The sequence below is a fragment of the Nicotiana sylvestris genome, chromosome 3 (assembly GCF_000393655.2).
Source record: "Nicotiana sylvestris chromosome 3, ASM39365v2, whole genome shotgun sequence".
In the NCBI taxonomy this organism is placed as follows: domain Eukaryota; kingdom Viridiplantae; phylum Streptophyta; class Magnoliopsida; order Solanales; family Solanaceae; genus Nicotiana; species Nicotiana sylvestris.
The window spans coordinates 191,333,359-191,405,447 of NC_091059.1; the positions used below are offsets into that span (position 1 = coordinate 191,333,359).

The 72,089-nt window shown below is 36.8% G+C and overlaps 3 protein-coding genes and 1 long non-coding RNA gene across 5 annotated transcripts in view; 2 read left to right on the forward strand and 2 right to left on the reverse strand.

Annotated features, from left to right (window-relative positions):
• The window catches only part of LOC104220115 (protein ROOT HAIR DEFECTIVE 3-like), a 10,862-nt gene extending 5,054 nt beyond the window's left edge, over nt 1-5,808 (reverse strand). The window contains exons 1-14 of one of the 2 annotated variants that reach the window (XM_009770929.2): nt 5,580-5,808; nt 4,775-4,924; nt 4,375-4,441; nt 4,190-4,292; nt 3,529-3,599; nt 3,363-3,426; nt 3,225-3,290; nt 3,063-3,110; nt 2,916-2,978; nt 2,771-2,827; nt 2,424-2,582; nt 2,274-2,342; nt 1,997-2,088; nt 1-29 (exon numbers count right to left, since the gene is read on the reverse strand). The exon at nt 1-29 is cut by the window's left edge and continues 50 nt beyond it. In XM_009770929.2, the coding sequence (XP_009769231.1) occupies nt 1-29; nt 1,997-2,088; nt 2,274-2,342; nt 2,424-2,582; nt 2,771-2,827; nt 2,916-2,978; nt 3,063-3,110; nt 3,225-3,290; nt 3,363-3,426; nt 3,529-3,599; nt 4,190-4,292; nt 4,375-4,441; nt 4,775-4,924; nt 5,580-5,583 (1,042 nt within the window). In that variant the 5' untranslated portion in view covers nt 5,584-5,808. Of the gene's footprint in view, nt 30-1,996; nt 2,089-2,273; nt 2,343-2,423; nt 2,583-2,770; nt 2,828-2,915; nt 2,979-3,062; nt 3,111-3,224; nt 3,291-3,362; nt 3,427-3,528; nt 3,600-4,189; nt 4,293-4,374; nt 4,442-4,774; nt 4,935-5,579 lie in introns of those variants that run through there. The other variant, XM_009770928.2, reaches the window with a different exon arrangement.
• Nucleotides 5,809-21,936: 16,128 nt separating this feature from the next.
• Nucleotides 21,937-41,971, forward strand: LOC104214742 (WD-40 repeat-containing protein MSI4-like). Its single transcript, XM_070171306.1, has 15 exons — nt 21,937-22,181; nt 30,379-30,442; nt 30,744-30,830; nt 30,917-30,979; nt 31,877-31,942; nt 32,079-32,153; nt 32,233-32,308; nt 33,112-33,307; nt 33,709-33,790; nt 34,751-34,824; nt 35,024-35,135; nt 35,252-35,326; nt 39,099-39,178; nt 40,981-41,080; nt 41,596-41,971. The coding sequence occupies exons 1-15, from the start codon at nt 22,045-22,047 to the stop codon at nt 41,686-41,688; spliced, it is 1,380 nt and encodes a 459-aa protein (XP_070027407.1). The 5' UTR covers nt 21,937-22,044; the 3' UTR covers nt 41,689-41,971.
• A 4,230-nt stretch (nt 41,972-46,201) lies between these two features.
• LOC138888772 (uncharacterized) lies at nt 46,202-47,680 on the reverse strand. Its single transcript, XR_011406294.1, has 2 exons — nt 47,594-47,680; nt 46,202-46,401 (listed from the first exon to the last, which is right to left on the reverse strand). It is a non-coding gene; the product is annotated as an uncharacterized lncRNA (long non-coding RNA).
• On the forward strand, nt 47,542-51,678 carry LOC104214741 (transmembrane 9 superfamily member 7). Its single transcript, XM_009764449.2, has 7 exons — nt 47,542-47,801; nt 48,973-49,137; nt 49,264-49,373; nt 49,574-49,682; nt 49,770-49,882; nt 50,025-50,175; nt 50,268-51,678. The coding sequence occupies exons 1-7, from the start codon at nt 47,688-47,690 to the stop codon at nt 51,423-51,425; spliced, it is 1,920 nt and encodes a 639-aa protein (XP_009762751.1). The 5' UTR covers nt 47,542-47,687; the 3' UTR covers nt 51,426-51,678.
• The last annotated feature ends 20,411 nt before the right edge of the window (nt 51,679-72,089 follow it).

Below are 72,089 nucleotides of genomic sequence, written 5' to 3' on the forward strand. Positions count from 1 at the left end.
CTTCAAAGAAGGTAGCCTCAGCATCATATCTGAGGAGAAGAAAATCTTATTTTCCATGTGCACCCTACTTATAATGTAAATATGCATGCATGAAGACAATCATAATATACATACCAAGGAAGAAAAATTGTAAGAAGAAATGAGTTCAGCAAAAAAATACTCTACATTTCAAATCTAGCACGAGATATACAAGACAATGTATAAACTATCCGGGGGTGGACCTTATGTTACATTTAGCACCAAATCTAAAGCTTGGTGTTTTTAGCCTTAGCAGTGACTTGAGATTCAGAGAACTTCTAAGTTCAAAAAACTCCTAATTTCCTTAAAATAAATTATTTAATATTAGAATAAAAAGAGCCAAGAGTGGATGGATACAAAGGATTCACATAGTAGGACCCCAACTAATTTATGATTCAGGCGTAGCTGATCGATTGTTTTGATATAGAAAGCCTAAAAAAATAAGGAACAAACAAATTTATAAAATTTATTTTTAAAAAATGGACCAGCAGAATGCCAGGCAGGGTAGCAGCCGTATTACCTTCTTTTTTTAATAACCAAGAAATCCCCGAGCGCCAGTGGCGCAAGGTTCTAAAATCAGTGGATAATGGGCCCACCCCTCTACCCTTCTCCAATTAAATACCAGGCTTTTGTCTACGGCAGACTGTGATTTCCTCCTAACCCACATATCACGCGTTGCACTCTTACCACTAGACCACAAACCCCTGGGGCATGGCAGCAGTATTACCAGGCCATCATCATTAGTCTAGGAGAAGAATTGAAAAAAGAACATAGAGAAAGAGAGCATATGAGCCCATAAAAGAAGAGTAGTAGAGTGGGACGAAGGGAGATTAGAGCTGGGTGTAGGGAGGAAGAAAAAGAAAAAGCAGTTCACCAGAGGAGTTCTCCGATGCTACAAAGGACGAGAAGATGGACGGAAGGAGGAACACTGAGAGAACAGTTTGCTTCCTTTATTTTATACCCTAAGTTTAAGTAATCATTTTTGTAGGAATATTCTGAGGGATATTATGCACACAACCCCAAGAATTTCACTCCACTCGGAGAGTGAATGCAGATACAAAAACACAGTGGGATGGTGGATCATCCATAGCCGACCACAATATCCACATACCTAATAACCCCTTACAACTATTTATCAAAAGAAAAAAATGAAACCTTCACTCTAGCACGACATATAGAAGACAATATAAACTAGCCATCCAAATCTCTTTGCTTCCAACAATGATGCTAAACGAACATAAGGTCCACCACAACTTCAAACATAGTTCTGGTGTATCATCAATATAAACACCATGCTCCACCAGCATTGCCTTCTCCAACACCTTAATCTTTTTTTTTTTTATTTGCACCGGGTGTCCGAGTCTCTTCGAGACCCGACTAATCCCGGGGGTGCACAGGCCCTCGGCAAGGAGTTTTCCGCAAGTGCACCACGGTTAATTCAGGTTTTACCCGGTCCGATGGCCCTCAGAAATTGTTTGCACCAAGTGGGTTTCGAACTTGAGACCTTGAAAGGGAGCAAACCCCAAGGCTCAAGTCAATTGCCACCAGCCCAACTCCTGAGGGTTAACACCTTAATCTTTAAACTGGTACAATCAGATAATCAAAGAAGGGAGAACCACATGATAAGAATACTAATTTAAGCATTCCTGCAGAGAAACTAGACAGCTAAAATTCAGAAAAACCAATCAGTCTTTCTTTGGTCCTCAACTCTCTTAATGTTATACTCTTCTCGTAGTTTTTCATAATACCATAAGCTTTATCAAATAAGATGAAAATGTGGTGATCAGCTATATTCTCCTTTTATGCTCCTTGCTTTAACCACAAGAATGCTTATATGCATCCTTCTGGAAGGCAAGAAATATCACATTAGGAGCATCCACTACAGATGAGCTTCATGCATGAAAATTACTAGCATCCAGACATTATTCATTTCTTTCTAGAAGAACCATTCTACACCGCATGAAAGTATTGTCCTTACTCTGATAGACAAGTGTCTAAAATTGAGCTGAGCTTCCGTCCAAAGCCCCGTACGGAGTGAGAATGTACTGCCTCTTCTAATTGACACCATTCCTACAACAAGGTTAATTACTTTACAATTAAGCAGCGATCTTTTAGTGAAGGGTTTGTTAGACTTGTACATATTTCACTCTGGTAATAAAAATTTAAATTACCAAAAAAAAAAAACGGTGATCTTTAAAATAGTAGACAAAATAGAACAAGGTATAATTTAAATAATCCTCAACAATTTTGTGTACCTCATTTGTGGTGAAAGAAGCATATTTTTCATTGGCAATCTCTTCACAGCGCACAGTAGCTACCATAACCTGCAATAAGATCAAAATTGTGTATGTCAGAAATACATGGATAACTGATAACTCAATAGCAGTAGATCTTCGGGTTATAACCTTATGGGCAGGCAGATCAAGGTCCTTGTTCTCCTTTATAACCTTCCATATCTGTTGTGCACTAAATGAAAAGCCTGAAGCAGGAACAACACCCCGCCTATCTCCAGCAAGCCCACCAGGTGCAATAGAATGAAAGAACCGTTGTCTTAGATTAGCCACCTTAAAAAAGAAACAAGAAGGGACGCAAACAAGTAAACCAGAGTTAATTAAACAAAATAGTAGATCTTCTAATTTGATTACTGGCTACAACCTAGACAAAATAACCAAATAAGATAAGTGGATATGAACCACTAATAAAGGAACATATAATAATCACCGAATTCTCAAAAAATACAATTTTCATATACCTGCTCGTTGAATTGTTCTTCCTTCTCTTCATAACTAGAAAGAGCCACGACCTCGACCTGGATATCCAGTCAATTTCACTAAATCCATGAGCAGACAAATAGACAGCAAGAAAGTAACAGCAGATCAAACTTTACTGCCACTCACATTAAAAAACTCACTTAACGGTGTTTCCTTGTGAGCTTGCGGCTTTGGGACAGAATCCCATATCTACAAAGTCCAGAACAGTATGATAAAATCGAAAATGTAGAGTTCAGAAGGAGACACATAATAAGAAAATCATGAATATGGTACCTTCTGAATGTCTTCCCTTAGAACAGGTTCCAAATTTTCGAGGGGAGTCTACAAATAAAAGTGAAAAAACGACCAACTTAGTTCTCACAGGACCTGCAGTTTTATAAATGGCAGAATTTCCTTAACCTGTTAAAACATTTATGAGAGAAGAAGGCACCTTACCCTTGTTTTGTCACGAATAACAAACATCAATGTCGTTTTACGCGGACTAAATAGCCGCATCATAACCTGTTCAAGATAAAGTAAGTAATAAAACATCCGGAAGGAATATTCAGAAAAAGAAGCCTCTCTGTACTTTACCTGGAAAACAGTCTTCAAAAGAGGCTTATTTGCAGCCTGCTCACGACCAATGTCATGACACCACCTGAATTTTTAAAACTTTTGAGCCACCAATGCATAGTTCTTTTCTGGTTTTAATTTACCATAAGTCAATGTACTATCTATTTCACGGAATAGAAGAACTTACATGTTGATAAGCACTATATCAGAAACAGCAAGTGCAAATAGAGCACTCTGCTTTTCAAATGCAGTGTCATCCTAAAAAAACATAAAGCCTGAATGAGAAAAGATCTGCTCAATTATTAGTTATTCCACCTAACCAAGGATAAGCAGGGACCATCTCAAATTTGGTCTGGTCCAAATTAATCACATAATAGATTATGGCTCCCACTTACCAATATCTCAAGCAATAAATCTATACACAAGTTCGGACACACTGCTACTATTAACACAAAGAACAGTGGACATGCAAGGTAAAAGATCTCAATAGACCAGAATCTACTGAAAAATGTCTAAATTTACTCAATGAGTTTGTCATATGATACTACAAAGAGGAAGCTACAAAGACTTGAAACTAATCTTTATAGGGTGAGATGTAGGATCTATTAACTTCTAATGTAATACAGGACACTGGAAAGAGGGGATGTCAAATAAACAGATGGCCACTTTATTTATCAACAAGTTTAAGAAAGAAAAAAAACTGTTCCGTAGTGGCACCTGTCATCTGAACCCTTATCAAAGGTGTTCAAAACTTGGGAAAATGCTATAAGGATAATATGCCACACGATATAAATAATGGACCAACAAAGCTAAAGTAAATCATCTTATATTAAGTATTCTCAACACACCTCTCCTCGTTCTCTACCATCCGTTCCTTCTAAGTCCATAACAATGGTGCAAGGTTCAATGCCAACACACCGAGCCATCCAAATACCTTTCGTGGTTTGTGACCTAGAAAACACTTAGTTCCGTCAGCTCATCTGCAATGAAAGAGCAGAAATCTAGCAAATAAAATGATACACTAAATACATACCTTCCCTTATAGGCATCCATCTCTCTAAAGTTAGTACGAAAAAGATGATTTAACAGTGTACTCTTCCCTGCATTATCCCGGTTGAATTTTGTCAGTATTGGCAAAACAATATAATAGCATTGATTCCAAAAAGAACATTAAATGATGATTAGCATAGGAAGCAATAAGGAAACCCTGACAAAAGAGGAGGGGATAAGACTTGAGGTTTTCAAAGACGTGGATCAGTTCCGGTATTCGTCAAAGACATGAGGCACTCACAGGCATGGACATAAAAATATGATTTTGATTTGGAGTTCTGGACCTATTGTTCATCTAGCTTCACCAAGCTAAATTGAAGTCATGATATTCCAAAGTGGTAAATGGATGATAGCTATTAAGTTTCTCAAGAAAAAATTCATACCGCTACTTTGTGGGCCCATAATGGACACTACAGCATATGAAAGACCACATTCTGCCAGTTTAACTTCCTTCATGAAGTTATCAACTCCGGCAACATTGAAGCCACCATCCCCGTCAATGAGATGAGTTGAACAACACCCATCCTTATTATCTGAAAGCATTAGAGTATAAAGAAGTTAACAAAAACCCAACTTATGAACATGAACAGCATAATAACCTTCAATAAAGTACCATAATACTTCATAAAAAGCTGATGCAGAAAAGCTGAAAGTCGATCAGGCTACATTAAGTGGATAACATTTTTAACTCCATCGATAAATAGCAATTAAAAAAAAGGAATTTTACTCTTCTGTGTCAGTTCGAAACAAAATACTTTCTAAAGTAGTTAATCTTCAGCAACGAAACTATTCCAACTGGAGGGCATGTATGAGCTGTAAACCCAATTACATCTACTAAATCACCAAATCAAAAGCAATTCAATTTCAGTCCAACAATTAGACAAACTGCAGTCTACCAAAAGAACTATAAATAATCAAATGCAATCAACAAAGACCAAGCAATCAAGATCAAGATTTAACAGAAATCAAAGACCCAATAAACAAATAGCCAAAAAAATTTACCTTACTTATCAAAAAAAAAAGAAAAAAAAAATCTTTCTAAATAAACCCAAGAAAAGGGCTAAACCGTGAAAACCCATTAATAAATAGCATTCGGTTATACAAAATGAGTAAATGGATCATTAAATTTAGGGGGGGTTTGATAGTAGTATAAAATGGATCGGAAGATGAGAAAGTAGAGGAGCATACCCATCTGAGAAGTAGCGAGAGCTCGTTGGATCAAATGGAGAAGAGAAGATCGCTAAGAGTTGAAACTTGAACAAGGGAAAGGAGAGTAAACAAAGTGCGATCGATCTCAGATGGGAGCAACGCCCCCTCTTCGTTGTCTTAAAAAGTGCGCTGGACTATCCGATGAACAGAGGGAAAAGTAGGCTTAAGCCAAAACAAAAACAACAATACAATAGCAGTAAAATTTTGCAGAGGTTAGGAAAATGGTGGTTGCTTATAACACCTTCTTTTTTTCTTTTTCTTTTATGATTAGGAGTTCTTTTTTCCCCCTTTTCGTCCTCTTAACAAAAAAAGTCAATTTTTTATTGGTTGGTTGAAAATACAAATAGGCTATTTTGTTAACTAAGTGGGCGTTTGAACATGAGAATGGTAAGATTTCGAAAAAAAAATTAGGTGAAAATGGTATTTCAAAATTAAAGTTGTGGAGGTCAACTATTATGGTTATAGGTTACGAGGTAGTTCTACATATTTGTCCGACGCACCAGAGTAAGGTTAGTATGTTAGGATTTTGTCTCTAGTAGTTAATATTGAGTTCACATTACTCTTTCTTTCCTCTTAGTAACGGGCTTTATTTACTGGTTATTTTATTTTTTACCTATGTTCTTGTAATGTTGTTATTTCTTTCTATGTTTTTATTGATGTTACTGATATATTGTCTCTCTTGAACCGAGGGTTTATCGCAAACAGCATCTCTACCCTGATAAGGTATGTGTACACACTACCCTCCCCAAACCCCACTAGTGAAATTACATTGGGTCGTTGTTGTTGTTGTTTGGACATGAATATAATTTTGGATTATTTTTTAAATTTTTGTGAGTGATCTATATGAGATTTTTGAAGTTTTTCAAAAAAGAGTACATTACTTTCTGTTTTCTCTTCTTTTTTTTGACAAAATAAATAGAAGAAGATATATGATTTAACCTTTCAAAAGAGGAACTCCGTCTTTCATGAGTGAATATAAAGAAAATACTAAAATTTATATTTAATCCGTCTTTCATCCCTCATAGTTGCCTATTAGATCAATGATAAAAGTGCAAAGAGGATAACAACATAGAATTAAATGTTGCATAATATGCAAGTTTTTTTCATTTTTTGGTGGAAGATAACTATTAATTCCAAATTTACAACAAATGCCTTCATAAACCAGTACAAAATATATATTATATATATATTAGTTTTTTTTCTTCGTGAACTTAAGATGCTACTGCACCTAATAGTCCAATGTTTTTAAATTAAAAAAAAGTAGAACATGCGCAAAACGTACAGTTCAATATTTATTTGATTTTCATATCAACCATGGGAAATGGAATTTGTTTAGTTGAAGAATCATCATTTCATGAGTAGGTAAAAGGTAGTAAAAGCTTTTACTGGCTCAAACCAATTACCACAACGCCTCACCGTTTTACTTCTCTTTTCAATTTTATCGAATATCGCCCAAGGGACTTTACGGCTTAATTCGAACACTTTTAAAAATATAAAAGTTAAAAGTACTCCCAGCTGTTTAGCCAAACTTCTTCGAAGCTAACAATATTTTTAAAAATTAAAATATTTAGCAAATTTTTAGTAGAAAAAAGTAATTTTGAGTAGAAAGTAAAAATAGTTTTGGAGAAACAAAAAAAATAACTTATCTCCAAAAACACTTTGAAAGTCACTTTGAGAAAAATACACTTAAAAGTAATTTTTAAAAGTTTAGATTTAATTACTGCTTATAAGTATTTTTTAAATTAATTAATCAAACATAAATTATTTCTCATTAAAATTACTTTTGCAAAAATAAATTGATTTTTGTAGTTTCACCAAACCAGCTATAATAAGTTTATTAAAATAATAAGACAAAAGGAAAATAGTACTTAGTAGTGATGAACATCTAATAAGATGACCGGGTAAGCACCGACATGAGGCCCACAAACCGCCCATCTAAGCTTTTTAGAAAAAGAGCGATGCCCATCGGACGGCGCGTATGGGCGCACGCCATTTAATGATTTGGGAAATGCTGTCACACTTTTGAATAGAAAAAATTTACTACAAAAATAATCCCTTATATTTTTTATGCTGTCCTTACAGACATTCTTAAGCAATTTTGATCTCTAAGTTATCGAATGTAAAAATATATAAAAAAAATTGTTTCGTTTATTATTTAGCAAATTTCATTTGTTAGATTTAATAAGAATTATTGAAAAATAATACATAAATACCAGAAAAGTACGATCAAATCTTATGTAACATCAAAAATTGCAGCAGACATAAAAAATAAATTTAAAATTTTGCAGAAGCTGCACCAAACTCTAAAAATAGACCAAAAATATTACAAATAAAAAAAATGCACCTCCAAATATAAGTACAATGTTAAATCATTTTTCCAAGTTCCTGTTGGATTTAGTGTTTATTAAATATTTTATATGGACCGAAAATGCTCACTTTTAACAAATTTAAAGTATCAAAAATATTTAAAAATATATTTAAGGAATAATTTTGAACCTACCCAAAACTTTAGAATTATTTTTCTCATTTTCTCCTTTCGAATGTGATCCACGTCATTAAGAATTCAACTGTTTTAAAGTTTAGACCAAAACATTCCCTCAATTTTGTAAAGATTAGAGTTATAAAAGTATTATACTCCTATTTCCCAAGGACCTGTTAATCGGTACTTGTGAGTTGTGATCTCCCTCCGATTTTAAATGGTCCGAAAGCGATTAACTCAATTAGTCCCTCAAATTTATTTATTTATTTTCTCCTTTTAATCTCATTATATTATAGTATTATATGCTTTTGATAAACTTTAGAGGGTCATCTTGTCAATTTGTCACTCCACGACTTTTATACCCAGTCCGTTTATATTTGTCAAAAGCAAAAATTAGGGGCTGATTGTTCTCTTTATGAAACACACAAACTAAGGGCTCATTTGTTCTTTTTAAGATTAAGACGTATGAATCTTAATATATATATGAATATCGAGATGTGTATTAAGATTAAGATATTTGAATCTGAATACACGAATATTAAGATGTGTAATAAGATCTGAATACTAAATGATTAAGACTTGTTTACCGCAAAAATTGTAATAACAATTAATTTGTTTATGGGATTCTAAAAATACATGATCTATTTTTATGCTAGTTGTTAAGCAGTCGATACTACGTATGTGAGACTTACAAACGAAATAAGAGTTAGGTATAGGGCGATAATCGAACCATTGGGCCAATTATCGGGGCCTAGAGCCTGTCGATTCGGGGCCTCGAGGTCGATTCCGGAGCTTGGCAGGGAGCTATCGAGGAGGGGTCGGAATACGGCTAACAGTTATAATAGAATTAACGGAGGCTCTTTATGGCCAATGATAAGCAATAAATGATGAACAATAATGAAGATAATAAATGTGAGCAATAATGTCAAGAGAATATGTTAGAGAACGAAAGAGAATGTTCTTTTATATTTTGTGTGGAGAAATTGGAGCAACAACAGAGCTTTACAAAATGATGAGGATCCCCTTTATATAGGAGGATAATCACAACATAGTACAAAATATATTAATTACAAAGATAAAAGGATTGGTCAGCTAGATGACACCCTGATTGAGGGATAGGGTAGTCCTGTCAATCCTAGCCTTGTGCCTTGGGAACTCCCCATTTCTACTGTGGCCGAGGTCAATGTCGTCCTAAGATCGGGCCTCGACGAACCTCGAGGGAGGAGAATCGATCATAATCTTGTAGCCTCGGGACTTCGAGATGGTTTTCTGAGGTGCCTCGATGTTGAGAAATTGGGCTCTCCGATTTTACCGTATACAGATAGTCCCTGCGTTTCTTAGAGAGGAGCGATGAGAAACGATTATGAGCTTTTAACCCGAGGGCGTCATCGTTGTGACGTCAGCCTACCAGAGCATTAAATGCCAAACCCAAAAAACCGCGCAAGGGTCGCCGTCAGACGCGACTATCGAAAAGCCCACGAACCGCTACCAATTCGTCCCTTCCGCTTCTCACACAGCTCCTATAAGACGCCAATTTTTGGATACTTTCACTTTCCCAACTACTTCAGATTTGCAAAGCCAAACCCATCCCTACTTGCATCATTTCTTCTTGCTTTCTCATAGAAATTTCACCATCATCATGGCTAGAACCTCCAAGACGATCCTCGAAAAGACGAGGCTGCCTCTTCATCTCAGAAATCTAAGGGGAAACCCAGAGCGGTATCTACCTTGGAACAATGTACTCCCTCAAAGCTTGATATGTCGAAGGATTTTACCATCGATACCACTTCATCCACACCAGGCCGATGTGAACACGTGTCCCGATAAATTAGTGTCGTGACCAACATATAGACGGTGAAGACAAACTGTCGATGGAACGAGGCAATGGAGGTAGAGATTCCCAACCCTGATGAAAATATAACGGATCACAAGGCTGGCTTCCTTCACGTGTATACTTACTCGTTCACTTTGGGTCCTGCAGATTTCTCTGAATCCTCTCCCCCGGAGATAGTTCCGGTTATCCTCGATTTTTGTGACAAATATCGAGTGACGCTCGGCCAAATCTATCCTTCTTTCTGGAGGATAGTCTTGATGCTTGTCACACCCCTTTTTTACCCCTCCAAAAGATATGCATGTTATGGATTGTGGGTTAAAGAGTTTTTCCAATTAAAGTGAAAAACTTCAGTAGGGATTATTTTATTTACAGAGTCACCACTTGGAATTGATTTTTAGGTGTTCCAAGTCACATTTTATTTGAATCCCTAGTCAAAGGAAGGTTTGACTATATTTTTTATCGGTCTGCAAAAATAAAGTTCGGGTAAGAAATTCTGTTGACCAGGGAGAAGGTGTAAGGCATTCCCCGAGTCCCATGGTTCTAGCACGGTTGCTTTATTGACTACATTTGGCTTAAATTAATTTTGGATAAACTGTAATTTATTTGATTTTTATGATTTTCCTCTGTCCCTTTTATTTATTAAAATAAAAATATTTGAATAATATTAAATTGTCAAAACGCGCCTACTAGTTGCCTATCGTTAAAAAAAAAAATTATGAAGAAAGCTTAAACTCTTTTTTTACTATTACTTATTCGACAAAAAAAAATACTATTAAATATATATATATTTTTTAACTAATGCTGGATATTAAATCTAGGTAAGTTATTGCTAAACTTTCATGTTGGGTCACTTATTTTATCTAACAAAAGACAAATTATTGATTTTAAAAAAAAGCCATCTTACTTTCTATTATCGATGGGCCTGAAGATTTTAGCTTATTTGACCCATGTTGCTTTAAAACCTCAAAGATCAAAACAACACAAAATAAAAAAATATAGAGTATTCTTCTAAGCCTAAATTTCTTCTTCACGTTAATGTCCAAACTAAAATTGTTTTTCACAAGCGAGACTTACATGTTATTTGTTATATTTGCTCTTTTATCTCCTTAATCAATTATTTCTTAAGGACTAATATAATATTTCCAACTAATTATACATGTACCTTAAAAGTAATTCACATAAAAAATCTCAAACTAAACAAGTATGGTTAAAAATGAGGTATTTATCTTTCCCTTAATCTAAGTAAACTTAAAAGAATGCAATTTCAATCACATACATAGAGGAGAAAAGTTAATTTAACTAATTTTTAAAAGATTTACACGATAATAAGACTAATATAACATTTATCTTGAAGCAATAAATAATCGAATCTAACATGTTCCGTCAATCCAGACCGGGATCAAATCCTTCTTATTATCACAAAGAATTTGCAATATAAGAATTTGAAAGTTACCTGGTTTGCAAAATAATAAAATACATCAGTACAGTAACAAAAATTTAGCAGCAACATACAGCAGCAACAACAACAACTCAAATGTTAAGAACAGCCCAAAAACTCAACAGAGATGCTTGAAACTCGTAGCTATCGAGTTCACAAAGTGCCTAAGGGATCTTTCTTATTCTTTTTTTCAAAAGTTTTTGCACTCAAATAATAATCACAAAGCTCTTAAATTTCAGTTGTTAAAGGATCATATAGCTACTGATTTTTTTCTCTTTTTGTGTGTATATCTCTCTGTAATGTAAGATAGAGTGTCCTCCTTTCAAAGGTGATTTTTTACTGATTGATATAAAGAACCAAAATATAAAGAAGAAAAACGTGGTGTAGCTACGGTCCAAAAATAATCAAATTTAGGTGCTCCATTTTTCTCCTTCTCAAATTGCTTTTCCAATTTTTCAAAATTCTTTCCTATTTTTTCAACGTTCTTTTCCTCCTTAGACAAGAGGGGTTGCTCTGATGGTAAGCAACCTCCACTTCCAACCAAGAGGTTGTGAGTTCGAGTCTCCCCAAGAGCAAGGTGGGAAGTTCTTGGAGGGAAGGATGCCGGGGGTCTATTTGGAAACAGCCTCTCTACCTCAGGGTAAGGGTAAGGTCTGCGTACACACTACCCTCCCCAGACCCCACTAAGTGGGATTATACTGGGTTGTTGTTGTTGTTGTTGTTTTCCTCCTTTTCAAAAGATGCCCCCTTTTTTCTCATGTTGCCCCCCTCTTTCCTCTTCCCTTTTTGACTTTTGTTATTTTCCATCCTTTCAAAAGCAAATCTCTCATTCGTGTTGTTTTTCCTCCTCCCTTTTTAACTTTGTGTTGTGATATAGTTTATTTAGTAAGGGAGAGTTGGAAAAGTTCAAGCATGGTCAAAAATTAGGCGCTCATAACATGCTCCTCTTTGCTTGAAAACATGAAGAGTTTTAACGCAAAGACAAGGTGAGCCATGTGACTGATTTTTTATCAAATCGTTATTAAAAAGGAAGAGAAATAAAAGATAAGGTGCAACGGAGTCCTGGTTTTGGACGGCCTACATATCTCGGGTTATAAAAGAATTAGGTCGTGTGTAGTTCAAGAAAATGTGGTAGCTAAGACTACCGAACACCTGAGTTAATACTGTTGTTGTTGTTGTTGTTGTTTTACCGTCACTTGCTTCTTACATCGAAAGAAAGAAGAAAAAAGGGTAGCTATATATGTCTAATAGCTAAGAGTTACCAAATTCCTATCTATGCGTCAAATCTTGATTCTTGTCCTGCATGCTTGTGTTGACCTCAGATTGGATCTTGACGCCATTGAAGAAAAGATTATGGCTCATTTTCGATTGCTTGATTTGCTGCTCAGAATTTGGCAAAGTGAAACTTGAGAAGCTGGGTTGCTGGCACATTATCAAAGCTAACTCCAACTATGTGATCGAAAGACTTCTCTATTCTGATGAGAAACTGAAACTACAAGCTTCAATCATCACTTGTGCTTTACGGCGGGGCCTGTAAAGCCATCAACAGATGAACAAAACGAAAAAAAATTCAGCCCTAGTTTGCACTAGAAAAATTTTGTGAGTTATTAGAGAAAGCTATAAACTATCTAACTTATTAAAAGGAAAACAAAGACAACCGTATAACCTAGCTATGTGAGGATATGTACCCAGGGCTTGGCGTCCTGTATTACTGAAAGGAATGTAACCAGGGGATGGTACCATGAATTACTGAGGAGGAATGTAACCGGGGTTGGCACCTTGTATTACGGAAAAGGATGTGTAATCAGGGGATGGCGCCCTGTATTACTTCTATCCGAAAATAGGAGCTGAATTCCCCTGGACGAAAAGGTTCTACCTGGGTTAAGCTATGAAAACTAAGCTTGGGAGAAGAGTACTTCTACCCGAAAATAGGAGCTGGATCCCCATAGGCGAAAAGGTTCTACTTAGGTTAAGCTACGAAAACTAAGTCTAGGAGAGGAGTACTTCTACCCGGAAATAGGAGCTGGATCCCCCTAGGCGAAAAAGTTCTACATGGGTTAAGCTACGAAAACTAAGCCTGGGAGAAGAGTACTTTTACCCGAAAATATGAGCTAGATCCCTTTAGGCGAAAATGGTTCTACCCGAATTAAGCTGTAGAAACTAAGCCTGGGTGAAGAGTACTTCTACCCGGAACTATAAGCTAGATCCCCTTGGGCAAAAAGGTTTTACATAGGTTAAGCTGTAGAAATAAGCCTGAGCGATAAGTACTTCTATGCGGAACTATGAGTTGGATCCCTCTAAGCGAAAAGATTTTACCTGGGTTAATCTGTAAAAACTAAGCCTGGACGAATAGTACTTCTACCCGGAACTATGAGCTGGATCCCTCTAGGCGAAAAAGAATCTACCTGGGTTAAGCTGTAGAAACTAAATCTGGGCGAATAGTACTTCTACCCGGAACTATGAGCTGGATCCCCTAGGCGGAAAAGAATCTACCTAGGTTAAGCTATAGAAACTAAGTCTAGGCGAATAGTACTTCTACACGGAACTATGAGCTGGATTCTTCTAGGAGAAAAGGTTCTGCTTTAGTTAAGCCACGTAAAAACAACCTGAGCGAAGAGTACTTCTACCCAGAACTATGAACTGGATCCCCCAAGACGAAAAGGTTCTACCTGGATTAAGCTGCGTAAAAACAACCTGAGCGAAGAGTACTTCTACCCGGAACTATGAGCTGGATGGATCTCCCTAGGCGAAAAGGTTCTACCTGGGTTAAGCTGCGTAAAAACAACCTGAGCGAAGAGTACTTCTACCCGGAACTATGAGCTGGATCCCCCCTAGGCGAAAAGGTTCTACCTGTGTTAAGCTACGTAAAAACAAGATGAGCGAATAGTACTTCTACCCGGAACTATGAGCTGGATCCCCCTAGGTGAAAAGGTTCTACCTGGGTTAAGTTGCGTAAAAACATCTTGAGCGAAGAGTACTACCCGGAACTATGAGCTGGATCCCCCTAGGCGAAAAGGTTCTACCTCGGTTAAGCTGCGTAAAAACAACCTGAGCGAAGAGTACTTCTACCCGGAACTATTAGCTGGATCCCCCTAGGCGAAAAGGTTCTACCTGGGTTAAGTTGCGTAAAAACAACCTGAGCGAAGAGTACTTCTATCCGGAACTATGAGTTGGATCCCCCTAGGCGAAAAAGTTCTACATGGGTTAAGCTGCGTAAAAATAACCTGAGCGAAGAGTACTTCTACCCGGAACTATAAGCTGGATCCCCCTAGGCGAAAAGGTTCTACGTGGGTTAAGCTGCGTAAAAAAAATATGAACGAAGAGTACTTCTACCCGGAACTATGAGCTAGATCCCCCTAGGTGACAAGGTTCTACCTGGGTTAAGCTGCGTAAAAACAACCTGAGCGAAAAATACTTCTACCCGAAACTATGAGCTAGATCCCCCTATGCGAAAAGGTTTTACATGGGTTAAGCTACGTAAAAACAACCTGAGCGAAGAGTTCTACCTGAAACTATGAACTGGATCCCCTAGGCGAAAAGGTTCTATATGGGTTAAGCTGTGTAAAAACAACCTGAGCGAAGACTATTTCTACCCGGTACTATGAGCTGGATCCCCCTAGGTGAAAAGGTTCTACCTGGGTTAAGCTGCGTAAAAACAACCTAAGCGAAGAGTACTTCTACCCAGAAATATGAGTTGGATCCCTGTAGGCGAAAAGGTTCTACCTGGGTTAAGCTGCGTAAAAATAACATGAGCAAAGAGTACTTCTACCCGGAACTATAAGCTGGACCCCCCTAGGCGAAAAGGTTCTACCTCGGTTAAGCTGCGTAAAAACAACCTGAGCGAAGAGTACTTCTACCCGGAACTATGAGCTGGATCCCCCTTGGCGAAAAGGTTCTACCTGGGTTAAGTTACGTAAAAATAACCTGAGCGAAGAGTACTTCTACCCGAAACTATGAGCTAGATCCCCCTAGGCGAAAAGGTTTTACATGGGTTAAGCTGCATAAAAACAACTTGAGCGAAAAATACTTCTACTCGGAACTATGAGCTGGATCCCCCTAGGCAGAAATGTTCTGCCTGGGTTAAGCTGCGTAAAAACAACCTGAGCGAAGAGTATTTCTACCCGGAACTATGAGCTGGATCCTCCTAGGCGAAAAGGTTCTACCTGGGTTAAGCTGCGTAAAAACAACCTGAGCGAAAAGTACTTCTACCCGAAACTATGAGCTGGATCCCTCTAGGCGAAAAGGTTCTACCTGAGTTAAGCTGCGTAAAAGCAACCTGAGCAAAGAGTACTTCTACCCGGAACTATGAGTTGGATCCCCCTAGGCGAAAAGGTTCTATCTGGGTTAAGCTGTGTAAAAATAACCCGAGCGAATAGTACTTCTACCTGGAACTATGAGCTGGATCCCCCTAGGCGAAAAGGTTCTACCTGGGTTAAGCTGCGTAAAAACAACCTGAGCGAAGAGTTCTACCCGGAACTATGAGCTGGATCCCCCTAGGCGAAAAGGTTCTACCTGGGTTAAGCTTCGTAAAAACAACCTGAGCGAATAGTACTTCTACCCGGAACTATGAGCTGGATCCCCCTAAGCGAAAAGGTTCTACCTGGTTTAAGCTGCGTAAAAACAACCTGAGCGAAGAGTACTTCTACCCGGAACTATGAGGTGGATCCCCCTAGGCGAAAAGGTTCTAACTGGGTTAAGCTACGTAAAAATAGGAGGTGTGAACAATAGTGATGTATGCCGAAAGTAAAAGAAAATGGAGATTTTAAGAAGCTTACATTTGGTGATATTCGTTCTTTTAGTGTCACCATTCTGCATGCTTTGTTCCTGATTCAAACAAAGAAAAAATTGTGAGTTTTCAAAGTGGTGGTTGGTTTGTGGCCTGGATGCCTTGAGTAGTTTGATTCGCGACCACTGCCGTCAAAGAACCGATTTTGTCAGCGTGGCACCGAGATACTTGACTGCTCTGTATTATTTTCTGGAGAACTTAGCTTTCCAAACTTTTGCCGAGATGGTTGGCCACATGGACTCAACCTTTTCAACTTCATTTGCCTTTATAGGCACTTCAATTTGATTTTCTCCTTCTAAGAGTTTTGATTTCAAAGCATCGGCCGTCATGGCCAGTCGAGGTAGACTTATGCCCCCTGACGAGGCTGGGTGCCTTTTTTAATATTAGCTTGTACCAAATGAGAACCCTTTAAATCAGACTTACCATCATTTCTTTGTCTTAGTTTCGTAACAGAGTTAAACCGAAAAGGATTCAAAGAAAACAAACAATGGAATGGATAATGAGTTTAAAACAAAAAGTGTCCCTTTTAAGAAAAGGAAAGAAAGACTTATCTGGAGTACATGCAGACTTCAATGAACATGACATGCCTTTTGGATTGGATGCCCGATCTGTGTAAACCATCTGACTCTCAGAAATTCATCACAACTTTTGCCTCAAAATCGAGAAACCTAGCTAGGACTCTGTCGATGCTGATGGCTGTGAGAATCCTCTTTTCGATTAGGGGAGCCCTTTGCCGGTTTTCACGAGATGACCTCTCTCATTTCTCTAATCATCATCGCCTTATAGTTCTCTTTGCGAGTTTTCACTAACAAGACTCTCTTATTTTGATTTCTTTGCTTACTGTCGCCTCACGGTGCCCGTGTGAGTTTTCACCAATAAGACTCTCTCATTTTATTTCTTTACTTATTGTCGCCTCACGGTGCCCGTGTGTGTTTTCACTAATAAGACTTTCTCATTTGATTGCATCAGGTCCAAGTAGCTGTATCCTCCAATTTTGGACATTTTTACTGATTGATCGGAATGACTTGAACAGGATTTAGGGTAAAATAGTTTGGACTGAATTACAACTTTAGAACCTTTCAGGCAAACCATTATAACATCTGCCCCATATTCACTTTTGGGGGAATTTGGATTTTTATTTTAGTGTGACTGAACCCCAAAAAGAGACTACCTACGTATCCTTTCGGAATCAAGTCAAACGTAGTTCAAACAATTTATTTTTGATTTTTTTTTCTTTTGTTTTTCTGTTTTGTTTTGTTTTCTTTTCTCTTTCTTTTTCGTTTCCTTTTTCCTCTTTTATTTTTTCTTTTTTCTTTTTTCATTTCTTTTTCTTCCTTTTTTTTCTTTTTTTTTTAATTTCATTTTCCACTTTTTTTCTTTTCAATAACACTTTCAGGTTTCAAAGAGGGTAATCAAAGAAGAGTAACCTGCTCAAATGGGTTTGCAAAGGGTTAAGTGTTTGGATAGTGAGAAAGAAAGCCTTCTTTATCCCAACCGGAGAACATTAATGCTATATAGAGGATCCAACATAGTACCTTTTGACTGCATTTGCATTGGTAGTTGTTTCAAGGACATTTCCTTCGATGTGTCCCAAGTACAACACACTCTTTTGGCAGTACTCTTGTTGCAATGTATGGACCCTTCCAATCTGGAACCAACTTTCCTTCAACTGTTCCAAATCTTTGTTTTATTTCCTTAAACTTGTCTTCATTGTGATCTAATTCTTGATTCATTACTTCGAGGTCTGACAGCTTTTCAGGATCTAGGTATGAAGTCCGCAAGCATGTCATATTATTGAAATCTGTATTTAATAGAACTGAAAAGAAAAATAAGAAAAGTGACAAGACTAAGAAAAGAGATATTTTTGATTTTTGATGATTTTTTTTTCAATTTTTGAAGATAGAAGAGTTTACATCGGAAAGTAAGACAATAAAGTAAAACATCTGGATCACACCTTGAGATAATCCGGACGCAGAAAGGATAACAAGACTGGCTACCGAGACTCCCGTCTGATAGGGAACTTTCAGGCTTGGCGATCGTTTTTTTTTGGCTTTTCTTCTGTCTCGGCAATGGCTGCAACGACCTTAAGTGCCGGATCAAATTCCTCATTTTCACAAATCATTCCGACTATTGGCCCGCTGTTGTGTACAGGTAACAGATTGTTCATCACATCAAGAGCTTCTTCATCGTGAAAAATAATTCTTTGAGCTTCAATCAAATCTTCAACTGCCCTTTTGAGGGTCGGGAGAGATTCAAAAATAGCCAGATTTACAATTGGTCGTTCAAAGATAGCCAGTTTCAAAAGTAATCGAAATTTAGCTATTTTTCATGTAAAGATAAATCTAAGCAAAAACACTGTTCAAAACCTGAAAAATACGGCAGTATATTATACTGGAGTTCCAGCATAAGTATGCTTGAACTCCAACATATTATACTGGAGTTCCAAGATAAGTATGTTGGAACTCCAGCATAATATGATGGAGTTCCAACATAAGTACACTAGAACTCCAGCATAATATACTGGAGTTCCAACAAGTATAATTATCCAGTATAATATACTGGAGTTTGGAGCACCAGTGCTCCAGTTTCCAGTATGTTATACTAGAGTTAGCAAAGTATACCAGTCCAGCATAATATGCTGAAGTTCATACACAGGTGCACCGAACTCTAGTATATTATGCTGGACATGTCTCTGTTGCAGCAAAATAATGGCTATTTTTCACTGACTTCGTAAATGCTGGCTATTTTTGAATAACCAGTCCGAAAACTGGCTATACCGTGCTATTTTTACTTGAGGGTCCAACAGTCCTCTGTACTGTGTCTCACTGTTCCAGAGTGGTATTGACATCTAACATCAGCTCGCTGCGAGGGGGACTCGGGGTTCGGCCGGTTCGGGGCCACTGGCTGCAGTAGATCTAGTCTGATTAGTTTTTGGAACAAACTTGAATACTATTCACCAATATAGGTGAACTGATTATTTCTAAAAGGCTCTCTTGGGCGAGGATTGTATTGGGGATCATTTGGTTGAGGATTATATGGAGCTTGGTAAGGATGGACATTTTTGGGAGGTAAAGCTTGGTTTTCTATATGATATTGTGGCCGCGGGTAAGATTGCGCATTCATCACCGCATAGGGAGGCGGTGCCACGACATAAACAACATGGGGACAATAGTGTTGTGGGACCTATGAAGCATATATGATTGGTTGAATGACCTATGAGCCCCCTCGAGCTAGAAGCTATCATGGTTCCCCATTCTCTTTTGTTTCTATCACTTTTTTTTTTCACTCAATCTTTCTCTTTTTCCTTTTTCTTTTACTCAATATTTTTCTTCTTTTTTTTTTCACTCAGTTTGTTTATGACTATGATCGAATCCGATGTGGATTGCCTACGTATCATGACGCTGCATGAATCAGATCATTACGTAGTTCAGAAACAAATCAGGAATAAAGTACACACACTAACTCTAATTTTTTTTTACTCATATACAAATAACTCCATAAAAACTCCTAACAAGGAAAATATTTTTTGATTTTTTTTTGGTAGAAAGAAAAACTTCAAAAAAATAAAGAGTTTTTGGACTTTTTTTTAATTTTTTTTTTGAATAATTGAAAGAAAGACTTCTAAAGAAGAAATAAAAATATAACTTTTTTTTTTGAATTTCAATTTTTTTTATTTCGTTTTTTAAATTATTGAAAGAAAGACTTTAAAAAAAAAATATTTTCAAAAAAACTTTTGAAGCAGAAAAAGGAATAATTTGGAATTCAATTATTTTTTTTGTGATTTTAGAAAAAAAATTCTGATTTTGATTTTTTTTTGTGGAAGAAAGACTTCTAAAAGAAAAAAGAAAAAATATTTTTGATTTTTTTTGATTTTTTAAAAATTGGGGTCTCTAAGAAATTCTTTTCTAAATTGGTGGCCGGAATCGATAAGGTTTGCCTACGTATCTCACATCCGGTGAGAATCAAACCCGCATAGTTCGGTGAAACTGGGTATTTTTCTCTTTTGATTTTTATGAAAAATAATCTTTACACCTCACACCAGACTACTACAAAATCATTTTTTTTTAAAAAAGGGTTTATTTGCACTAAACTAGGAGAATGACTCCTCTTTTTTTCTTCTGTTTTTTTATAATTTCGCTACACTAAAGTCGGTCGACAATGCAAGTAAGCCTTCCAAATGATGTATCAAGTAGCACATAAGTGGACATGATGGTCTCAAAGAGGATACCTGTCTTATACGGACCCGACCCCCGTGCCAAGTTTTGCTAAGTCAAATGCACGTGATGCACATAAAACGAACCTACTAGGGATATCCGGCATGAGGTTTGATCTTCTAGGTTTAAATTCCGGTGGAGAAGGTATCTAGATTGGCTTACTCGAGCGGACAACTCGAGCCGAGGAGGGTCAGTGTACCGGTAGCATTGCTTTCCGGCTTAACTAGTGGTGCTCCCCGCCTAAAACATGTGTGACTAAAATCCTTCATCGGGTGACAAGCACCTCGGCTATCTCAAAGAAAGCGGGCTATGTCAAGCAAATGCCCAATTTTTAATTTCAAGAAAACTTATAGGGGGTGGGTGAGAAAATAGTTTATATGTATAGTTCAACAATATCAAAATGATAAAAAGTGAACAGGTAGCACATTAGGCACAAATAAATCACAATATTTACAAAATTAATAAGTCCAAATAAAAAATCAACATGTACAAGCTCGAATTCTTGTGTAGATTCCCAGCAGAGTCGCCAGAGCTGTCACACCCCTTTTTTACCTCTCCAAAAGATATGTGTGTTATGGATTGTGGGTTAAAGAGTTTTTCCAATTAAAGTGACAAACTTGAGTAGGGATTATTTTATTTACAGAGTCGCCACTTGAAATTGATTTTTAGGTGTTCCAAGTCACATTTTATTTGAATCCCTAGTCAAAGGAATATTTGACTATATTTTTTATCGGTCTACGAAAATAAAGTTCGGGTAAGGAATTTTGTTGATCAGGGAGAAGGTGTAAGGCATTCCCCGAGTCCCGTGGTTCTAGCACGGTCGCTTTATTGACTACATTTGGCTTAAATTAATTTTGGATAAACTGTAATTAATTTGATTTTTATGCTTTTCCTCTGTCCCTTTTATTTATTAAAATAAAAATAAATAAAAATATTTGAATAATATTAAATTGTCAAAACGCGCCTACTAGTTGCCTAGCGTTAAAAAAAATAATTATGAAGAAAGTTTAAACTTTTTTTTTACTATTACTTATCCGACAAAAAAAATACTATTATATATATATATATATATATATATATATATATATATATATATATATATATATAACTAATGCTGGACATTAATCTAGGTAAGTTATTGCTAAACTTTCATGTTGGGTCACTTATTTTATCTAACAAAAGACAAATTATTGATTTTACAGAAAAGCCTTTTTACTTTCTATTATCAATGGGCCTGGAGATTTTAGCTTATTTGACCCATGTTGCTTTAAAACCTCAAAGACCAAAACAACACAAAATAACAAAATATAGAGTATTCTTCTAAGCTTAAATTTCTTCTTCACGTTAATGTCCAAACTAAAATTATTTAGAAATTTTATGAACAAATGCTGATTTCGAAGAAAAATACAATTTTTTTAGAAAAAGAAAAAAATTTCTTATGTCCAAACGGGTTCTAGATAAAAGGAAAATCCAAATATGTCAAGGTAATAACCCTATCCGAGGAGGAATAGGAAAACCTATAAATTATTTCCTAAATGACTTAATTAGCAGAGCTATATATAAGTGGAATTCGACTGTTCCGCGTGTTGTCCTTTCAGGCAAATAGGAAAAAAGCCTTTAAGCGTAGCAGCAGAGGCCTGAACAGTAAATAAGGAGCAGAGGCGGGAAAACGTGAGTAGAGCAAGACACAGAGATGAAGGAGGAGAGAGCGGCGAAAGGCGGAGAACAGCGGTCGGTGGACGAACGTTACACGCAATGGAAGTCACTGGTTCCTGTTCTCTACGATTGGCTTGCTAACCACAACCTCGTTTGGCCTTCCCTCTCTTGTCGGTTCGTATTTACCCTTACATTCCCATTATTCTCTCTCACTCTCTCTCTAGGGTTTTTGTTACATCGCTTATGTGTGTAGACAGAGAGGTGAAGTATACCTATGTTCTCGTGCAATGTTTGGTAATCAAACTCAGCCGACAATTGTGTCGCTGAGTTGAATGGTGGACTCTACTCTTGGTTCATCTGTTTTTTTTTTGATGAAGTAAGATAATTTCATTAAATGGCATCAAGAAGATGCATAGCAAAAATATACAACAAAAGTGTGGCTGCTCATATTCAAAAGCTTACATAACTAAGGAGCAGACACAATCCCAAAAAGATTCAAAGCTAGTTACAGGGGCCTGGTTGAACCAAGTAAATAAATTGATTAGACAAGTTGCTTTAAGAGAGTGATTAGGAGTTGAAATCCCATCAAAACCTCTGCGATTTCTCTCATTCCAGATGCACCAAAAAATAGTAGCAGGCACCATTTGGCAAGTTTTTTTGATGGATTTCCCAACTCTCCATGAGCTCCAGCTCTCGTAAGCATCCTTTATACTGCAAGGCATGACCCAAGCAAGTCCAAAAACTGATAAAAACATGTTCCATATGTCAGCTGCTACTGTGCAATGAAGAAACAAATGTCTCACACTCTCAGATTTCTCCTGGCACATAAAACATCTGTTCACTATCGGAATGCTTCTTCTACTGCGGTTGTCTTAAGTAAGGCAGGCTTCATGCAGGCTTGTCCAGATAAAACCAATTACTTTTATAGGGAGTTTGGTTCTCCATATGAGCTTCCACGGCCATTTGTCAATCAGCTCTTTATTGGAGCATAAATTGTCATATCCTCTTTTGACAGTATAGGTTTTATCTTTGGAATCTCCCCATTCCAGCTTGTCTTTCACCTGAGGATTGACCTTAAAATCTGATAGTTTTGAAAGCAATCTCAGCAAGTCATTTAGTTCCCATTCTTGGATATCTCTTCTGAACTGCAAGGCCCATGAGTTATCTTGCCAATAGTGCTCAATAGTGGAATCCTTGTTGCTAGCGAATAGAAATAGACTTGGGTGTTCGTCTTTTAGGATGTTTGACCCTAACCATCTATCTTTCCAGAAAGAAATATGAGTTCCATTCCCAAGCTTGAGTGATGACTTGAGTTGAAAGTCACCCCATAACTTTGAAATATGTTTCCATGGCCCAGAACCATGTGGCACTCTACTCTGTCTAGTACACCAGTTATTTGCCACCCCATATTTTGCTTGTATTACAACTTTCCACAGCCTAGGGTTCTCCATGTTGTACCGCCAGTGCCATTTCATTAACAAACTCTTGTTGTGTAAAGTGAGATCTTTTATTCCTAGCCCTCCATGCACTTTTGGGAGAATATATCTTGGCCATTTAACCTGTTAGAAACCAAAGAAGCTCTATATTTCATATTTAGAAGAGAAGATTACAAGGCCTATTTATAATACTAATTCACCTAATCTATTAGTTGCCATACACCTAATTACACCTACTATACAACTCATATACATGTGCTAGCTATGATGTAGTACATGTGTATACATGTGCTACACAACTTGTATTACACCTACTATACAACTCATATACATGTGCTAGCTATGATGTAGTACATGTGTATACATGTGCTAGACAACTTGTATGTCAACACTCCCCCTCAAGTTGGAGCATATATATTGATCATGCCCAACTTGTTACAGATATATTCAACTCGAGCTCCATTCAAAGCTTTTGTGAAAATGTCTCCCAATTGATCTCCAGTTCTAACATGACCTGTAGAGATGAGCTTTTGTTGAATCTTTTCACGAACAAAGTGACAATCTATTTCAATGTGCTTAGTCCTTTCGTGAAATACAGGATTAGAGGAGATATGAAGAGCAGCTTGATTATCACACCACAACTTTGCTGGCAATGTAGTTTGGAAGCCAACTTCACTTAATAGTTGATGTACCCATACAACCTCACACACAGATTGTGCCATAGCTCTGTATTCTGCTTCCGCACTAGATCGAGATAACGACATTTTGTTTCTTACTCTTCCACGAAATCAAGTTTCCACCAACAAAAACGCAATATCCTGTCGTGGATCTCCTATCGGCTTTTGACCCTGCCCAATCTGCATCTGTGAAACACTCAATGTTAGTGTGTTCATTATTCTTATATACTAGACCCCGTCCTGGAGATCCCTTTAGATAACAAAGAATCTGCTCCAGAGCCGCCCAATGCCTGACTGTTGGGGAAGACATAAACTGACTCACAATGCTGACAGAGTATGCGATATCGGGACGAGTTACTGTAAGATAGTTCAGTTTCCCAACCAATCTCCTATATTTCTCTGGATCTTCGAATAACTCACCGTCTTCTTTCACGAGTTGTGTGTTAGGAACCATTGGCATGCTGCATGGTTTAGATCCCAACTTTCCAGTTTCAGCTAACAAGTCAAGAGTATATTTCCTTTGGGACAAGAAGATGCCTTTCTTGCTCCGTGTAACTTCAACTCCCAAAAAATACTTTAGTTGCCCTAAATCTTTCGTCTGAAATTGAGTGTGAAGGAAAGACTTTAGAGTTGAAATTCCTGTAATATCACTTCCAGTAATAACGATGTCATCAACATATACTACCAATAAAAGAATACCATCATCAGACTTTTTATAAAACACCGTATGATCGCAATTGCTTTTCTTCATCCCATATTCTAGAACAGCCTTACTAAATCTGCCAAACCAAGCACGGGGACTCTGTTTCAGCCCATAAAGAGATTTTCGAAGACGACATACCTTTCCACATTCCCCCTGAGCAACAAACCCAGGTGGTTGCTCTATATATACTTCTTCCTGAAGATCTCCATGTAGAAAAGCATTCTTTATATCAAGCTGATGCAGAGGCCAATCATAAGTAGCTGCCATGGAAATGAATAATCGAACAGAAGCTAACTTGGCGACCGGGGAAAAAGTATCCAAATAGTCGACTCCATAGGTCTGTGCATACCCTTTTGCAACAAGGCGTGCCTTAAGGCGAGCTACTGTCCCATCGGAGTTAAACTTAACAGCAAATACCCACTTGCACCCAATAGCCTTTTTGTTAGTGGGTAGATCGGCCAACTCCCAAGTACCATTCTCATCTAAAGCCATCATCTCTTCTATCGTTGCATCATGCCAACTTGGGTGGGACAATGCTTCACGAACAGTTTTAGGTATCCTAGCAGAATCTAATGATGCAATAAACGAGCTAGAAGAAGTAGACAAATGGTCATAAGACACAAAAGAAGAAATAGGATAAGTACATTGTCGTGTACCTTTGCGAATGGCAATAGGAAGATCCAAACTAGGATCTGAAACACAGGAGGTTGGATCTACCGACGAAGCAGAAGTAGGTAAAGGATCGGGTTCTGAGGTTTGTTGTCGCCTGGTATACACACGAAGAACAGATGGCTGCTCGGATGGTCGATCGAGGGAAACGGGTGACTGAGGAAGAGGTGTTGGAGAACTAACTGGATGTGTGACAGTGTAGACCAAAGTATCATCTTCTTCCTCAGGACTGTTATAAACATATGAAGAAAAGAACGGATAATTTTCATGGAATGTGACATCGGCAGACACTAAGTACCTTTTGAGATCTGGAGAATAACACCGATAACCTTTCTGAAGACGTGAGTACCCTAAGAACACACACTTAAGGGCCTTTGGATCTAATTTAGTTACCTGTGGACGAACATCACGAACAAAACAAGTACAACCAAATATTTTGGGTTCAATAGGAAATAATGGCTTAGAGGAAAAAAGAATGTTGTAAGGAATATTACCATGAAGTACAGAAGATGGCATACGATTTATTAAAAAACAAGCTGTAGAGACGGCATCAGCCCAAAAACATTTTGACACTTTCATTTGAAAGAGGAGTGCTCGGCCTACTTCAAGAAGATGTCTATTTTTTCGTTCCGCAACCCCATTTTGAGAAGGGGTGTCAACACAAGAAGATTGATGTAGAATACCATTTGTAGCCATATAATCTTTAAACAAATCCGAAAAATATTCTTTTGCATTGTCACTCCTTAAATTACGAACGGAAACATTAAAATGAGTTTTTATTTCAGCACAAAAAGCACAAAAAATTGAAAACAACTCCGAACGATTTTTCATTAAATATAACCAAGTAACACGAGAATGATCATCCACAAAGGTAACAAAATATCTAAAACCAGTTTTAGAGATAATAGGACATGGACCCCAAACATCGGTGTGAACTAACTCAAAAGGTAAGTCGACCCGTTTATTGACTCTAGAAACTTTAGGAAGGCGATGGTGTTTAGCAAACTGACATGACTCACAATCTAAAGAGGAAATACTTTGAAACTGAGGATATAACTTCTTCAAACTAGACAAGGATGGATGACCCAATCGACAGTGTACATCAAAGGGAGACAACACAGTTGAACAAGAAATGGATTTCGGCACCTGTGATTCAAGAACATAGAGACCCCCAGACTCAGAACCTTTACCAATAATCTGCTTCGTCGTAAGATCTTGAAAAAGACAATAATTGGGAAAAAATGAGACACAACAATTTAGAGTACGAGTAAGTTTACTGACAGATATTAGATTGAAAGAAAAATCAGGCAAATTTAAGACGGAACTAAGGGAAAGAGAAGATGTTGGGTTAACAGTGCCAGACCCTAAAACATATGAGGTAGACCCATCGGCTAAAGTAACTGTGGAACATTGGGTATGTGACTGAAAAATGGAAAAGAGTTTAGAGTTACCTGTCATATGATCCGTGGCACCAGAATCAATGACCCATTTGGATGATGAAGAGAGGAGACACTTAGTGGTTTTACCTGACTCGGGGATAGTATTGATAGGAGGAGATGATGATTGAGATGGTGAAATAGTCTCGGAAGTGGCGATGTTGGCATACTGAGATCTTTTGTTCTTATTCTGAAGCTTCACACAATAACGTATGGTATGACCGAGCTCATAACAATAAAAACATTCAACTTCCCCTTGCTTTAGGTCTCGACTATCGCTACTCCGATTGCGATTACTATGACTCCTATTCTTTTGGACGCGGCTAAGCAGAGCACCACTATCGATCGTGGCTGTCGGACCTGGATGAGACTTTTCAGTACACAACACTCTTGTAAAGGCCTCTTTCAAGGAAGATATAGCAGTCCCAGATAAAATCTGCGATTTGGCCCCTTCAAATTCGGGAGAAAGACCAGAAAGGAAACTCATGACCGCCAGTTGTTCACGCTGAGCCTGTTGTACCTTCACATCTGGACTAAACGGCAATATAACATTAAGCTCATCATACACCTTCTTAAACTCTGAGAAGTAAGTGGTGAGAGAGCGATCTTGCATGGATGGATGGTAAAATGCCTGGCACACATCATACATGCGAGACAAGTTTCCTTTGCCAGAGTACAAAAAATCTAAATAATCCATTAGATCCTTCACATAATCACAATGAGAAACTAGATCATTTACCTCACTGTGCATCGAATTCTTGATTTGGAGAAACAATTTTGCATCCTCCTTTAACCAGACTGATTTAGTCTCATCCTTGGGTGGATCATCAACCAAGTGGTTCTCTTTGTCGATGCTCCGCAAATAGAGACGGATCGTCTTACTCCAATCCATGTAATTGGAACCCATGAACTTATTCTCCGTAATTTTGGACATAACCGGAATGACATCAACGGTAGGTTTCGTTTCAGTCATCTTGCACCCGAATAATAGCAGAATCAAATAGTCAAGAACAGTGCAGTGAAATTTGAACAATGCAGTGAACAGTGAACAGTGATATTTGAACAGTGCAGTGAGCAGTGAACAGTGAACAATACAGTGAACAGTACAGTGAACAGTGCCGGAACAGTGATCTTGGAAAATGAAAGTTGTCAGGAAAAAAAAAAAATTCGGACAGTACCACTTTGGTCGGAATAGTGAGTAGAAAAATCTGTAAAGAAGCGGTCGGGGCAAAAAATGGCCAGAAATAGTGAAATAGAATCAAAGCAGCGAAAGACTGTTCTGAACAAAAATAATTCGAACGGGGAAAAAAAATTCCCAACAACAAACTGATGAAAAAACTTCAATGTTCTGATACCATGTTAGAAACCAAAGAAGCTCTATATTTCATATTTAGAAGAGAAGATTACAAGGCCTATTTATAATACTAATTCACCTAATCTATTAGTTGCCATACACCTAATTACACCTACTATACAACTCATATACATGTGCTAGCTATGATGTAGTACATGTGTATACATGTGCTACACAACTTGTATTACACCTACTATACAACTCATATACATGTGCTAGCTATGATGTAGTACATGTGTATACATGTGCTAGACAACTTGTATGTCAACATAACCAAATGAAATTTGTGTGTTTGACTATTTCCTTCCCATAGAAAATCTCTCCTTAGTTGATCAAGTCTCCTCTGGACCTTAGCTGGGATTGGAAACAGGGACAAGAAGTAGGTAGGAATGCTATCCAACGCACTATTGATGAGTGTAATTCTACCACCCAGAGAAAGATACTACATTTTCCAGGAAGCTAACTTTTTTTCAAATTTTTTAATTACTCCATTCCAGATACCTAGAGCTTTGTATCTAGCTCCCAGAGGAATACCCATATATGTTGTAGGGAAAGAGCCCACCTTACAACACATTATTTCCGCAAGCTTTTCCAAGTTTGGAACTGAATTGACTGGGTAGATGATGCTCTTCAACATGTTCATGTGTAGGCCTGAGATAGCTTCAAAGATCATAAGTGTAAGATTGAGGTATAAGACCTGTGATTTTTCAGCTCCACAAAAAATCAAAGTATCATTTGCATAGAGTAGATGAGATGCAGATGGGAGACTGTAACATAGTTGTCATATGTACTTCCCACCTTGAAACCATCTAGCCAATGAAGCTGGTTTGCTTTATCTAACATTTTGCTAAGCCCTTCCATATCAAGGATGAATAAGAAAGGAGACAGAGGATCTCCCTGTTTGACGCCTTTTTGGGGAGAAAAGAATCCAACTGGTCCACCATTGATCAGGATTGAGTACTTCATTGTAGTGATACAAAATCTGATCCATCTAATCCAACATTCACCAAATCCCATCCTTCTTAGTGTAATTATCAGATAGGTCCAATTAAGTTGATCAAATGCCTTTTCTATGTCAAGTTTGAGAAGTAGACCAGATTGCCCAGACTTCATCTTCCAATCCAATATCTCATTAGCTATAAGAGCTGCATCTGTGATCTGCCTATTTTTTATGAAAGCATTTTGATGACTAGACACCAATTTTCCTATCACCCCTTTTAACCTTTCTGCTAAGAGTTTGGAGGCAATTTTGTAAATACTACCAATCAAACTGATTGGCCTGTAATCTCTCAGCTCATTGGCTCCTTTCTTCTTCGGGATTAGTGCTATAAAAGTGGCATTGCATGATCTAACTAGGTTGCCGTCCTGGTGAAAGTGCTGAAGGGCTCCCATGATATCATACTTGATCACCTCCCATGCTTTCTGATAGAATGCCATAGTGTATCCGTCCGGACCTGGAGCTTTATCAGGTGAACAATTCTTAATTACAGCCAAAACCTCTGCCTCTTCAAATGGCCTTTCCAGCCATACTTTCTCTTCCCCATTTAATGTTGCTACATCTTCCAGTCTTGTGGTAGGTCTCCAGCTTTCATTCTCAGTGTAGAGCTGGTGATAAAATTCTAAAATCTCACCCCTAATTAGATCTTTATCTTCAGTGATGTCATCCCCAACTTTGAGTCTATCAATACAATTACTTCTTTTGTTGGAATTGGCCACCTTATGAAAGAATGTGGTGTTTCTATCCCCTTCTTTGAGCCACAAGCATCGAGATTTTTGTCTCCAAGATACTTCTTCTGCTTTAGCCAGTTGCTGAATTTCCACTTGGAGTTTCATAATACTTGTTTCATAATTTTTTCCTTCATCTGTTGTTGGTTCATCTGTTGTTGGAATGCAGGTTGTCTGGCGTATTTGATTGCTGATTCCTGCCATTAGGTTTTTATATTTCTTTCTTTCTTTGCTGATGTGTCTGTTTTGATCTCTCTTTAGAGATTTAATAGTTTTACTGAGATTGCAGCTTCTTCATGTAGATGGAATTGCTTCTTTGGTTGCTTATCTATAGATACTAATAAATGAAAATTACTGTTTCTCTCTTTCAGTTGGGGTCCCCAGTTTGAGCAAGCAACTTACAAGAACCGCCAGCGCCTCTACCTTTCTGAGCAAGCAAGTTTATCATTTCACGTCCTTTAATTAACTTGTCATTTATATGTTATGTTTTAATGATGAAAATATGTTAGATTAGCCTTGATAAATATTCTTATAAATAAGGTTAGTAAGTAGCGAACTGGAAGCGTCAAGAATATTTATTTATTCAGTTGTTGCTTTAGAATCCTTGTTGGTGTGGTAGTTATTGTTATTATCCTTTCAGTTCAATCATCTCATTATTTTCTTACATCACTGCTAAATGTCATCTCTATTCTCATCATAATCTTTATTTGGATCCTATTATTCCTCTCCCCTGCAGACTGATGGCAGCGTTCCAAATACGCTTGTCATAGCTAATTGTGAAGTTGTCAAACCTAGGGTTGCAGCAGCGCAACACATATCTCAGGTATTCTCCTTGTGCATAGATACACGCCCTTCCTATTTCTTCCTCCACCTTTTCACTTTTTATGATCTTGATTGTCTATCTTTCAGTTCAACGAAGAAGCACGTTCGCCTTTTGTAAAGAAGTACAAAACTATTATTCATCCGGGTGAGGTACATCTTTCTTTGACCTATCTTATTATAGGATTCAAACATGAAATTTTCCCTTTCTGGTTTATTTCATAATTAGATTATACTGTTAAAATTTTGTGTTACACTAGAATACAGGCAGTGCACTTGAGGACTTCTGCTGTTCAGTTAGTATAATTTCCTGAATGGTTATTTTCCGCTGGTAGCTTGTCTCATCACTAATGCAGCTGAGCGTTTAATGCATTTTGTTTTGTCATCTAGAATTATTACCAAATATTTGAAATTAGGTGCTTATATGGAAATTTCTCACATGGTTTTATACTTAATTCCTGCTTTAGACTCTGGATTAATGTTGACTGTTAATTACTTACTCTTGCATGGATATCTTTGGAGGAAAAATTGGTGAAACATATTGTAGCAAGCCAAAAAACAATTAAATTAGAAACATATAGCATAAACCAAACCAGGCGGTGTTCCCCAACACAGATAATGTGGCGTCATAAATTTTGAAGTGGACTTAGAAGAGATTCAATTCAAAAGGATTATTAGCGCCTATAGGCCCAAAATTCTGGTTACATTATTTTGAACTTCTGATATACATATTTTCCCCTCATTCAGAGGGGAAAATTATTTTCCACATAGAATGTTTCCAATGTATTTGTGCAACTTTTTTGTTCTTCGTGATTCTTTTGGTGTCAGTGGAACTTTCTCATGTGAAAATGAATTGATCACTGTATCTTGCTGAATCCTTACAATTATACTAATTGTTCTCCTTTCTTATACTCACTATAGGAATGGTAAATACTTGACCCTTGTTGCTTAAGAAAATCAATTACAGAAGCATTCATAACATGGAATATGTACTTGAAATACTATAATCTGCTTTAACAAATCTGTTAGCATTCTATAATATGATTTCAGGTGAATCGAATAAGGGAACTGCCTCAGGATAGCAAGATTGTGGCCACACACACTGACAGTCCTGATGTAAGCATCTGCTTCTGCATATTTCATTTTCCTTTTGTAGCCCTGTTCATACAAGTTGGTTTCCTCCCTGATGGCTGCTGTTTCTTTTTAGTAACCATTGAAATCTTTAAGTTGACCTTGGAAATTTTGGAATCAGGTTCTTATTTGGGATGTTGAGTCTCAGCCTAACCGTCATGCTACCTTGGGCGTAAATAATTCTCGACCGGACTTGGTGGGTTTTCTAACGACAGGTTCAGTTTTCCAACTTTGTATCTTATAAGTAGTAACTTATAGTCTATATCTACCTGCAGATATTGACTGGACATCAAGACAATGCTGAATTTGCGCTCGCTATGTGCCCTTCTGAGCCTTTTGTGCTCTCTGGAGGTTGACCGACCAGTCATTGAATGTTCTCTTCGTTCAAGGATTTTGTGATTGCTTCTATTCCAATTAGCAGCTCATGGTTAACTGCATGTTTATTAACAGATAATGTGTCGTTTTATAATTGGTAACCAGTTGGCGGTCTTCAGATATTTTCTATTTCTTTTTAGCTTATTTTCTTAGTGACATGTTCTGGTCGTTGGTGGAAGGTGGTGATAAAGCCGCCGAGTCATATGGTTTTTGCAACTTATTCCTTAGATAGCAATTTTCAGCTACCAGGGAAGTCCGCATTATTCGTTATGAAACAATTCCTTCTTTTTGACGCCTGAGTTGTTTTAGTGGTGTATTCCTTCTGGCTAGGTAAAATGAGACCAGTATAGTGCACACTTTCAACCCCATAATTTCGTTTCAAAGAGTAACAATGTATGACACAACCTAGTTGGCACAAAATCTAATCAGGGTAGTTGTTGATAAGTTAGTTTGATGAAGAACATCATATTATGGTTTAAAGTTGAATTATAACTTTGTATGTTCTGAAAGATATAAGAGTTTTATGGTATATTATTCTTTCTAGAAGTGTGTCTTATGAATTGTGTTGGAGGGACTATAATACTTTTCCTTAATGGAGATCTATAGTTAACGTAGGGAGTTAGGGGGAAACTTTTGGACCACATCACAGTTCAGCCTCTTCCTGTCATTGATGCCTGCAGTCAATTAATATGACCTCCTTTAGTTCTTACCTCAGATATTAGAAACTTTTCGATCTTGTGTATAATAAAGCTCATGCACTCATGGGTTAATTGTTGCAGGGAAGGACAAATCGGTTGTTCTGTGGAGCATTCACGACCATGTGTCAACATTAGCAGCAGACCAGGGAGCTACAAAGTCTCCTGGATCTGGAGCAAGTAACTCGAAACCTTCTGCAGAAGGCCCTACTGTTCAAGCTCGAGGTGTTTTCCAAGGACATGATGATACCGTAGAAGATGTTCAGTTTTGCCCTTCCAGGTAGCTCATGTTTATCACATATCATATATTGTATAAGATGTTGAGTTTAGCCCTTCAGTGTTTCGTTAGGTGTTGTGAGACTTGATGTTGTTTGGGGTTAACACTGTCAAAACATTTGTGTAATGTAACCTTGGTTGAAGATGAGATAATACTCGTTTGAGCTGTCATTTCACATCTAAACTTCTTTTCTTCTGTATTATGTCTTATGAGTTTCAAAATTAAGCCATTCTATTCCTTTTTCGTCTTTTTTTCCCTGGATGAAGTAGCTTTCTGACCACTTTTCAAATAAAAGATAAAGAGAAAAACGAATAGTGAGGAAAGAAGAAAAAAGTTATTTGTTCATCTCTTATCCTGGCTTCACGTATCCTTACTGGATTCCTTTTTTATTTTTTTTTATAAAGTGCACAGGAGTTTTGCAGTGTTGGAGATGATTCCTGCCTAATACTGTGGGATGCCAGAACTGGTTCTTCTCCTGCTGTCAAGGTTGTAATCATTGTTTTTGCTCAAGCACTTAGTAACTTATCTTGTTTTCTACATTTTCTCTTTGTGGATAAGTGGAGAACTTCTCTTGAACTGTGCTTATATTAAAAATGACTTCTCCTTATTTCTAGTGAAAATCATACTAAAGATCTCTGACCTCTGTGCTTGTGTGTGGGGAGGTCAGGAGGGGGTTTCTGTCATATTGCCTGCTCTTCATATTGTAGTTTGTAATATCAGATAGGTAGGCAGTAAATATTTTAGTTTGCAACACGTATAAAATTGAAATATTAGAGGTGGGGAGACAATGAGCCAGATATGGTTGTACAGATAAGGCATTTGTGATTGACCTTCCGATGTCTTTTCTTCAACTGGATCCTATCTATCTATGTTGAAATGCTTTAGTAATCTGTTGTCTTTGCAGTTATTTTTGGTTGCTTCTGGTCATTGTTCCTTCAATATTTTTTGTGGCACATTATATGAGAAAAACTTGTTTTCTGAACCGTGTTCTTGAGTTTAGTTAAGCTTGAGTAGTAAATCTTGGCGATATTTGGTAGCGAGTAGCAGTAGGATTTAGGAAAAATGGTGATGGATAATTGTTATAAGGTGGTGATAATTCTTAGATATTGGTAAGTGCAAGTGAGTTTGACTAGTTAGATAGAGGTTGCTGTAGAAAATGACTTATGGGCTTAATGGATGTAACACATTTTTTCTTTGGCCCTATTTAAAGTTGATTAAACATTTCAAATAGGATTCCACCAAGTAAACCTCAGTTTTGTCCTACATTTATATTACACTTATTATTAGTCTTTCCATTAACATATCTGTTCTTTATGCATTCCTTGAAATGTCTCCTTTCTTTTTCTAATTATTATTATTACTACAATCGTTACTATATTATTTCTGTTTCATTGGTCATAGTCATGTCTCTGATTGGACTTTGGGATCTGATAATTTTCCCTGCAGGTAGAAAAGGCTCATAACGCTGATCTTCATTGTGTTGATTGGAATCCTCACGATGTAAATTATATTTTGACTGGGTAATGATTGTAACTGTTCGTCCTGTTGAATTATGATGTTTAAGTAGGTTGATCCTCAGAAAATACATTAAGCTTTCTGCAATATTTATGTAGTGTCGATCCTTGTTTTTTCCCTTTATGTGAATGTCTGGTTCCATGATTCCATGAATTCTTTTCAATTTCTGTGGAAGCCTTAAGATTATAGCTATGCCTCCTTCAGGTCGGCAGACAACACTGTTCGCATGTTTGATCGACGAAACCTCACTTCTGGGGGAGTGGGATCGCCTATACATATCTTTGAGGGCCATACTGCTGCTGTGCTTTGTGTACAGGTCTGAGAGTAACTGACATGCTTGCTTGCTTTTGCTGTCCACCCTTATTTATGTTGATAAGGTAACCTATTTGCATGAGACCTGCACTGGTGTTTGATAAAAATTTTCTGTTTCAGTGGTCCCCAGATAAATCATCAGTCTTTGGAAGTTCTGCAGAAGATGGTATCCTTAACATCTGGGATTATGACAAGGTTAGAGATCCTTTCCTCTCGTGTTTCTTTTGGGTGTGTGTGTGTGGGTGGGGTGGGTGGGGGGGGGGGTTAAAGAGATGAAAAGGTGTGACTTTGTGAGTTAAGCAAACCCCCTCTCCCTCACACGATCAAAGCCGAAAGGCAGATAAATGTATCTTTTCCTCTATTTTTTTCTTCAAAATTTTGGCAGCTCAAAGAAATATCTTTTGAGGGAAAAAGCTAAAGATTGTTAGTTCTTTTTGTATTTCAATTTAATTGGTTATCTTCTTATATTTTTTTCCTTTTCCTCATGAACCATATGCTAAGGAAGTTCTTCTAGTTAATGACACAGATCAAGTTGATTTTGTGTTTGAAAATTCACTTCCGTGACTTGCATAAAGTAATAAAAATATATTATCCAATGATTCAAATAAGTAGAGATAGTATGCATAAAACCAAATAGGGTCTAAATTTGGCAATCAAGTTAGAAGTGACTGCGATTTTTTGGGTACCATTTAAGCTCCTTTTTGTTTCCCTATTAAGGCATCATTTCTACAAAGTAGTGGTTAGAGTGATTATGTTGTATGGAGCAGAGTAAGGCTGTCCAACGGGACGGGTCGGGAACAAATAATCTGGACGGGACAGGACGACATTTAACCGGGACGGTGGCGGGACAGGCGTTAACGGGACGACCCGGTAGGCCCATCACATCCCACTAATAAACGGGACTGGACGGGACGGTTCGTGGGCCCTAAGTGAACCTTTTTTAAAAAATTTTAAATTATTTAAGCATTAAATTTGGCAATGACTAATTTTTTATAGATAGCAACGGTTATTTTTTTTTTAAAGTTGGCAATGACTAAGTTTTTAAAGTTTGCACGGCTAGTTTTTTTGACTTATTTAATAAACTTAAAACTTAATAAATTATAAAGAAACTAAGTAAATAATTTCAAATATTAAAACAAAAGACTTGTAACGAAATATTTTAGTAATTATAATAGACTTGTAATTTATTTTAATATAATTTCAAGTTATAAATTAACTAAGTAAGAGTGTAAGACAATTTATAAAAAAAATTCAAGGCTAAAGCCTTATATTTTATTAATAGAACTGTCAGATTTCACATACAAATACAAGTCTTTTGAAGAGCACTTAATCTACGCAGCCGCCTTTTAGGAAGAGTTCTGTTTGAACTAGGCCTCTTAGTAGCCAATTACAAATTATCATACTAATATTTGTAAGCTCCTATATAGCTTCGTTGTAACTTATCTATAATTTCTCTCGGACATTGTTCTTGAATTGGCAATGTTAATTGATGTTCCATGAGTTCCATGCCGTTATCGCTCCCAGTGCTAAGTATCTCAATGTATTCTTCTTCTTCTTCTTCCCTAGTGATTAATTTTTCAAAATCAAGATTTCTTCTTTCTGAATTAATCCAATCTCTGAATAAGATGGAAATCTCAAGGCTGTCCTTCGCTAATGAATGTCTATGATCTCCGATTTGAAATCTTGCCGCGCTGAAAGCACTCTCCGATGCTATCGATGATGCTTGAATAGCTAGTATATCTCGGGCCATTATTGAAAGTGTTGGAAATGCTTTGTCACACTCCCTTTATCATGCCAAAAGTTGTTCGTTGCTTTCGTCTTTAATACATTCTAATCCTTGATTAAGATAAGAATCAAGTTCATCATTAATAGAGGAATCAAAACTTGTTATATCCTCCGTACCTTCCCATATAACTTCTACTCTAGCCTTAGAATTAGTATGAGCATTTTCACTAGCTGCTGTTGCCATATATTTATAACTATCAAACATTGATCTAACATAAGAATATATGTTAGCTTGACAGTCTTCGAGAGATGACTGTTCATTTTCTTGAATTTCTAAATTCTCATAAATTTTACGAACAATTCCTTTGCACCTCTTAATTTTAAAGATGGGTTAAGTAGAAATTTAATAAACTTGGGGAATAGGAAAAAAATACTTTTTAAATTTTGCAATCATTTCATTTTGGATTTGTTTTATACTTACCAAATACAACAGAAATTCCACAAATATACCATAATAGTTAGTAAGTCTTTGATCCCATCCCAATTAGAATCAACAATTTGATCAGCGGGGATACCATTATGCATATTATATACCTTTTGTATAGGCACCTGATAATTATAAGCAACTTTAAGCATTTCATACGTAGAATTCCACCTAGTACAAACAACAACAACAACAACCCAGTATAATCCCACTAGTGGGGTCTGGGGAGGGTAGTGTGTACGCAGACCTTACCCCTACCATAGGTAGAGAGGCTGTTTCCAAATAGACCCTCGACATCCTTCCCACCAAGAACTCCCCACCTTCCAAAATAGTACAAACATATTTTGGAATTTTTCTATATGGAAGGTTAGCACTAGCACATTGTTGTGCAAACTCACGAAGTCTACTCACTTTATTAGCATGAAAAATATAGCCGCAAGCATGTTGTACTTTACTACAAGCCTAAAAAATAAATTAATATCATCTTTTACAACCAAGTTAAAAATATGGCATGCACATCTAACACGGAAAACTGCTGGATTAATTGGACAAAGTCTAGCTTTTAGGCTATTTGCTGCAGTTGTGTTAGCAGAAACATTATCTAATGTGATAGTAAAAACTTTATCAATAAGCCCATAAAAATTAACTATTTGTAGAACAATAGTTGCAATAATACATTTTTAGGGGAGGGGTGGGGTCAAAAATGGCCGTTGGCAACGACTAATTTTGCAAAGAATGCCGTTGGCCAACGACTCTTTTTTTAAACAAAAACAAACACGTGGGCCAGGCGGGATCGGACGTTAGCGGCCTGGCCCACCGGGATGAAATGGGCATCCCGTTCCATCCATGTCTTGTTGACTATGGGCCCAGTCCCGTTTGAGAGTAAGTGGTCCAGGACGGGATTGGGGCCGAGATGGGCCAGGCCGACCCGTCCCGTTGGACAGCCATAGGACAGAGTGTTGGCCAGTCAAGAACTCCCATGTCCAGAAGATAAAAGTAGTTGAAATGAGGATGTTGAGATGGATGTGTGGGCATGCTAGGTAAGATAAAATTAGGTATGAAGTTAATCGGGATAAGGTGGGAGCGACCCCCGTGGAGGATAAGATGCGTGATGTGAGGCTAAGATAGTTCAGGCATGTTAAAGGGAGAAGCACAGATGTCCCAGTTAGGAGGTGTGAGAGGTTGGCCTCGGGGATAAGAGGAAGAGTATAGGTAGACCAAAGAAGTCTTAGGGAGAGGTGATCAGGCGGGACATGGTGCGGCTTGAGCTAACCGAGGACATGACCCTTGATAGGAAGGTGTGGATGTTGAGAATTAAGGTAGAAAGTTAGTAGGTAGTCGAGCGTTTCCCTTTGTCTTCCTTGTATTGTTATTACTTGCTATCGGTACTTCTTTCATCTTTTCTTTTGTTATCTTGGTTTTCAGTTTTCTAAATATCTTGTATTGTTGTTACTTGCTATTAGTGTTTTTTCATCTTTTTTTTATCGGTAACAACCTCTTTGTCCTTCCATCCCACTCGTGGGAATACACAGGGTGGTTGTTGTAATAAGGCATCATTATTTGTTAGGTTCGCAATAGTAGTAAGCCTTTACTTTTTGGAATTATCCATTAACTGACATCGTTAACAAGGTTATAGCTTATGATTTGCTTCATTCAGGTGGCAACATTGTTATAATTTAAGGATTTTGTTCCTATTTAACCGTTAAAAGAAATTATACATCATTGTTAGTAGTTTCAATGAAAATTATGTTCTCGCAGATTGGTAAGATGGAGGACTCTGCTGGTAGAAAAGCTTCAACATCTCCTCCTGGCTTATTCTTTCGTCACGCTGGACATAGGTATTAGTTTGCAGTTTGATTATTTTATATTAAATTTTGTTTGCATGGTTCTAGTTCTCTTTTCCTTCTATGTCCATGAGAAATTGAACAAAGGCTGCTGAATTAGCCTATTTCTTGCGTGTATCAATTGAAGTATTTTGAGAAATTGAGAAATTGAACATCCTTTTCTTACATCCTTTTCTCCATCCTTTTCGTATTTCCTATATTTCTTATATTGTTGTTATTTTTTTATTTTATGTTATGTATTTTATGTTATTTATTATGAGTCTATTGATAGTACTAATATATTGTCTCTTGTTGCTCTCTTGAGCCGAGGGTCTCCTGGAAACAGCCTCTCTGCCCCTCGGGGTAGGGGTAAGGTCTGCGTACATATTACCCTCCCAGACCCCACTTGTGAGATTACACTGGGATGTTGTTGTTGTTGTTGAGATATCAGTATTAGGAAACAATATTCTGAATTCCTTCCTTCGAGGTGAATTCTTAGCTTTTTTCTGGATTCTTTTTAGATTCAAAGACTAACCACAAAATCATAAAGAAACTTTTAGACTTATAAAATATTTCTTTTTGAATTTTCTAATTTTTTTCCGAGTTTCTTAAAAATGGGCTCCAAAAAGAAGGGCATTTTCAGGGGAGAACCAAAGGGAAGTTAAGCTTCCATTCCCCAAACTGTTAAAAAACAAAAATCATCTTTTTTGTTTTTTCTTTTTCATTAGCTCGCCACGGGAGTACAATTTAGATATATGCCAAGGTTTCAGACAAAAAGGAAATAATATTTTGATATGAATGTCCTCTCCTGCTTGCTCTTGGCCTTGGCTGCTTAGAGACATTCCTTTAGTTCGTCTTAGAGAATGGAATTCCTAATTCCGTTTTCGTCTGCTTTTCCTCGAGCATGTGATACTGCTCACCCTTAGCAATCGTATTGTCCGCTCTTTTCATTGATTGTACAACTCTCTAAACAAGGAATTTCTAGGGAGTCCTCCCAGTCGGCTAAAGGCGCAATGGCTTTTGGTTTTGAACTCGCTATACCAATAGTTCTGTGGTATTTACAAATCTTTTCTGTTGATAACCTCAGACCAATCAATCGAATATTGATTAATACGTAATCGATTGAACACTACTTGGAAACGGCTCCTATTAATCAAGGAGATACCTCCCTGACCCTATTTAGTTGCCAAAGATGACCCCTCGTCTTGAGCTACGTATAGGTTTTTGTATCATAAAAACCTTTGTTTTCTATAATAAAGAGACTGAAATCCTCTTCTACTTCTCTGTTGTGTTTTACCTAATCAAAATTTGTTGTTTCTACCTCTAGTTTATACTAGAAAAAGAGCTTCTTGAATCTTGGGGATGTGCCTTTGTTGGCAAATCTCTTTAAGAAACATCTCCGTAACTCACCTCAAGCTTCATCGATTAGTATGATTCTCCAGCATAGGTTTTTTCATATAAATTGTAGATCTCACCATGTCCACGTGAAATTGAACTAGGCCAATGGTGGCTGGTCATTGGACTGTTTTTTGTTTGCTGTTGATGTAGAAACCAGAGCGACAGTATAGCTGCTCTCTCTAACTATCCAACTCTGAAGGTAAAGAATGAAAATCTAATGGTGGATATAATTAAGAGCAGAGTCAATTCTCCTTTCTCTCTTTCGTTAGGGAAGTTCAGAGGGTTATCACTTTTATTTATGCATGCTTGTTAAAAATGAAAGAAAATCACGTATATTTTATGCCTTTGAAGTTAAGCAGAGAGCATCTGAATTTCACTTATGCCATGTATCGAGGTTCTGACTTTGTGGTTGAAAATAGGGATAAGGTGGTTGACTTCCATTGGAATGCAGCAGATCCATGGACCATTGTTAGTGTTTCAGATGATGGTGAAAGTACTGGCGGAGGCGGTACATTACAGGTAACAGCCAAACTTGTTTATTTTGCTGGTTAGTTGCTTTATAATCATACTGAATCGACCTACAGATACATTAAAAAATGCTCAGTATCTGATTAAACTAAACTCTGAATTACACTGTTCCCAGTTCACCCAGACTTCTGTGTTTATTAAGTTGTATATGATGATTGGTAGTACAGTAGTTTAGTCAAGCTTGGTTTAAGCCTGATAAGGTAAAATGGTGCCCCTGCTTTTCTCTGTGAAAAGTTATGATTTTTTATATTTTCTTCGCCTAAAGGTCCTTCATGAGTTCGCCATAGCTACCAAAAGGCCATGATTCACCCTATGTTGATTTTGCCCTTTAATGCAAAGCCGTAAATATATCCAAGACCCGGTAGCTATGATTTACCCTATGTTTATTTTGCCTTTTAATGCAAAGCCCTAAATATGTCCAAAACACATGAAGAAATATAATGTGTAATAGTGCATTATCATCTTTCATTGACGATTTTTAAGTCTCATGGTCCAACCTTTTGCAGATATGGCGAATGATTGATCTCATTTACAGACCCGAAGATGAGGTTCTGAATGAACTAGAGAAGTTCAAGTCTCACCTGCTCACTTGTTCTTAGTATCTTCACATAGGCGGAAACGCTGATGTTGCAACCATGTTAATGGAAAGAACTAACATCAAGCTAGGAATTTGCTGACTCGATCAAATGGCTAGGTTTTGTTAATTATGTATCGAATCCTAAATTATATCTGTTCATTGACTTAAAGATTATGACACACCTCCTTTGTATGGAAAGCTGAGTGACTTCTTCTGGTAATGTTGATAAGACATCCATTCCAAAACTGGAATACTCCACTCTGGTGTTTGGTTTTTGAGAAAAAAGATTTCCATGGTTTTTCTTTCCACAGTTTCAAATCAAACGCTAAGAGAAGTGTGGAATTTCAATGGCTAAAAAGAAAGTTGAGAACTAATTACCGCGACTAAGGCCCCGTTTGGCCATGAGTTTTGTCAAAATAAGTTTGGGATTTATTGTCAAAACTCATGTTTGGCCATAAATTTTGCCCACATTTTGGCAAAGTCCCAAATCCCAAGTCTCAAAATCACCCCAATTGCTGATTTTGGGCCAAAATCCCAAAACTTGGGAATTATATACATGTTTTTTCAAAATAAAGTTGGAAAATATGTTTTGACAATGTATGTCCAAATACATTTTCATCTTCAAACCAAACTTCACCCAAATCAAATTTTTCAAAACAAATTTGGAATCTATGGCCAAACACTAGGTAAGAGAAACGAAGTTGAAACTGTAAGGGAAGTGTTATCGACCTAATTCATCTCTCTAATCCTTTTGTTGGATTTTCCAAAAAAGAACATAAGCCTTGGTAATATCAACTTTTAAGATGGCTGGTACTTCAGAGATTAAATTTTATGTTTTTACTAAGTTTTTACTGATTAAACTTTTTTTAACCAGTACCATTTTTTCATAGTAAGAGTAAGGACAAGTTAACTGCATGTCAAGCTGTACCACGAAATCAACACATGACAAATATGACAGTATCTGCACTTGAATAATGCTATATCTTATGCTATAAAGAAGAACATTACAGGTGCATTTGCATCTATACCCGCTTTTTGGGTCACGTTTTAACTTGTGCATGCTTTGCAAAAAAAATTGCAAGCGTACCCGCTTTTTCGCGTAACTTCAGCATACGGGGCTGAAGTAGCAAAGGCAATCACGCAAAACTTCAGCATGCTAGTAGACGGGCCCGAAGTAGCAAATGTGCTTAACCAAGTGTGCTGAAGTTTTTGTTTGTAATAGCTGAAGTTTTGTTCTCTATTTGCTGAAGTTTTTGTTTGTAATGGCACTAAATAAGCTGAAGTTTTTTGTCCTGGATTCATTAGTTTGGTCATTAAGCTTTCTTAAAAACTTCAGCAGAAGATGCTGAAGTTATTTAGTTCATTTATAAACATTTCAGCACTAAATAAGCTGAAGTTTTTTTTTTTTGTCCTGGATAAGCTTTTTCAAAAACTTCAGCAGAAGATACTGAAGTTATTTAGTTCATTTGTAAAAACTTCAGCACTAAAAGCTGAAGTTTTTTTTTGTCCTGGATTCATTAGTTTTGTCATAAAGCTTTTTCAAAAACTTCGGCAGAAGATGCTGAAGTTATTTAGTTAATTTGTAAAAACTTCAGCACTATATAAGCTAAAGCTTTTGAAAAAGCTTTCTAACATACTAGATAAATAATCAGATTGCCAACAGTATTTAAATCATAAATTTTGGAAACAATAAACGTGAAAAGAACAGAATTATCATTGTCTACTAACTTACGTACGTGAAAATATTCACAAATTATTGTCTACTAACTTACGTAATTGTTTATAATTTATTTTTAAATAATCTGATAAACATATTTATGGCAATCATCCCATGAATTGAAGTTTCATAGCAGCACCAACAACAACAGAAGAAAGAAGAAGAAGAAGAAGAAGAAGAAGAAGAAGAAGAAGAAGAAGAAGAAGAAGAAGAAGAAGAAGAAGAAGAAGACGAAGGAGGAGAAGGAGGAGGAGAAAGGGGGCTGAAGTTGTTTAAAAAGTTGGTACAAATTAAAACTTTTTTAAAAAATGGGTATAGGTTAAATGGGGGAGAAATTCAAAAATAGCCAGATTTACAACTGGTCATTCAAAAATAGCACAGTTTCAAAAGTAATCGAAATTTAGCCACTTTTCATGTAAAGATAAATCTGAGCGAAAACAATGTTCAAAACCCGGAAAATACGCCAGTATATTATATTGGAGTTCCAACATAAGTATGCTTGAACTCCAGCATATCATACTGGAGTTCCAGGATAAGTATGCTGGAACTCCAGCATAATATGATGGAGTTACAGCATAAGTACACTCGAACTCCAGCATAATATACTGGAGTTCCAGCAAGTATAATTATCCAGTATAATATATTGGAGTTTGGAGCACCGGTGCTCCAGTATATTATACTGGAGTCAGCAAAGTATTCCGGTCCAGCATAATATGCTGGAGTTCATACACAGGTTTACCGAACTCCAGTATATTATGCTGGACCGATCTCTGTTGCAGCAAAATAGTGGCTATTTCTCATTGACTTCGTAAACATTGACTATTTTTAAATGACCAGTCCGAAAATAGATTATACCGTGCTATTTTTACGTTAAATGGGGGCGACCAAATAGGGCGGCCCGTGCAATTTTTACTTCGATAAGAATGTTGAGGATCACCATGTAAGACTTATCCTTTTAACGTTCTAGATATCAGCTTAACAAAATGTCTAAGATAGTTGATTAATCAGGCTAGCTTGAAATTCAATGTACCTGTTTCCTTGTTTTGGAAACTCAGATTCGAAATTATCATCAATTAGTGAATTTGTCCGCGCTTCGCACAGTTATATTATCGACATGATCTTTTCTCTAATAAATAAATATTAAAAATAATGAAGCGCATCCAACTGATTAAATCGTATTTTCTTGAGAAAGTAATAATTGATCAAGTCAAAAATTATTCTTAGTTTATTTGTTTGCTTTAAAATTCTATTTTGTCAAAATGACTAATTGCTACACTTAATTTTGACCCTCACATCTCAATTATTTTCTTGAGATTTCTAGTACTCCGTAGTTTTTTAGGTTAATAACATCTCTTTCACAATTTTAGGAATTTAATAAATTTATATCCAAATTTACTTTACCTGTCCTTACTTTTATAAAAAGAAAATTTTATTTTGATTTTCTCAATAATGAAGATGCAAAAAAGGTTTTCTATTTAATATTCTTATTACCTTGACATTTGGAAATACCCTTTTTTTATTTTGTTATTTTTCTTGTTTGTCTATCTGTCATTTACGCTACTTTTTTTGTAATATTCACACCCTTCATTACTTCATAAAATCAGAAATTGTTACTTTTTCTTAAACAACCAAGTTTTCGCCTCCTACTAAACTCATGAAATTTTTTTAAAAAAAATCACTCTCTTGATTAAGTTCTTCTTATATGTTTTCATTTTACGTGCTATATTAAAATTCCAAAATCACAAGTCTTAAATAATCTTAGTTATACCTCCTCTTTTCTTTTTCTTTCTCCAACGTCTCCTTTTTAGTTTACAAGAATCGCTGATAAAGTGCATTAGCTACTTCAATATTTCTCAAGAGTTCTTCTCGATTAGAACTTTTTAAACGGTCTTGCTCTTATAATTTGATACGATGCTTTCAAGTTTCTTTGTTTGTATATATTTAAATTTTTATTATCCTTCATATTCAATAAAAGTATAATTACAAAAATCAGCCTTTATATATATATATATATATATATATATATATATAGAGAGAGAGAGAGAGAGAGAGAGAGAGAGCTCCAAATATTATAGCCTCTTTCTACTTTTTAAGGATTTATAATCTATTTTTTTGTCTTAAGTTATATACGTATAACTCCAATCCTAAAACATGACCTATAGTTCTGTTTCAAACAAAAAGGTAAAAGTAAAAAATAGTCACATAACAAAAAGCCTAAAATAGAAATTTTGAAAAATCTTTACATCTTTTGTGTTTGAAGGGAGGGTTTTCACTTACCTCGTGTATTTATTTTTGTCACATTGCATATACAAAGTTTACTAGTAGAGTTAGAAATACAAAAACATTTTTCAAATTTATTAGTTTTTATATGAAAGAAAAGTTACAAGTTTATTTGTACTTTTTTAAGGAAAACGTCTAGAATTTATATTATGTTCTTCTATTATATTTTGTGCCATCACCAGGAAGCCAAGAAAAAGGAACGACAATTACTTTGAATACCTATTTCTTATTTATAATTAATATATCATCTCATTCACATGGGTTAGTCATATTTTATATATAGGAAAGAAGTAAAGTGTCCTCTTAAAATTTTAAAATTGATGTTAATATAACGTTTTAAAAATTGAAATACTCTTACAAGTGTTCCGAGTGGGTGTGTTGTTATTGTAAGATTCAAGTAAATATAGAATTTACTGACTAAATATTGAAGCACCTAATAGCACATAACTATTTTAACAACAATAAAATGGATTAGTCAATAAGGTGACAGAGAAATCTACTGTCTTAGCAATTAAATAAAAGATCAAAGTCTAAAAAATGAATGGATCCTTGCAGTTCCCCGTTAATTCTTTTTAGAAAAAAAGGAAATACAAAGTAAATCATGTTTCAAAGAAAGTTAAACGTTACATTTTTGTGATAATTTGTAGTGTAATGGAAGAAAAAATTTCAGCTGGAATGCCAAGAACCTTCCGCCCGCCACTTTAATGCTCGATTCATCATTTTCCTCGCAAGTTTTACCTATTTTTATAAAACAACATTCAATAAATACTATAAATTGCAAAATAAATAAATAAAACATAATACATGGATATTCTGATCTTGAAAGTAAAATCTAGATACTAAAATATTAAACAAAATATATTATCATTTATCAGTAAACCAGAATATTTTTTTCTATTCTGGTATAATTTGCTTTTCATATTCATATCTTTCAATCCCTCCAGAAAATTAAAAACTATCATCCTTCCTTAAAGAAGCAAATCAACTCCCCTTTCCATTCCTACTAATATCATGAAAAATAGAAAATTCCACAAAACAGTTTCTCTCTTACTGCTTTTCTTGTTCTCACTCTCCCACCATCATTCTCTAATCAAAAGGTACAAGAAAAATAAATTCTTTCTTTATAAAGAGTTTGAATGAAAAGTAAAAGAAAGATTAATGAGAAAAAAAGAAGAAAGGTATGTATTGGAGAAGATGTGCTTTAGTATTTATAGTGACCATTACAATTTGTAACTTACATTCAGTAATATGAATAGAAATAGTAACGTACATTGGATGATTATGGTAGAATTAGTATTGATTGTATTAATTGTAATAAATTAGTAATAAAAAGTGGTAAGAAGGTTTTTTTTAAAGCAAAAAAAGGAGAATCAAGATAAATGAGAATTCTTGCATATGAGACATGCCACATCAGTTTGGTTATTCCCACCTATATATATCTTTCTATATATATTGTCTTGATTTGAATAATGCAAATGTTACACTCCATTGTTTCTTGGTACTCAAAATTTCACATAAAAATAAGTGACGTATCTCATTTATTCATTCTAACTCCCTTTTTATGTTTGTTGACTTTGGGGATGTATTGTTAATCAAAGAAACACAAGTGATTTTGGTGAAACAATTAAAGGGTCAAACCCCTTGTAAAATGAGCTAATACTCTCCCAGCTTTATCTCATATGACAATATTTGTTAGAATGCGAAGTTTAAGATGTAAATTTGATTTGTATATTTTATTAGTTTTAAATATTACAAATATCGTTGAAAAACGTTCGCATGATGACAGAACATAATATATTAAAGTTTTAAGATTTGAGTAGTTAAAATTGTTTTTGAATATAATAATAAAATAATAGAAAGTGTAATAATTTGAAAAAGGAAAATTTTGGGGGAAAAGGAAATTAAAGGGGCGGAATTATGAAGGGAGAACCTGGAAATAGGAAATCGTTTTTTGTGCATAAGAAAAGCTTCTAATTTGTTCACAGTTCAGTCTTCTCTCTCATTTGGCGTAACGACAACTGAAGATGGGTAGGCGAAGATCGGTGCAGCTCAGTTCCATCTTCATTTCTCTTTTGTTCCTCATCTCCTCTGCTAATTCCTTCTATCTCCCCGGTGTTGCTCCTCGCGATTTTCAAACTGTATGCCCCAATCCTATTGTATCTTTTTAGCTGGATTCTACTTTTTATGAACAAATACTGTATGATTTAGACCCTTTTTAAATCTTGGGGTTTTGCAATTTCTCTAGTATTACATTCTTGTTGAGTTTTGTGACTAAAAAGGGTTTGGATCTGTTGATTTTGACCCAATGGTGAAGTTTTAGGAAATAGTATGCCCTGTTTGATTCAGGTCCCCCCCGCCTTTTTTTTTTTTTCTTTTCTCGAGTAATGGGTATGATCAATGATGGATGATCTATTTTTGTTGATATACCAACCCCATTTCTGGTAATCTAAGTGCTTTGAGTGAACGCATATAAACATGAATAGATTTGATTGATACCTAATCTGTATTTTCAGCTTAGTTAGCTTATGTGAACTTAACAGAGAAATGTAGAGTATATTTTATCTCTGGAGTTCTTATTTCAAGAGAGGAAGAGGCTGTGAAGACCTTAATCTTAATCAAAAGATCATTCATAGTGTTGCCTTTCCATGTGTCTAAGCCTTGGTGGACAGAGTTATCTGGTAACTCTGCTAGTGAGAAATAACAGGTACCCGGTAGCGGAGGCGGATGCAATGTATTATTACCGGGTTCAACGGAAAACAATACCCGCATAAATTTACCAAAATTACTATAAATTGTAGATATGAACCATAACTTTAAAAATATAATGGGTTCAATATTAAGAATCTTAAAGGCTGAACTCATAGAGCTTAAATGTTGGATCCGCCTCTGTGCGGTGGAATAGTCCATATGCACAAGCTGGCAGCCTGGCCTAAACACCATCATCAAAAAAAAGAAGAAAAAAGATCATCCCTAGTGTTGCTTTGGCAGTTGAACTACCTGACTCAAAGATTGAAGTTGTTTGGCGAATTTCTAATGGTTTAAGCATAGAATGTAATGAAATTGTATACAAGAAATTGTTGGGCTATCACTTTCTTACCACTTTGGACTGACTGCTTGGAGTAGAATAACCAGAAAAGAAAATCAGCTGAAATATACTATTTTTGCTATGTTCTAGCATCGGTTTTTGGGATTTCTTCTGTTGTTTGAATAATGAAAATGATCTGGCAACTCTATGCATCCTGCTGCTACCTCTATCATGTTTGATTGTTTCTAACTAGCTTTCTTTTTCGACATTTTTTCCCCTAACAGGGTGATCCCCTTAATGTCAAAGTGAACAAGCTGTCATCTACAAAAACACAACTTCCCTATGATTACTACTTCTTGAAGTACTGCAGACCTACCAAGATTTTGAATAGCGCAGAGAATTTGGGGGAGGTTCTTCGAGGGGACCGCATAGAGAATTCAGTTTATACTGTAAGGAGATCTTCTCTTTCTGTCTAGTCTGATAACCGCCAAAGGATAAAAAAGAAAGATTTTTTTGTGTAATACTTGCTTATGTGTAAGTTGCTGAGTATATCTGTATTTTTGAATTATTTACAGTTCCAAATGAGACAAGAACAACCATGTCAAGTCGTTTGTAAGAAAAAGCTTGATGCTGAATCTGCAAAGAACTTCAAGGAAAAGATTGATGATGAATACAGAGTCAATATGTAAGATTAAATTGAATATACTCTTGTCCCCTAAGAATTTAGTTTGATCCTACTTTGCATGATTTTTGGGTCATGTTTTGCGCGTGATTTAAACCATAGAGTTAATATGTAAGACAACTTAGCTCTCCTGTACATGATTTCTCCTCATATTCTTGCACCTGAATTATGATTCTACACTGAATATTCATCTGATGCTGCAGGATTCTAGATAACCTTCCAGTTGCTGTTCTTAGACAAAGGCGGGATGGAATTCAATCTACTACTTACGAGCATGGTTTCCGTGTTGGGTTCAAGGGGAATTATGCTGGGGTTTGTGCAATCTTTGAATTGCTATAGACTGATGGTTTAATCCTTGCAGATTTAGTCTTAACTATTTTTGCATTCTCTTTCTGGTAGAGCAAAGAGGAGAAATATTTTATCAACAACCACTTGAGCTTCCGAGTCATGTACCACAAGGATCCTGAAACTGATACTGCGCGCATCGTTGGTTTTGAAGTGACGCCAAACAGGTTTCAGTGCTTTACACCAACGCCTTGTGTCTTTCTTTTTTTCTTTCTCTTCTGACTCGATTTTATCAATCGCATCAATCATGAGTACAATGAGTCTTTTTCTTTATTTTTTCGCTCTCTTCTGACTTGATTTTATTGATAGCATCAATCATGAGTACAAGGAGTGGGATGACAAGAACCCTCAGGTGACGACGTGCAATGAGAATACAAAAAATTTAGTCCCAGGTAGCACTGTTCCCCAAGAAGTAGATGCAGATAAGGAGGTTGTATTCACCTATGACGTTTCTTTCAAGGTATTCTCTTATTAAACATTTGTCCTTCCTATGTCAGGCTTGAGAAATTCTTCTTTGTCTGTAGATATCTTAGTTACTATATTGTTCTTCAGGAAAGCGATGTAAAATGGGCTTCTCGTTGGGATACATACCTGCTCATGAATGATGATCAGATTCACTGGTTTTCCATCATAAATTCCCTTATGATTGTCCTATTCCTTTCTGGTATGGTCGCGATGATCATGATGAGAACTCTGTACAGAGATATTGCAAACTATAATCAATTGGAAACACAAGATGAGGCTCAGGAAGAAACAGGATGGAAACTTGTTCATGGGGATGTTTTCCGCGCTCCTATTAATTATGGTTTATTGTGTGTTTATGTCGGAACTGGTATCCAAATACTTGGAATGACACTTGTGACGATGATCTTTGCTCTGCTGGGTTTCTTATCACCCTCGAACCGTGGTGGGCTTATGACTGCTATGGTTCTACTATGGGTTTTCATGGGCTTGCTAGCTGGCTATTCTTCTGCCCGTTTCTACAAAATGTTTAAAGGAACAGAGTGGAAAAGGATTACTTTGAAAACTGCTTTCATGTTCCCTGGAATACTTTTTGCCGTCTTCTTCGTGCTGAATGCTCTCATCTGGGAAGAGCATTCTTCTGGAGCATTGCCATTTGGGACTATGTTGGCTCTAGTGTGTTTATGGTTTGGGATTTCGGTACCTTTGGTATTTGTCGGCAGCTACCTCGGTTACAAAAAACCAGCCATTGAAAACCCTGTTAAGACGAACAAAATCCCTAGGCAAGTACCAGAGCAAGCATGGTACATGAAACCAGCCTTTTCGATACTTATCGGGGGAATTCTTCCATTTGGAGCTGTTTTCATCGAGCTATTCTTCATCTTGACGTCCATATGGCTGAACCAGTTCTACTACATCTTTGGCTTTCTCTTCATAGTTTTCCTGATCTTGATAATCACATGTGCAGAGATAACTGTTGTGCTCTGCTACTTCCAGTTGTGCAGTGAAGACTATAACTGGTGGTGGAGAGCTTATCTTACAGCTGGATCCTCCGCTTTATACCTGTTTCTCTACTCCGTTTTCTATTTCTTCACTAAGTTGGAGATCTCAAAGCTGGTGTCAGGCATATTGTATTTCGGCTATATGTTGATTGCATCATATGCCTTCTTTGTGTTAACAGGAACAATTGGCTTCTGTGCTTGCTTCTGGTTTGTTCGGAAGATCTACTCCTCAGTGAAGATTGATTGATCGACAGAGAGAACTCATAGTTTGTTATTAGTATAGTGAAAAGGGTCGATGATGCTGAGATTAGGGAAAAAGCAGTAAAGATTGTCGCTTATAGCACAGTGGCCAAAGAGTGAGTTTTCAGCCTGCTAAGACAGTCGAGTCTTGTGGTATTAGCTTAGGGCTTGGCTTGTAACTTTTATACAATCGCTATATTTCTTTTTAGAAATGCATCTGGTTGGTCCTGGTAAAAGAAGTACTGCTCAATTTCAAAGTCTATGATGGCGGATATATGAATTTGGCACTGAAACCTTTGTCAAACTTCTGATTCATGCAACCCCATAGCACTTTCTATTTTTGACCAGGCAGTATGATAGACATCAAGTAAAATTGCCTACATTCTACTCTTGCTCGATGAGGAATTTAGTTGAGCTCAAAGACAGCCTGAACTTATTTTTGCCACCAAGTCAAAAAATTACACTAGTCATATGAAAGAAAAGAAGCTTATTTGTTACCTATCGATGTGTGTGTGTTTTATATTTCCTGTTTAAACGAAGGTGTCATCTTCCCTTACAGAATGCAAAGATGACACTCTTTTAGGCATTATAGGGTTCAAGATTTTTGTTATGTTCAAAGAAAGGTGAAATGGCAGATTCTTGGTAATCAAGCTTTATAGAAATCGCAAATGCTCATTCCTAAAGATTTCCCCATAAAAATAGCTATGCCTTTATTAAATTAGTTTTTTGACATGATAGAGAAACTAATTAGTTTATACCAGTCATCTCTATGAATTATTCAATACTACTAAACGTGCTCTCTCTACATCAATAAAGTAGATCGTGTTAGACTTCCTCAGTTGTTGAGTCAATTTGTTCAAAGATTATTATACTGCGTTAGGTAAAAACTTGCTAAAATAATTATTCGAGATCGGAAAAAGTAAAGCATTTAGTTGGTAAGACAACAAAACAAATTTGAATTTTATTTATCATGCGATGCGAGAGATGTCGACCTTGATCCAAATCTTTGTATTTGTTTATAGGAGATTTTCAGGTACAACATGGTTTCATAAAAACTGTTATAAATAAGATTATATTTAAGGTAAATCTCTATACTTTAGAGAGATCTTAGGGTTTTTTATTTGGTGGCTAAGCCGCTTTTTCCGATGTTCTATTCCATTGTAATTCATCCCAAATCAATTAGAATTCTCTCTCTACTTTTCTCTGCAATACTCTTTTTCTTTTATTATTTTATAACACTACGAGACTCTAACCAATTGAGTAGAAGCTTTGGGATTGAGCATAAAGATTGTCAATTATTCTATGAACGTCCTTCATGATTAAATTTTGGATTTAAGGTAAGTATTTTACTTTATTTTTCTCTTTTAAATTCTTGAAATTCTATAATTTGATTTTAAATACAAGCAAAGACAATAAATTTTGATTATAACTCTAATAGAGTTGCAAGAAGTTATAACCACCTGAAGTGGTGAAATTTCTATGCGTTGCCATGATCAAATTCATGTATGATTGTGGGCACAAGAAATGAAAACCCGTCCCATTGAATTTGCTTCCTTCTCATTCCCTTAAGAGAATGTAGTAGCAATATGTAATAAGTCTAAAAGAAGACACAATTATTATCATAAAGGTAACAATGGATGTGGACGTGACAATAGATAAAATTATAATCGTCATCATTTTGATAATAAGAATAATAAGGATTCTCAAAATAATCCTTCACTCTGTGAAAATAATATTTGTCATCGATTTGACATGAGATTTCGTAAAGCACATATAGATGACTATGGTTCATTTATGATGTGAATGTGATAACATGTGATTTATGAATACATATTCATTCTTGGAAGAATATGAACGTGCTAGTAGTAGTGAATATGCCACATTCACATCTAGAAAGAGATTTGAGATGAAATAATAATAATTTTATTATTATGGCATGAATATTCATTGATCACATACCTCTTGTAATTATGCCAAAATATTATGGTAATGTAATTATTACAGGGCAAAAGTAATGGAAGCAACATATCTTGCCTATAATGATTCTGACCATGACTATGATGGTATAACTTTCTCTATGAAAAATATATTTACCATATAGATGTTGATGAATATGTGGTAGTACAAATCAATTGAAAGCTCTAGAAGAGCCAATTATACTGGTGTGGAGAAATAAAATTGATAATAAAAAACGTATTATGTTGAATTAAGTCTCAAAGAAACTTTTATAATTTCTAAAGTATTCGCGAAAGCGGTTGGTTATATTGATACTATAAATAAAGGAAAGATGTAATATCTTCTTTTACTACAACTTGTAGCGGGATAATATGTATGTAAAAAGTTATCCATTTTATTTTTCAGTTTGTACTACAAAAATAAAAAAATATGCAACAACAAAGTAAAAGTTTATTGATATAAAAACCTATATCGTAATAAACTTAGAGTTTATTGATAATTGCACACGTCACTGTGTAAACCTAAAGTTTATCAGTATTGATAGTTTATCCAGTTGGCATAGCTGCTTTAACCATGTTAATTTAAATATGATGTGCAAAAATAAAAGAAAATTCACATGGGTAAATATTAATGAAACTAGAAAGTTCTTTACGAATTCTCTCATGTTGCTTGTTCTCATTAATTAACAGACTAACTAAAATTGGGATTGAATCCCATGAATGCTGGAAATACCAAAGGTGAATATGGGTCCATTTACCTGCCATGTATACCACATAAGATGCGTCTATGAGATGGATACATCAGGGGCGGCCCAATAAATTTCGTGGCCTAAAGCCAAATATTATAATAAGGGCCTTAATTGTTTTAAAATTTTTATTTATTTATTTAATTGAAGTCTATTTTTCTAGCTTTACTTAAATACAAAGTTATTAATAATTTTTTATAATCAACAACCCGTATTAAGTAATTCTCAATTGACAATATAACTAATCCACTTAACCTTTCTTGAAGCATTATTGATCTTAGATAAGATTTTATCAGTTTTAATTTTTGAAAACCTCTTTCGACTGAAGCAATGGTAACATGAGTTATTAATATTATTCCATAAGTAATATAGGCATTTGGAAAAGAATCAAAACTTTTTATTTGATTTTGGGTGTATCAATTAAACTGCGATCTTCTAATTGTGCTATTTTCCTTAATACTTTTAATTCAAAAAATAAATCTAAACCATCAATATCGAATTGATTATTATGCTTTAAGGAACATTCAAGATTAAAAGCAATATTTTTTTAAATTTCCATCATCTAGTGTCTTAGTTTTTACCGCTAAATAGAAAACCAATAATATTTTCATATGTTTCGAATTGTTCGAATATATTTTGAAGTGAAAAAATAGTCTTGTCTACTCTATAAAAGTAATCAATGGGTAACGTAGGAGACATCTCTATTTTTTCCCCGGGGAATCCCACTCCTTAGCTTTCAATTCGCATATGACCATCAAATGAAATGTGAATAACCTGTCCTCTAAATGACTCTTCAAAAGATCTTGAGATTTCATTATTAACATCCTCATCAAATTATTACTTCCTATATATCACACGTTTCTTATGAAATTTGGTTCGATATTCATTTCAAGTGCAATTTCCTTGGCAAATATCATAGCAGTTGTAAATCCTTCTTCTCTATAATTGTTAAAGAAAGAAATCAAACCATTTCACTTCACAAATATTTTTTAAAAACTTATACATAGCCTATTAGGTGTAACAAAAAATGGGGCCTCCACAAATGTGGGGCCTAAAGCAGTTGCTTTATGGAAGGGCAGCCTTGGGCTACATGTGCGATTATTAATAACCCGCAACCTGATGTTTGTGAGGTAACTTGTTCAATAATTTAACTTAGAGTATAATTTCCTGATTTTCTATTCAAGACAGTTCATCTTGATAAGTTGGTTACATCGCAATTGGTTTAGCAAAATGATTTATTGAGTGCCTCTACTTAATAGCTAAACTATTACTTATGAGAACAAAGTTATTTATATCAGTTGATATACGTTATATAAGAAAGTATATTACATTCTCCTCTCACAAGTGGTTCAAGGTCAGGAACCAAATAATTTCCATCTTATTAATATTGATGTGCGGTGTATATTTTTATTAACACCATAACGACAAAGATGGGTTCTCAAAGTTGAGAAAATAAGTTAGTCTTTCTAACATGAGGGGGAGATATGATAGATAGTTGAGAAAAAGTTACGTAGAATGAATTATTGTTTGTACATCTAGATCCTCAAATAAGATATTATGAACTTGAAGTTCATAAAAAGATAATTCATCTGCAATATTTTATAAAGCATGCCTGACGCATTTGCTGACTGAAAGAATGTAACTATATTCTCACTGTAAATGTTCCTATTAGAATAAGTCCTAGAAGGACAAAATCTATGGTACGCTTAAAGCGTATAGACAAATCGGTTTCAAATAAATTCTTGATAAAAAAGAGGAGCAAATGATCATAATAAAGAGGCAAGTGCTTTAGAAGAGTATATGACATAACACTTCATAAAATCTCAGGAGGGTCCAGGTACCTGAAAATATGAATGAATAGATCTCTATGTTATGTCTTTATGAAAAAAAGGAGGTTGGAACCGATATAAGATGTTCGCCACTACATCTAAAATAACGCTGAATATATATGAGGATATTAAATCTGGAGAAAAATTCAAGTAGAATTGGTTTCATATGAAAGATATGTAATTTTGGACCTGCAGTTTAAAAACTTGAAAGTATAAAGTCAACAAAGTGTGCAACTACTTTTATCTATTTTATATGTCTAGCATGACATGAAAACTTGATATGTATCTAAAGTCTATTTATATGGCTTATTTGACTATACTTATATCACAATCCATGAATGATTTAAAATGCTGATAGCATATACAATTCTTGGAGAATTTCTTGATCTTGATTATCACATCCTAAGTGCAATTTGTGCACATATGTATCTTGCTATAACTATAATCATGATAATGTAATGGAGAGATAGCCTCTATGGAGACATTGAAAAGGCCATTCCACGACGTTGTATGAATACATTACATATCTATCAAGAATGATAATTTAAAGGTGCAATATATTCATTCAAGTTAATATGGCTTATTTGTTTATCAAATCTTTACCAATGATCTTTAGAAGATGGTGCACAAGATTAGAATGCGAAGGTTCAAGGATGTGAATTTTGATGCTCTCACCAGGGAGAATTCTTTACAAGGTTTTGTCCCACTGGATTTTTCTTGTAAATGTTTTTAACGAGGCAACTAAAAGGCGTATTGCTGAATATGTGTACTCTTTTTCCTTCACTAGAATTTTTTTCCATTGGATTTTATTTTAGTTAAGGTTTTAACAAGGCACATTATCTGTTGAATAGACATTCAAGGGGAAGTGTTATAAATAGAATTATATTTAAGGTGAATGTCTATATTTTAGAGAAACTTGGGATTTTAACTTGATAGCTAAGTGTAAATTTTTTGCAATTAAATAATGGATAGTTAAATAATTTCCAAAAAAAATATAAAAAAAAAAATAACACAAAAAAAGGAAAAAGAAAACAACAATGAAATAAAGAATGAAGACAATTTAAGTGGGCCTTAGCCCATCTGCTTCAAATTGATGAAGCTAGAAAAGGGTTTGAAAACAAAAAAATCCCTTTAGCCAACCACATCAAACGAGAAAAGAAAGAAAACGTTTCTAGCATTTCTTAGCGCCGATACCGTGTTTTACTTGGTCATCGGCACATATTTTTGAGCTTCCACAATAAATTCCATGTAATTTCATGTAATTCTTTTTTCTTTTGATACAATATTAATTTTGTTCATGATTCCTTGCGAGATTGAGTAGAGAAGATGCTGAGATTGGATTAAGCGTTTAAAAGATAAAGTTAAGGGAATTGAAAAAGGGAAAAACGCCACATTGAAACTTCTGTAGAATCAGAAGATGACTAAAATCCCTAAAGAAAGAAAAAGTTGGATTGGAGAAACAAAAGGAGCCTAAAACTTCACCAACGTGAAAGAAAAATTTGAGAAAATAAAAAACTTTAATCACTAAAGCTTTGGGCAAACAGGTCCGGTGAAGTTTGTAGTTGCTCTCAGTGAAATTACTCCACGGATTAGAACAAAATAATCAATTTCTCCTTTTTTTTGGAATTTGCTTGAGATATTTTCCATAGTGTATGCTTTCATTGAGTACGAAAAAAAGATTTAAATATTAATTAAGAAGGAAGATCATGGACAATAATATTATCCGATTTTTGTAGTATTCATATGATTTAAGGAGACCAAATAGTACAATAAATAGACTATATGAATGACCTTTTTTTAGAAGATTATGGGCTCACTTAAGTTAACTGTAGTATGTGCAGATAAATTTGATGAATTGAGAACTAAACGTGTGATCCCGAGGGGTGGATATTCAAACTTAGTTATGAATTAGCCCGAACAAGGAAACTAACACGAGATCAATATGATGTAATCATAGAATGATTGAAGGAAGACATACGAATTGCTCGAGGTGACGAGTTTGGTATTTTGGCACGAGTACTGTAAGTAGTAATCTTACCGCAATTTGTATTTTCATAACTTGCATGATTTACACATGATTTTTAATATGAATATGTTATCGGTTATTTTGAGTTGCATGTGAGACAAGTTTTTTACTCGATATGATACCGAAATAGTTATTTGAGATGATTACCGTTGTTTTAAATATTCTTGCTATCACTAGATATATTTTACCATTACTTGAATTTACTGTTGTCGAAATAAAATTTCATGATTTGGTAAGAACCGAAATGCCCTATTATTTTAAAATATTTTTCTATGAGTATATACGGATACATAGACACGTATAAATGGGAGTAGACTTTGAAGGATCCCGTAGCTAACAGCGGGTTCGTTGGACCTGGTGCACCTTGTAATTACCGAATACCGTTATAGCCCTCGCTAGTGGGAAGGTAGAACTAGCATACCGTTACTGGTTACCCTCGAGTAGGGATTACCGTTAAATTTGACTTCTTAGGAAGAAGTCCACAGTTATGCCGATTACATGATCCGTTCATTGAAACCTCCCAAATGTGAATATTGATATTATACAGTGGTTACCGAGCTTATTACTAAATTATTAATTGTATTATACTTCAAGAAGAACATGATGTGACTGAAAATTATTTATTGTTTATGAAAGGGCATTTTTATGTTATTTTCTCTTGGAGATACTGGCATGTTTCTGACTTGTCCCCAAATAAAAACGGCTGTGGTTAAGTGTTATTACTCACTGAGCTAGCGACTCATTCCCCGCATTTTACAGAGACAACAGTTGACGCAGGCGAGGATTTCATTAATTAGAGCGCACATGTTGAGAATTCTTGGTGAGCCTCGCACTTGTTCACGTGGGCGGAGATTTTTATCAATTGTTATGGTCTTTTCTTTGAATTTTTAGAGTTGCTCCATAGTCATCCTTTTAGTGTCATGAGTATTATTTTTCGATTAGTCTTATGTTGAGTATCATTCTTTATTATCAAGGTTGGAGATATATTAGTATTTCTGGTTGTTAGTGGGTTGATTAGTAATGGTGGAGACTCGTTTTGGTTGATTGATTAGATGTCAATTGTTTGGTATGATATTAGGATATTGGTTGTTAATTTCTAAGACAAGTTTATTTTTGGGATAGTTCAAAAACAGGGGAAACTCTGTCCGATTTTTCTGAAAAATACCGATGAGGCTTACTTGGGGGCACTTGCTCCTAGGTGCCGGTCATGATCCTAAATTGGGTCGTGACAAAGTTGGTATCAGAGCTTAGGCTTTAAGTCCTGAGACATGGAGTAATGTTTAGTAGAGTCTTGTTCAAGGGTATATAGGCGGTCATACTTATGATCTTGAGGCTATTGAACATCTAGGAATGTTTTCCCTTTTTTCATTCTTTGATCGTGCGTTGAGATAACTTGAGAATGACTTTGGAATATTTTTTTTGCAGATGACTAGGACACGCTCACCCTCATCTGCTGGACCTGGTGCTACCCGGAGTGGCGGTCAAGTTAGGGTTGTTGATACCCAATTTTTCCCTATATATTTTTAATATGCAAAATACTTTCAAAATAGCATATGTATGCATATATAAGCATTTCCAAGTGTTTCATTATTTTTCTAATTTTTAAAAGATTTTTAAATCAATTTATCGCCTTATTTTATCAGAAAAAAACCAATAATTATTTTCCAAATTATCATTTTTTGGTAACTCCTTTATTGTATTCTCATACCTATACCAAAATACATCTAAGGTAATTTTTTCATATTTTTTACAAATTTATTGAGTATTTTTAAAATTAAATTGCACATAATTGCAATTTTAGCCTATTTTAAGATTTAATTGCATTTATAATTATAAAATTGATTCCAGTATTTTTAATTTAATATTTGTGTATTATTAATTAATTTAGTACCTTTAATCAAAATGGCCAACGACCACAATCCTTCATTTCCTTTTTTAATCCACCAACACCCCTTAACCCTAATCATTTCACCTAACCAGCCGCTTCTGAACTCTAAAACTCTCTCGAACATTCCCAAACCATAACCGCCTCTTACCACCACTTCTACTTTGAAACCCACCGGAATCCATGGCTTCTTAGGCTGTAGGAGTCTCATACACACCTCCTCTTGCTCCCACACACCTGATACCTGAAGATTCGAGGCCTGACCTTGAAGGTTTGCACCCAGACCTCTACCGACTCGAGGTTCCACGGTCATCTCCGGCCTTGCTGCGGGCTATCATAGTGGTTTGAGCTTGATTCCGACCTCTCCGACTCAGATATGTGAACTTTCAAAGCCTATCTCACTTCTAGGGTTCTGAAACCCTAACCCTTCGAGGTTTTCTCCGATTTCTTTAGATCCGTTGTGTATCTGTGCTCTCCTTGAGTTTTCAAACGATTTCCCTAACTTTTCTTTCAAAAATTACTTTCAAAACCGCTTCGTTTCCGATCTAAGGTTTTTTGAAAATGTTTAAGTGTTTCTCTGACTTTCTCTCCTTTTTCTTTTGTATGTATTTGCCTGTACTATGTTCTTATGTTTTCCTTCTACCACGTATGTTCTTCTACTGTGTTTTCTCTACCCCGTTCTTGTATGTTCTTCTACTGTATTTTCTATACCCCATTCTTGTATGTTCTTCTACTGTGTTTTCTATACTATGTTCTCGTATGCTCTTCTACTATGTTCTAGTATTTTCTTCTACCATGTTCTATTATGTTCTACCTACTATATTTTTCTACTATATTCTTAAGTGTTTTTACTATTTTTTCTTCTACTGAACCCTGTTTAAGCTTCTTCTAGAAAACCTCTTAAGCATGCTTCTTCTACTGTTCTTATCAGTATTTTCCATTATGTTCTTTGAATCCTTCTACTGTGTTTGCATGTTACTTTGCTATCATATTTTCTCATGAGTTTCTGTTGATGAAAGAAACATGCAAGAGGTTTTAGTTCTGAAACCTCTTAGCCTGTTTCGACTACTTGCCTTCTCATCTCTGTACTTGATTCAAGGTGGAAACCCTAGAATTTGGGGGTTCCGCCAAGTTTGATTTTACGATTTGCCTGAACTAGGGGTCTTATTTCAAAACCCCCAACTCTTTCAGACCAATTCCTTGTTTTCATATGATTCTGACCTTTTACTAAACCCTTCTACTCTGGATTTTTCTACTAATGTTACAGTGACATGACAATCTTTTCTTTCATGCTTAACATGTCCATATGCTCCTTATATATGATATACTTCCCTTTAAAATGGCTTTTAAATTTGTGACTAGTTCATACTTCCCTTTGAATATGGTCTGATTGATTCCCTTTCATTTGTTTGCTGATTTCCCTTAAGTTAAAAACCTTTCCTATCTTTTTGACTCGATTCATTCATACAAAATCCCTGACCGTTGATTTATTGGTTGTCAATTGATTTTCTTACCTTATTTATATAAATCGTGTATTTCAAAAACCCTGTCCTTAAATAACTTTTATGTATTCACCCCTAATTGCCTACTTTGCACAAAGTGTTTGATTAACTTCTTTCCTTAATTAGTTTATACCCGTTTGAAATCTGAATCCCTTAACTAAAGGAAGTCTTGTGTAATTGATTGACAATCAGATCTTCAATTATTTCTTACCTTATTTCTACTTAGTTTTTACACTATAAAAGGGCACGACCTTTCTACACTTCAGACGACACAATTCACATTCTCTTCTGAACTCTTACTCACATAATAGAACTCTCTCTTCTTGTCCGCACTGAGATTTTTACCAGACTACTGCATTTTTCTCTACTTGTTTCTTTAAAACTGGTATGTCCTAATTTCAAATTTCAGCATCCCCACAATGTGTTTACTTACAGCCTTCTGCATCTATGTCTACCTTACTATTTCTGTATATTTAAATACTTAAACTAGCATGTTGATTCCCTTTTGCTTATTTCTGCTATGAATCTCTATTCCCTATTTTCCTTTATGTGCTTTGAGTTACAGTCTAAAACATGGCAATATACAAGTTATTGTCTATGGATTGAACTTGATCCCTTAGGGAATCCTAACCTCTAAACAATGTGTTCCAGTAGGTTTATGGGTGTGCCAGCATCTCCCATTGTTGGGTTATGCCCACTAGCCTGCTTTTTACCTCTTGCAACTCCCAATTCCCTATATCCCTATGTGTGCTGTTTCCCTTTCCCTTTCCTCCTTTCAGAATTCTGCACTTACACTCTCTCTTAGTTCCTAAGTTCTGCCCCCTCTTGTGAGCCTTGCCTTGGGACCTTGAGTTCCCTCTGAACTTGGATACCTGAGGGCTGGCCCTTCCACACTGCACTTTGGCTTAATATAGTGATACATTTGGGTGTAAGCACTACCCGTAGTTCTTATGAAACTCTTAGGTTACTCTGACACACCCAAAGGGAGAAAGGTTTTGAAACATGATCTTTGGAGTTGGTTTACTTCATACTTCAAACAGGAAGTCTGAATCAGGCTCTCCTTGGTTGTAATTTTCAATTTATGATGTACTTTTCTTTATTTTATTTGGAGTGTAATAACTTGTAATAACGTTTGGGGATGATTAGTGAAAAGGGAAGGGTAACCATGCATGTAAAAAAGGGTAGATAACTTGCCTATGAGATTCCTGCATTTTTCATATAGCTATCATGCCTATAAGATTTCTGCATTTTTCATATAGCTACCATACCTATAAGATTTCTGCATTCTCATTTAGTTACCACGTCTATAGGAACTTCAACATTCTTATTTAGATACCATGACTATAGGGACCATGCACTTTCATGTAGATATCGTGACTTCTGCATATGCATGTAGAAAATATGTCTATAGGTTCTGAAAATCAACTACAATTAGATGTCATGCCTCTAGGGTTTTTGCATTCTTATTATGTCCAAAGTTTTTTTTAAAAATCAGCAACGCATTAAAGCATGCCTATAGGAACTATCAACCAAGTCTGAAACGTTCCACTCGCTTATAAGTCTAAAACCAGTAACAACAATGTCTAATGTCTGCAGAATTTATGATCTTTTGTCAAAACTCGTCTTTCCTGAATAACTGACAACCTTTTCTAAAATCAGTATACTTCATCTTTTTTGAAATCAGTAGATATCATGCCTATAGGTTTTCGTCTAACACTTAGGTAAGCCATAGGACAGTTTATAAACTGAATCAGATTTTATTAACTACAACCAGCAGACGGGCCTGATTCGGGCTTTTTATCTGAACTATGTAATAAATCAATCTGCCTCCACCGTTTAAGTTTTAATCAGACCCTAAACAGTACATGCAAGTCATGCTACATTATGTGCTTTCTTTGGTTTAAAGGAGGTCTGTTTGAGCTTATTTATTTATTTATATGCTTCCCCAAACTTGTTATATGTGTTTTGTTTGTCGCCTTAGTATTTTACCTTTTGAAACCACAAATAATCCCAATACCTCCTACCTCTAGGATTAGTAGTCCCAAGTGCCTCCGGGGCTGATAGGATTGGGGCGGGTAATAGCATGCAATAAGTAAACGAGACCATTCCGCGCTTTAATACCTTAACGGGGTGGGAAAGGGTAGACATGGATATGATGACCACGCTATAACATCACGTGTAGCCCCTCACTGAGGAGTGATTACTGTATGTTGTGTGGGGTGATCCATATTATTAATAAGCCTAGGACCCCCTTTCCCTTTGTTTTCTTTGTTTCTTTTAAATCTTTTTTTTAACCATTTCTTTTAAGAAAATCAACTCTTTTAGTTCCTTTTTCTCACCTTTGTTTATTTGTAACCATTACGTGAAAATCCCCTCTTATTTGAAGCCTTTATTTGCCTATGTGTTATTTGCACTTAAGTCACAACAACAGTTTGGCCGGGAACCACACTAGTGGATCTTGAGGGGTGCCTAACACCTTTCCCTTGGGATAATTTCAAGCCCTTACCCAATCTATGGTTGTTCAAATCAAACCTTTCTAGTGTCCTAATGCACTTAAATCATTAGATGACGACTCTTCAATTCAAACCCAATTCCCGAAAGGGAACGAGTTGTCCTCCCAAATGTCACAACCCGATTTTGCGAGAAAAAGGGGGCGTGAGAGCGTGGCGACTCTGTTGGGGATATCTTTTAGGCTTCTATCATTTCAAGCTATTACTATGACTTTACATTTCATATGTGACTTATTTGTTTAATTCCTTTAAGCATTTAATTCCCTCTTCTACTACAAAAATTAACTTGTCTCTTGTTTCTTTCACTGCTTTCCTTTACTGCACTCCTTTATTACTGTTTTAAATTATTATAATTATTACTTTATGAACGTGAAAATACGTGACAACTTGTTTTAATTATTGCAACTGCATATTTTCAACATCATATTCCACTCGTGCTAAAGAAATACCATAGCAACGCTTATAATGAGTGGTTGCGCTCTTCCGATATTATCACCCTTTAATACGGTAAAGGCGTATTTTCAGTAAAACTAATCGATCAACGGTGTACTCGACGGTTCCGTGCCTTTCCCTCTTGAGTTGTCCGCTCAAGGGTACCAGTCTAAAACCCCATAGAAACCTTATTCTATTTAAACTGTGCATGCATCATGGTCAAACTTAGCCGAGTCAGTTATGTTGTCCGCATAATGACTCTTTAAGATAGCCTTGTCCAAAGTACACTGTGTTTCCCAAAAACCCAAACGGGCACTACCACGTTCTGTGCATTTATTTGGAGAACTAAATGCTTTTATGCCAATTATTGGTATTTAATAGTCGAGTTTGGCAGGGGTTAGGGCCTAACCCTTTTGTCTTGCAGAAACATGAGGCACGAAGTCCCCAGATTCGGCATGGTCACAAACATCCACCCAAGGTTGCTAAGCTGGTGGGAGGATCTTCATTCCAGTGATCAGACTCTTGTCCGGAAATACCTAGGAAATCTACCTTCCCTCCTAGAGGTCCAACCCAACAACAAAATCATACAAGCTGCTACTCTGTTCTGGGATTGTGATAGGTCTGTGTTTCGCTTCAGAGAGATTGATATGACACCCCTACTAGAGGAAATAAGAGGATTGGCTGGTATACCATGGGAGACCCCGGTTTGTTAATGCCGAAAAATCGCAAGGGTAGAGGTTTTCTCAAAATGATGGGCTTAAAGAAGAATCCAGACTTGACATGTTTGAAGGAGTCCTACATTCCCTTTGATTATTTGTACAATAGGTACAACCACAACAAATCCTACCGTACATATCCGGATGAGTTTGCCCTTACGTCGTTGGGGCATATTCACCGAAAGGTCTTTGTCTTCATGTTCTACTTCTTGGGGATGATAGTGTTTACAATGAAGAAAGCAAGGATCCATACCAGGCTAGCCATGGTTACCAAAACTTTGATGGAGGAAATTGGTGGACAACCATTTAGCATAGTGCCCATGATCATCACAGCGATATACCGAGCCTTGGAAAAGTGTCAACAAGGAGCCCCACACTTCGAGGGCTGCAACTTGCTACTCCAGCTCTGGCTCATGGAGCATCTTCAAAGGGGTGAATATCGGCAAGAGATTTATCATAGAGACTGGGACGATCATATAGCCTTCCATCAACCAAGGCGAATGAACTACATGCCCAACATGTTTGCTCAGCCAGAAGATGCCAAGGGGTGGGTGGAGCTGTTTAAAAATCTAACTGAGGATCAACTATAATGGATGTTCGACTGGTTCCCTACTGAAGAGTTCATCGCCCGATCCAGGGACACACCATTTCTGATACTGATCGGTTTGAGAGGAACCTACCCTTATGTCCCTCTCCGAGTTATGAGATAGGCTGGTAGGAAGCAGGTTATACCAAGGGTCGACAAGATAAGTCACTTCCGGGCTGACTTTAAAACTGATGACAGTCATTATAAGTGCCAAGCTCAGCATATGTGGCTTTGCAAGATCATCATGGGAAGAGATACTATTGAACTAGATAGATACCATGCTGGCTGCACCCCATACTATTCAGGCTGGCTGGAGGATAATCACAATGGTCTGGGCCAACCCGGGTTTGTTTGAGGTCACAGAATCATTGATGAAAGGGATGAAGCACATGTCAAATACTACCAACCGCGCAAGAGGATTCGGGAATGTGAAAGCGAGCACCGCGAGATTCAAGAAGCCCACCAAAAACTGATTGAAGAGTGGAAAGACATGGCTGTCAGTGCCAACAAGTGACTAGGATACCTGGAACAAGGTTTAGTGGAGCTGGAAAGGAAGTTTCTCAAGAGGATCGAGGACTGCCAGAATGCTGAAGGAAACAAGGGTGGACACCTGGCCAGAGCCTACCTGCTGCTGGGACTTCACGAGCTGGTAAAGCTGTTCGATGGATCCAAAGATGCCGAGTCTGGGGAAGGTCCTTCTGGGACCAAATAGATATGAGTTTTCTTTTACTTTATGAAATATAATAAGGCCAATGGCCACTAGTGACATTTTATTCCTTGTTATTTAGTATAGTTTTGGTATTCGTCTACTTTTATCAATAAATGAGGCATTTAGCATTCTAAGTTCTCCAAATCAATTTATCGCTAGGCCTACCTCAGGTACAATGAGACTCCCAAATTAGGACGCAATTTACATTCTTGCACTATGTGTTTAAATATCACAACACTTTCTTATAATCCTCACTGACTTGTTACCTTTTTGTTTTTACTTTTTGTTTATTTACTCCCCTCCCCAAAGGTTAGTTCGTGCACTCTGGCATCGTCATCATATTCCACAAGATCAAAGGGCCCTCCACCCACTCCTCCTCCTAGTCCTATCAGAAGCAAGAACAAAGGAAAGATGGAAGATTTGAACAACACCAGAAAGGAACACTCAACTGAATGGGTAGAGGTCACTCATGGTGCTTAGGTCCCCAAAGAAAGTGCGTCCCAACTCAAGCAGAAACTGGTGAAATTTCAGGAGGAACTTGATCAGGTTCGGAATCTGGTAAACTTGTCATTTTCCCTCACCACTCCAGATATCAATTTTCCAAACGCTTAGAACCCCACGCCTCCACAAAACATCCCAAAACCACAAAACTATCCCGCTCCTCACCACCACTGCAATACTTGCCACACTCCACTATTCATCCCAGAACCTCTGAATTCCACAAATGACAATTTCCACCATAACACCCCCATCTATGTGGAAACCATGCCACCCTCCACTTAACCTGTCTCAAGCACACCCGAGTCTGATGATAAAGACTCACTCATTAGGAACCTGGCTGTGGAACTCAAGATATTGACTGGTCGAATTCAGGGTGTTGAAGGAAGTAAGGGTATTGGAGGGTTGAACTATGAAGATCTTTGCATACAATCGGATGTCGAACTTCCCGAGGGGTACAAACCTCCTAAGTTCAAGATGTTTGATGGTACAGGGGATTCGAGAGTCCACTTGAGAACACACTGTGACAAGCTGGTCGGAGTAGGGAAAGACGAAAGGATTCGCATGAAGCTTTTCATGAGGAGTCTGAAGAGAGATGCTCTGTCTTGGCACATTAGCCAAGACCCGAAGAAATGGTCGAACTGAGTGAGTATGGCATCCAACTTTATGGACAAGTTCAGGTTCAATATAGAAAATGCACCAGATGTGTTCTACATCCAGAACTTAAAGAAGAAGCCCATGAAAACATTCCGCGAGTATGACACTCGCTGGAGATCAGAAGCTGCTAAGGTCAAACCTGATTTAGAAGAAGAACAAATGAACAAGTTTTTCGTCCGGGCTCAAGACCCGCAATACTATAATAGGCTGATGTTGATTGAGAGCCAGAAATTTTCTGACATCATCAAGCTAGGGGAAAGGATCAAGGAAGGCATCAAAAGTGGTATGGTTACAAACTTTGAAGCTTTGCAAGCTACCAATAAGGCTTTACAGTCTGGTGGTGTGTCCAAGAAAAGGGACGTAGGTGCCGTAATGGTTGCACAAAGAGCCAAATCCCCTATCAAATACTAAGCCTATCCGATACCTCCACTCACATGTCAGCCTACCCCGAATTACCAAGCACCCTCACCCTCTTACCAAGCTCCATCACCTACTTACCAATCACCCCCACCTCCTACATATCAACCTACTTCACCCAGATATTCCCAACCCGCACATGTCTACCAAGATTACAATGCTCAGCCATCCCACTATCAATCACCTCCTACACGTCAAAACTTTCCTAGACCTTGACCAAATTTCGACCGCAGACCCCCCAAACAGTATAACGCCATTGCTGAACTGATTGACCAGCTGTACGAAAGGCTCAAAGCTGCTGGTTATGTCACCCATATCCCTGCTATAACCCCTGAAAACCCTTCTCAGTGGGTCAATCCAAATAAATCCTGTACGTATCATTCCGGCATAAAGGGACATACCATTGATGAATGCCGCTCTCTGAAAGATAAGATCCAGACTCTGATCGATAACAAGATCATTGTAGAAAAGGAGCCTACTACGAATGTTCGCAACAACCCTCTGCTGGACCATAAGGGTGGAGGTGTTCACATGATTGAAATAGAAGATGATTGGGATCCTAAAGGATCGATCGGTTTAATCATAGAAAGTGACGAACCAAAGAAGCCGATAGTCACCCTCAATCCGATCGTAGTCCAGAATCAGCCTTCTGGGAATGCCGAGGTAAACATGTCTGTACCACTTGAATTTGAAGCACCACCCCCTACAAAGACGCCAACACCAATTGAAGTTGAGTTTGGGTCTCCAGCAAACGCATCCGCACCATTTGAAGTTGCGGTTTTACCCTCCAAAATACATGCTCCGTTCGGAGTAAAGGTGCCCATCCCAGTAATAATGCCAGCCATAACATCGTTCCATACAAATTCCATACCTTGGGATTACACAACCGAGGAGAGAAGGAAAGGGAAAGCTAAATTCGGGGAAACAGTTGTGGCACAGGGTATGACAAGAACCGACAGGGTTTATACTCCGGAGCATTTAGCTGAGTCGAGTAAGCAGGCCTCTGGTCGGCCGACCATCACTGAAACCAGGCTCGGTAATCTCTGGAGAAAGATACAAGCCAAGGAATACTCAGTCATTGATCAACTGAACAAAACACCGGCACAAATTTCTATCCTAGTTTTGCTACAAAGTTCCGACGTACATAAGAGTGCCTTGTTGAAGGTGCTGAGTGAGGCATATGTATCAAGCAGCATCACCAGAGGAGAAATGGAAAACATAGTAGGGCAGGTATTGGAAAGTCACAAGGTCACTTTTCATGAAGATGAACTGCCACCAGAAGGGTTGAGTCACAACAAAGCGTTGCACATCACCGTGCAATGCGAAGATTATTTTATCACTAGGGTCCTGATTGATGGAGGGTCCAGCCTCAATATTTGTCCGTTGGTAACACTCAGAACATTGGGGAAGGGGCTGCAAGAGATCAAGGACGGGGCCATCAAAGCCAAAGCTTTCGACGGTTCCCAAAGATCCACCATTGGGGAAATCAGCATGTGTTTACAAATGGGGCCTACTTGGTTTGACGTTGATTTTCAAGTTATAAACGTGCCGGCATATTACAACTTATTGTTGGGACGACCATGGATTCATGCCGCTGGGGCCGTAACATCGACACTGCATCAGGCGGTGAAATTTGAGTAGAACCACCAAGAGGTGATCATTCACGGTGACGGTAACAATCCCATACAGTCGCCAAACCATCCTAGCGATTGGATGAAAGAGAAATATAGGTGGGGAAACCTATCACCACATAGAGCGAGTCAACGCCATTGACAAAGACAAATGGTGGGACAATAAAATTGAAAGCATATTAAACTGGAGTGGATATGAGCCTGGCAAGGGACTTGGCAAGAACCTCCAAGGAATCGCCAAGCCGATCAAACTAAAGAAACATGGCACCACTATCGGTTTGGGATACGAGTATACTTGGGAGGAATTCAAGAACTGGTCACCGCCATGGCGCGACCCATACTAACCGCTGGATCAGCCAATACCACATTTGGACCTGACTTTCTAGCTGGCCGATGTTATCTATGGGTCGGCAGAAGAGGAAGCATTGGCAGCAGTGAGGAATTTGTTCCTAGAAGAAGATGACATAAATTATTGTGTCATTTTCGAGGAGGAGGGGGAGGAAGGCCCTTCCATACAGGCCGTAAGCCGAGGAGCACGCCTCAACAATTGGTCCATTAGAACCACCAGATCTCGGAAAGCCTCGGTGTAGCAAGGCTGAACAAAGCATCATGCACTATCTTTTATTTTTACTAGTTGATTTTCCTTTCACATTTTTGAATTTTCGCAATAAGATCTTTCAATGTTCAAAATAGTTATGAAATTTATCAAAGCATTTCGATTTACTTACAAATCTTACTCTTATTATTTTCTCTCATTACTTTACTTATACAACATTACTATTACCTATCTTGATGAACCAATGACTGTGACATGCAACGAGACAACGCAACAAACGGATAATAGATTCAGAGAAAGATGATATAACGGAAGAGATTGTTAAAGAGGTTGAAAATTTTGAGAACAGACCTAAGTCCAACTTGGACGAGACCGAGATTGTTAACCTAGGAGATGCAGAAAATATAAAAGAAACTCGGATCAACGTTCATTTGTCACCGTCAGAAAAGGAAGAATACACAGAATTTTTGAAGGAATATGAGGACATATTCGCCTGGTCATATGACGACATGACTGGTCTAAGTACATCTATTGTGGCCCACAAACTGCCAACTGATCCAACTTGTCCACCGGTAAAACAGAAGCTCAGAAAGTTTAAACCCGACATGAGTTTGAAAATCAAGAAAGAAGTTACTAAGCAGGTCAAAGCTAAGGCTCTCAGGGTAGTAGAATATCTGACATGGCTAGCCGATATTGTGCCGATGCCGAAGAAGGACGGGAAGGTCAGAGTCTGTGTCAACTACTAGGATCTCAATCGTTCCAGTCCAAAGGATGACTTTCCCTTGCCGAACATACACATCCTGATCGACAATTGCGCCAAGCATGAGTTGCAATCATTTGTAGATTGCTTCGCTGGGTATCAGCTGATCTGGATGGATGAAGAAGATGCTGAGAAAACGGCTTTCATTATACCGTAGGGGATGTACTGCTACAAGATGTTGCCATTCGGGTTAAAGAATGCAGAGGCCACCTACATGAGGGCCGCAGCTACTATCTTCCATGATATGATACACAAGGAGATTGAGGTGTATGTAGATGATGTCATCATAAAGTCCAAGAAAACCACTGACCACATGGAAGATTTGAGGAAGTTCTTCAACAGACTGAGAATATACAATCTGAAGTTGAATCCCGCAAAATGTGCATTTGGGGTTCCTGCCGAAAAACTACTTGGGTTCATTGTGAGTCGCCGAGGGATAGAATTGGATCCATCTAAGTTCAAATCTATTCAAGAACTACCACCGCCAAAGAACAAAAAGGACGTAATGAGCTTCCTGGAAAGACTTAACTACATCAGCCGGTTCATAGCACAATCTACAGTCATCTGTGAGCCGATCTTTAAGATGTTGAAGAAGGACGCCGCTACCACATGGACTTAAGATTGCCAAAAATCTTTCAACAGAATCAAGGAATACCTATCAACACCACCAGTCTTAGTTCTGCCTGAGCTGGGTAGACCTCTATTACTCTACCTTACAGTATTGGATGGAGCGTTCGGTTGTGTTCTAGGGCAGCATGATGAAATAGGGAGGAAGGAACAGGCCATCTATTACCTCAGTAAGAAGTTCACCCCGTACGAGGCTTAGTATTCTCTGTTAGAGCGCACCTGTTGTGCTTTGACTTGGGTATCTCAGAAGTTGAGGCACTACTTCTGTGCTTATACTACATATCTCATATCAAGAATGGATCCCTTGAAGTACATCTTTCAGAAGCCCATGCCCACTGGTAAGCTGGCCAAGTGACAAATCCTGTTGAGTGAATTTGACATTGTCTACGTGACTTAGAAAGCAATCAAAGGATATGCACTAGAAGATCACCTTGCTGAAAATCCCGTGGACGGAGAATACGAACCCCTAAAAACATATTTTCCTGATGAAGAGGTATCATTCATAGGAGAAGACATTGCAGAATCCTATGACAGTTGGAGAATGTTTTTCGATGGAGCAGTAAATTTTAAAGGAGTTGGCATAGGAGTGGTCCTAGTATCAGAAACCGGTCAGCATTATTCAGTGTCTG

Coding starts and splice junctions, on each gene's coding strand:
- LOC104214742 (XM_070171306.1), top strand. CDS start 22,045: ATGAAGGAGGAGAGAGCGGCGAAAGGCGGAGAACAGCGGTCGGTGGAC. Junction 33,308..33,708: donor GTTCAGTTTTGCCCTTCCAG/GTAGCTCATGTT, acceptor TTTTTTATAAAG/TGCACAGGAGTTTTGCAGTG. Junction 33,791..34,750: donor GTTCTTCTCCTGCTGTCAAG/GTTGTAATCATT, acceptor TTTTCCCTGCAG/GTAGAAAAGGCTCATAACGC.
- LOC104214741 (XM_009764449.2), top strand. CDS start 47,688: ATGGGTAGGCGAAGATCGGTGCAGCTCAGTTCCATCTTCATTTCTCTT. Junction 49,138..49,263: donor TAGAGAATTCAGTTTATACT/GTAAGGAGATCT, acceptor AATTATTTACAG/TTCCAAATGAGACAAGAACA. Junction 49,683..49,769: donor TCAAGGGGAATTATGCTGGG/GTTTGTGCAATC, acceptor TCTTTCTGGTAG/AGCAAAGAGGAGAAATATTT.